Raw genomic sequence first — 72,089 nt, forward strand, 5'->3', positions numbered from 1 at the left:
ATAAGATGGTGGTTGGAAAAAAAAAAAAAAAGATGGTGGTTGAAAGTGCCTATGAAGTCATCAAGCTAAAAGGATATACCAAATGGGTTATTGGATTAAGTGTGGCTGATCTCATTGAATCCATGTTGAAAAATCTCTCCAGGATTCATCCAGTGTCAACAATGCTGAAGGGCATGTATGGTATTGAGAACGAAGTCTTCCTGAGTCTTCCATGTATCCTGAACACTTGGGGCTTAACCAGTGTGATCAACCAGAAGCTGAAGGATGATGAGGTTGCCCAGCTCAAGAAAAGTGCAGACACCTTGTGGGACATCCAGAAAGACCTAAAAGATCTGTGACTTTTGGCTTCTAGGCTGGAGAAATTTAAAACCATGATGTGATTAACTGTGAGCCTTTAGTTTTTCATCCATATACATGGATTTCAGTTTGCTCTTATCTTCCTAAATATGTGAATCTAGGCTCACAGAATCAAGACCCATGCTTGGTTTAATGCTTGCAATATGAGCCTTGAACAAATAAAATTAACTATTGTAGTGTGAAAAAAAAATATGAAGAAAGTTGGTGGCTCAGTGTGTTGAGTGTCCAACTCTTGATTTCGGCTTATGTCATGCATGATCTTTGGGTCCTGGGATAAAGCCCCCTATTGTGCTCAGCACTCAGTGGGAAGTCTATTTGAGATTCTCCTTCTCCCTTCTCTTTGCCCCTCCCCCTACTCTCTCTCTCTTTCTTTCTCTCTCTCTGTCAGGTAAATAATAAATCTTTAAAAAATACATATAAAGAAGGCTTAAAGATATAACATGTTTCTGCATAGAAAACTCGTTTCTCCAAATGGCTCCAAATTGTAATTTTAAAAGAAAAAGGGATCCGTGGGTGGCTCAGCAGTTTAGGGCCTGCCTTCGGCCCAGGGTGTGATCCTAGAGTCCTGGGATCCAGTCCCACATCCGGCTCCCTGCGTGGAGCCTGCTTCTCCCTCTGCCTGTGTCTCTGCCTCTCTCTCTGTATGTGTCTCATGAATAAATAAATAAAATCTTTTTTAAAAAAATAAAAAATAAATAAATAAAAGCAAAATATTCACCCATTTTAAGTGTACAATTCAATAATTTTTAGTGAATTTACAGAGCTTGTTCACCATAAACCATGTTCATTCTTAGGCTTAATACAATTAAATGTATTCCAACTTCCAACAGGAATTTTGATGGGGGTAGAGAAATAGGATAGAAGCTTGACAAAATGATTCTAAGTCTCATTTGAGAGATTGATGCATAAAAGTGGACAAAAATGTTTTGAAAAAGAAGTGTACCTTAAAAAGAATATCCTAAGAAGAGTATCATAAAAAATTAATAAGTACACTATACAGGTGTGGTAATCAAGGTAATTTAGTACGGGCCTAAGGTTGATCAATATAGTCATGAAATTAATCATAAGAGAGGCACCTGGGTGGCTCAGTTGGTTAAGTGTTTGTCTTTAGCTCAGGTCAGGATCCCAGGGTCCTGGGATCAAGCCCAGAATCGGGGTCCCTGCTCAGTGGGGTGCCTGCTTCTCTCTTTCTCTCTCAAATAAATAAGTAAAATCTTTAAAAAGTAATCACAAGATATATAATAATTTTTAAGTAATAAATGTAACTTTAAAAATGTAACTAAAAATTGTACGAGTAAAGGAAATTTTATTTAATAAAATAGTGCTTCTATATTTGATTAATTGGGGCACAATTTTTTTCCATTCTCAACTTACACCTTTGGCCCACATGTATTCCCAATGATTTAAAGAGTTAAAAATGAAACCACATACGGAGTTTTTAAAGCCTGAAAGCAATAAAAGTGATAGACTTCATAATTTGAGCTTTAAAAATTTCTATATGTCAAAAAAGCTCATTGAAACAAAACCAAATAACAAAAAGTAGCAGGAAAAGTCTTTGTAAATGGGACATATATTTATATGGAGGAAACTATAACACATCAACAGAAAAAATACAAATCCCAAGAGAAGAATGGGTGTCAGTGGCTGGATTCTCCAGAAAGCAACATGGAGACAAAACATGGTGTTTAAGTTGCTTCACTGGAAGTGTCCTTGGAATTAATATCCATGAGGGTTATGGAGCAGGATGAGGCAGGAAGAGAAATGGAGCTTTGATAGAAGCCTGATAGCTAACTTCATACTGGGGGAGTGGTGGGTGGGGAGGAGAAGATTGGACTCTACAGCTAGAATGGTCATTCAGAATTATCCCAAGTGGGGCCAAAATGTCCATTCCTTTATAACTCCGCATCCATCGTTCACTGAATGTGGGCCACCCTAGGAAGGGGCATGACCTCTGGGTCGGCAGACTCTGCAGCTAAAGTAATCTCTAAGGAGGCTGACTGCTGAGGGGGCGCACTGACAGGACTCTCAGCTCCCGGAGCAACACATTTTTGTTTGACATGGCTCCTTGGGAAGCTCATCTCCATGGCTACCATGGTGAGTAAATGATGTGACCAGACAGTTAATCATACAAAAAAACAAAGAATAAGAAATATGGGAAACATTGTTCAAATTCACTAACGATAAACCAATGCCAATCAAAATCATGGTGATATATACTTTGCCTAGCAAATGATCATTTGCAATATTAATAATAGTGAGCACTCTGCTTATTCTGTGCCAGGGCTATATTAAGAGCTTTAAATCTGTTTTCTCTCTTAATTCTTACAACACTCTGGAATTTGTTATTATTTTAATCCCAATTTTACAGATGAGGAAAATGATGCACAAAAAGGTTAATAGCTTGCTAAAGATTGTGTTATTGAGGCAGAACCGAGCTCTATGCTCTTAACCAATATCCTAATCGCCTCCTTAAAGTAATCCCTCGTAACCATCACAGGGGTAGGAAGACCGACTCTGTCTAAAGCTTGCAAAAGTGCACACAGATGCAAACTTCCTGAACATGCTGGTGACATTGCCTCGAAAAGGTTCCTAACCAAACATTTATGGCAACATTATTTATAAGGTTGGAGACAGTGTAGGCCATCTAAAAATAAATAAAATATGGTTTATCCACATGATGACAGCATTAAAAAATAACACAGACATTAAAAATAATGTCCTAAAGAATATTTGAGACTGGGGAAATGCTTCACACATAATGGTAATGTTGTTTTGTTTTGTTTTTTAAAAAAGTCAGAAGATAAGCCACTCCATGCAGTCTGGTCCTAAGAGTGTACACTGTGTACGCACACACACATACACACACAGAGGCACACATAAGAAAATACACTAAAAGTTTGTGGACATGTCTCACCAGGAAGACTACAAGTCATTTTTGCTTGTTTTTCTACTTTTTCAGTTTTCTGTAATAAACATAGATTGCCTTCAGAATAACAAAAAAAAATCTTATGTTTTAGGTCATAACTCAATCTTGTGTTAAAGTATTGGGAATACTCACAGAAAAATATTCAGAATTTTCCTTGATAGTCTGACGAGAGACTTCAGCTAAAGTTAACTAGATGAAAACCCAAGTCTTGACATAGAGCCATACTAATAAGTAGACATTTTAACCCTGTCATTTGGAATGGCAAGAAATGTAAGCATCCTTTTGGTGAATCTTATCCAACAAGTCATCTCAAGGTGTCTCTTTGCTTTGACCACCTGCTTGGTGATAGACATCATGGGACTAAAGGCTGGCTTATGGATATTACTTTAATGAGGTACCTCAAAAATCTGAGAACCGCTGCTTCTCAACTACACAGAGTACTGGGTTTCCTGGGTAGAAATGACTCTAATTAGAGATAATTAGAACAAAACTGAGATTTTTTTTTTTTTTTACTGACAGATTTGAGGTAAACTTAGAAACATGAGCCACACTCTCAACCACTCTTATGCAGTGTTTGACAAGTTTAAAATGATAAATCAATTTCAGATCTTCAGTGATAATTACATTCAGAAATGTTAGATCAGCAGAATTTCTGAAATACTGGCTGTGGCAACGACATCTAGTATCTCTTGGCAACACATGTCCTGCTCCATGCTGGACATGACATCTTCCATGTGCAAACAGCCTACCAGATACATGTCCATGGCACTGTGTTTCATGAAGGGTCCATCCTGCTTTTCTTCATGTATCTTCTAGAACAAAAGGAATGTTTCAAGCTTTCAAAGGAACTGGCACAGTAGCTGTAGCAGACACCATGAGCTGCCTCCTCCGTTCCTTCAGAAGCCTACAGGCCACCCTGACTGTGTGGAGAGCCAGGCCATGGAGTCTGGATAGTGGCCCATTGCGCTGACTTCTCAATGTTCCACAGCAAGAGCACAGTCCTCTCATGATTACCAGGGACAGCTAGTGTACTAGTCATAGGGACCTTGAAAACTATTCAGAGTCCCAGCAACTGTTTCAATAAAGTTGTAAGGATATGTCATGGCAGATGCATTTATTGCATTTATCATATTTATCCAGAAACAACTTCTACTTTTAAGCTATTTTTTTTCCAGCATGAACTACTACTACATTTTCCCAAGGCCAAGCATCAAAATTACCCTCTTGTCAACCATAAAAGCCATCTGGGTCTCATCCCTGATTTTCATGCTGATGGATTTGGAATATCACCTTATCTCAGGCAGCACTTTTCTTTGGCAGGATCTCTATTTTGCATTCTTTAAACTAAAAACCAGTGACGGGTATCACTGCTCATAAACTAAACTGATTGTCAAATGGTATAGAACCCTTGACTGGGCTCAATGGCAGGATCCAAGGGAGCCTCTCTTCTCAGGTATTTCTGAGACACCCTGTGAATGCCATGCCCCAAAGAGAATCTCTACTGAATTTGTTAAAAATGTTGATCTGGATTAATCCAAGAGGTGCCATTGAAAGATTTCATAGTAAATTTTATATAGAATGAAATCCTACAACATGCTCAGAAAAAAATAATTTCAACCCAGTTGTTCTGCAACATAAAGCAACAAAAAAAAAAAAAAAAAAAAAAAAAAAAAAAAAAAAAAAAAAAAACCATGCCTTGGTTTGCACCTATATGCCCAGAAGAGGCCTCATCGTTCCTTCCTAGTAGAGCTACTCTTTAAAAAGGATGAAGAGTCTCTCATTGCCAATAAATAGCTCTAGGGAAGCTCTAATTCCAGGAACTACATTAGAGTCCCCAAGAGGGGAAAATCAACTGATTAAGGAGAGAATCTTAAAAATGCCCCACACACCCTGAGGATCAACTCATGGGTCCAGGATATTTGAAAATGAGGTCAGGAGGAAGTCCTTAGGAAGAACTGCCCACCATTGAGACCAGAAGACATAGAAGAGCAACTCAGCAGCACATTTGGATTTTAAGAGCTTTTAATTGCGAAATTCTGTTTCTTCCATGGTGAGAGAGGGAGGAAAAGAAGTAGGAGCAAGGAAAAGGGGAGTAGGTAAAAGGGGAGAAAAGGAAAATCCAAAGGGAGAGCACTCATTATTTTCAGGCACCCTGTGAAGTGCTTCGCAGTGTTGCTTCATTTATTCCTTACAATTAGTGTGATCTCCCTGTTATACATGAGGAAATTGAGAGTCAAAGAGAGAAAAAAAAATTTGTCATGTGTCAAAAGGCTCATTAAAGTCAATATCAGGGCTGCATATTTTTTACCATACTGTCCTGCCTCCCACTGGCCCTACTTGTTCTACTGAAAGTTTGGCTTATATGACAAGGATTTGTTTCCTTTTTGCCTCCACTAATTTTACTGCTTTGAGTAGAACACTAATTATCTTCCTGGAGTTCTACCTGGTGAGATGAGTGTTCTAGAGAACCTCAGTTGTCGGCGAAGGAGTTTCTGAAGCGCAGTACCCGTTGGAGTGGCTGTGGTCTGGGTGGTTCTAAATAGCTAAACATGATTTTTTTTTTTAAGTTTTTACTTATTTATTTTTGAGAGACACAGAAAGAGAGAGAGAGGCAGAGACACAGGCAGAGGGAGAAGCAGGCTCCATGCAGGGAGCCCGACGTGGGACTCGATCCTGGGTCTCCAGGATCACGCCCTGGGCCGAAGGCAGATGCTCAACCCCTGAGCCACCCAGGCGTCCTCCTAAACATGATTTTCAATCCTCAGAGCTCACCAAGGCTTCTCTGACACTCTACATCCACAACCTGCTGCTCAGAGTTCCCTGTCTTATTCTTGTCGGTACTACAGTGACTCTACCAAGAACACTATTTTTTAATCCAAGGTATTTATCACTTATTTGAATTGTGTCTTTCCTATTTCCAATCTCCTCTTTTAAGCTGCTGGTATAACTTCCTCATGCTCTTCGGCAATATAATTTATTCATTTTTTGTTAAAGTCAGGATTCATAAGCTAAACAATGAAAACAAGAAAGAAAGGGAGGAAGGAAAGGAGAAAGAAAAGAGAAAAGAAGGAAGAAAAGAAGTAAGAAAAAAAGGAAAGAGATGGGGGAAGGAGAGAGGAGGAGGGAGAATGGAGAACAGCAGAAAATAAATTAGGGAAAATGGGGGTGGAGGGAGTAGAGGGGCTGAGTTGTATTAGATTGCTTTCTCTAATATGGATCTGATCACTTTTTAATCATAGAACTTTTAGATTTTAAATTTCAAAGATCTAGTCCAATTCTCTACTGCATATGTAGAAACTTCAATAAAGTCATTTAAGGGCTTTGGATTAATGGCAGATTTAAGACCACTCTTTATTATTATACCACAGCGTCTTCTCCCTACTTGGGCTATAGTCTCAGAAACAGATCACCTGGATTATCTATATCCAAGATTTGTGATACAAATGTTTTGCTTCACTATTTAAGCATTATAAAATACTTTACTTAATAAGGTTACATAAAAAAAAAACATTATTGTTTTGGGGCACCTGAGTGTCTCAGTAGGTTAAGTGTGGGACTCTTCATCTCAGCTCAAGTCTTGATCACAGGGTCGTGAGTTAAAGCCCTACATTGGACTCCACACCCAGCTTTAAAAGAAAGAAACTTTTTTTTTATTGTTTTATTCAGTGATATCAGCTGAACTTCTGAAGATAATAATCCCCCCAAAATAAATAAATAAAATCTTTAAGCTCAATCAGCAAGAGTATCTTTTCTGTGGAAGCACAGCATTTGTCCCCAGAATTCTGAATGAGCTTACAGACACAGAAAGTCAGTCTCTCAAGAAACAGTTTATTATTTAAAAAGATAACTGTAGTGACCTTCAGGATTCCCTTCACTGTCCTGAATTCCAAAATGCAATCAAAAATAAGAAATACATAATTTCTCTATTGAAGGCAAGCAAAATAACTTAGCGTAACATTTTAAACATTTATTTTATACTTTTTAGAAGTAGTTTTTATAAAAACTATAAAAACTATTCCTAGAACTAAAATGAAGAAAAAAATCAGATTTTTGCAAGATGCCTGACCTTAAAATGAAAAGTGCAGGGTAGTTGTAAAGGGTGTTCCCCTACTTCATGCTTACTTTATAATTAAGTAACGTGAACCTCAAACAGAAGCTTTAGAACAACACGCACACACACATACACACACACACACACCTGACATAAACTACTGCATTCCATTGTCATCAAAAATGCAAAGCTTAGCTGTCCTGAGGGCAAGTAGAATGAGCTTTAGCTACTCATCGGGGCTTCGGGATGGCATCTTGACAAGTGGATAATCTTTAGTACACAAAACAGCTCCACAAGTAAAAACCAGTTCAAAGACGCCCTTCACAGAAAGTCAGTTCACTATTTTGACACAAGCATTATTTAAGCACTGGATTAGAGTCTAAATTTGTGAAAAACGTTACAGTGAAATGTTCCTGCTCTCCTTTTCTGGATTTTTTTTCTTTAGGCACCCTCATTAAATTAATTCCGTTTAAGAATGAGTTGCCATGATTTCGAAGTAATACTGCTTGGCCTGCTTGTGCTGGTAAACAGTGTTACCATTTTTTGAAGGGTTTATAAAGATATTCCACACACCTAAAGGTAATAAGGGACATGTGAATAGTGCTTGAGCCAAAAAAGATTAGGAATATGTTGCTATTGTGCCCATGCATAGCTATTTTTGGTAAGAGATTTGAGTAGCTCCAACTGAAGTCATAGAAACCTATCGAAGGTTGTATGTATGCTTCATGGTTCTGGCTTGTGGAAGCAGTAGGCTGTCTTTCATCACACTGATTTCTTTTTTGTTGTTCAATTTGCTTCTTGGTCAGTATGAGATTTTTACATTGTTTGAAATCTGAATCTATTTTATCACTTCTCAACCATTTTCTGACTTCCTGAATTTATCTTAAAAAGTACTTCAAAATCGAGATGCTCAAATCATTCAAGATAACTGACTTATATATATTTATAAATTTCATATATTTATATATGGATAGTTTTTGGATTTTCCAATATGTCAATTTGATACATAATAAAGAGATTAATGTTTACTCCAGGCACTCATTTTTTGGTTTCATGCATTTTTGTATTATTTGTTCATATAGCAGCCATGCCTCTATTTTGAGTTCCTTGTAACTTATCCGCCATCTTCTCCATCACAGAAGGACTAACAGGTGGTTTTTCCTAAGAAAGCATTATATTTTGGGGAGAGTGGTAACCCTGTGATGTGTTGTCCTTGATTGTCTACCAAGTAATTTTGCATGAGACCAAAACTAATTGATATTTCATATACTCAAGTCGGTTGATATGATTTAACATTTCTTGATATTGAAATTTTATTTTAAAGTGCCATTTCCATTTTAGGTTATATATTCAATTTAAAATTGATCGAAGTAAAAAAGATCCTGAAAATATAAACAGAGAGTAGAAAAGTGGTCACCAGGAACTGGAGGGTGGGAGAAATAGGGAGAAGTTGGTTAAGGGTACAAATATTCTGTTATAAGATGGAAAAGTTCTGAGGACCCAATGCATAACATGATGACTATAGTTGACACCATTGTCTGGGAACTTAGAAATGTAACTTTTCAGGACCTACCTCCAACCTAAGGAATCAGAAACTCTGGGGTTAGATCCTTCCAATCTATGTTTTACAAGCCTTCCAGATTATTCTGATGGCTGTTAAAGTTTTAGCAAAATTGCTTTAAGTAGAAATGTGTATTTTGGTCCCCAAAAAAGAATTGTTTTATAAAAATAAATCAGTGTGAAAATGAGAATCTGTGTTCTAAAAGAATTATGAGTGCCCTCATTTTGTCTGCTTTTTTTCAAGCAGAAAAGAAAAAATGGGTATTATTTAACTTTTACTGTACTTTGCTTTAGTTGAAGTACACTAGTTCAAGTTTTTAGGAAAAAGAAATTGGAACATCCTTATATAATAAAAACATCTTTTGAGTGTTTCTAAAATCCATTCCAATTTTATTGTCCACATATGTGGACAAATGGTGCACAAATGGTGACATGATACAATTACATACTAGGTATAGTATATGAACTCTAAACTTACTAGCATTGTCTAAGAGCAATGAAATAACTCCTACTTCAACCCAGAAGTGGCATTGTAGAGCATAAGACTTGAATTTTAGCACCAGTTTCCTATCTTCCCTAATATTGATTGCAAGCCTGCATGGTTTCCTTTTCCTTCCAACAGTATGAAAAGCTTTAGGAGACCAAATTGCTAACTTTATATCGTTTATGATGAATACATTTCTTTGAAAGAAAATTACATATGAAGAATTATGAATTGCTATAAAACACACTGCCCAAAACTTTTTGGGTTAAAACAAAAACAAGCATTTATTTTGCTCACAAATGAGCAATGTGAGCAGTATTCAGGAAGGATGACTTATCCATGTCTCATGTAGTGACAGCTGTGATGGCTGGACAGAGCTGAAGAGTACGTTTCCAAGGTGGCTCACTCACATGGTTGGCATGCTGGTGTTGGCTGTCAATCTGTTCAGCCAGGGGCCTCAAACCCTTGTCACATAGGACCCTCCACAGGGCTACTTAGGCTTCCACACAGCATGGCAGCTGGAGTTCAAGGGCAAGCAGAAATTACCAGTATCCTAAAATCTTGATCAGAAAACCAATACCACTTCACTTCCACTAAATACAACTGGTCAAAGTAGTATACAGAGTTTACCTAGATTCAAGTGGAAGGAACATAAGAACCTCACTTCTTGATAAGAGGAATCTCAAAGAATTTGTGACCCTCTTGAATGTGTCACAAATGGTCTATGCACTTACATGAAGTATAGATTTTTGAGCTGATATTTTAAGCCATCTTTGGGTATATATGTTTCTTTTGGGCTCTTTATGAAAGTGTTTCTAATTTGGAAATTAACTCAGGAAAAAAAAAGAAAAACTAAATATACTTAAGGATAAAATTTTTTTTTTAAAAAGTACAGTGAGGAAATTGGATGCCAACATCATCCTACTAAAACTAGGTCTGTAACTGAGCAAACAGCAACAAATTTTCAGTGGTCATCTGGTAAGCCTGTTCCTATAAGGCCTAAATAAATACAATAAATCATGAGGCAAGATGACCAAATTCTTAGCATTCTGTTGTCATGGTGGAAGCATGTCAATGTATACATGTAAGTTCAGTTAATACAGCTGGTGTAAACTTAATAAAGCAAATGTGTACAATTAACACAAAAATACTTAAATGCCGTTGTTTACTCAATAATAGGTGCTTATTTTGTTTTTGTTTTTGTTTCTCTTATTCAATTATTCATAGAATTTTCCCAACTAACCTTTAGAGTACTAAGTCAGGAAAACATTTTAGATTAATTTTAACCATTATCAAATATATCAAATACATTACAAGATATAAAGCAAGAACAGGACAGTAAAAATGACAATTGAAAGGAGTGATTCCTTCCTAACTGAGAAGAGGTAAAAGTTTATATTAATATAAGCAATATTTGAGGTAAAAATCAGAAGACATAAAAACATATTAATATAGACAATATTTGAGGTAACAAAATATGCTGTGTTGCCATGGGTTTGCATTGAACCGTGTAGAGCAACTAAGAAATAACAATCTTATATCACAGGGTGAAGTTTACACCCTAAAGAATAAGAAGAGTGTTCTTGTTGTGTTGTCACTCATTTTCAAATCCATTGGTAACAGTTTGACCTACAGCAGAGCTTGACCAGAGCTGGCAAACATATTAATTTTCACAAACACAGAGTCTAAGACAAACCAATTACCTCAAGGAGTAAGTTAATGAAAAGAGAAAATACATTACTGATACACCTATACTTTTACAAAGTGGCATTTAAAAGGTATACATTATTTTAACTATTACACTGTGGAAGAGTATACATTATTTTAACAATAATATTGTTGAATGGTAATTAATTGGAAGTTAAAAAGTTGGTCAAAATCATTGCATGCATGTTTCAGATGCAGTCAGCTACTTCCCTCTTCTGGCCAAAGGTGGAGGAAGGTTTAATTTTTACTGTTCAAAGTAAGATTGTCTTTATAATCAGCTCTAAAATTAGATCTCACACAAGGAAAATTTACTATCCTGTCTATTAGCAAGATAAAATGCGTTTAATTCAGAAATCATAGGTTAAAATATCTAGGAATTATTTTATAGAAGAGTCCATCGAGCTTTTCATTTGTAAGAATTCTTGTGGCAGATAAGTGATTTAAGTGTGTTTGCCAAACAGCCTTTAGAATAAGAAACGATGGGTTTCGGTGCTTTGAGGTCACTTGGGGTTAATATATTTTGATTGTCAACTAAAATTATTCATAGATAGTGGAATGAGCATTGGTGGTTCTTACAGGGAAGAATGAGAAATTATAAAGATAAACTCCAGAGATTTCTACCACAGTTTCTAGAATGAAATGCAATTTCTCTTCATGATCTTGCTAAGCCTTGCAAGCGTTATGAAGGGCAACTACAAGATTAAATTGTCAGATTTATGAATTCAAAAATATTTCCCTTAATTGGGATAATTTAAATAATTTAAATTTCCCTGTAGGTCCTTTGATTTTGAACCAAAAAAAAATGTATTACTGAAAATTTTAAGAGAAAATAAACAGTCACAATAGGGCTTTGACTAATTTAAATAATTATAAATCTGTGTGCATAATAGCCAAATTTATAGAAAAATATCACTCCATATTTCATTCAAAGAAATAAAGCCTAGAATAATAAATTATATTAAAATGAAGATTTGTGAACATACGTGTTTTGAAATATTGATGAGAAATGTAAAGCAAGAAACTGAACTTACCAATTTGAAAATATATGAATGCAGACAATAACTGAAATTCAAATCCTTCTGTCTCATATTTACTTTCTAAAAATTAAATTTAAAAACTCCCAGAATGAAAAAAAAAAAACTCCCAGAATGAGCAAATGAATTATTAAAAACCAACAAAGATGAACTTGCATTGATATTCAAAGGGATAATAATAAGGAATTAAATCTATCCAAGTTACCTTCATTACATTTTGTAAATTTAAACACTGAAGTTTTAAAACAAGATATTTCTCAGTTTCTCTGAAGACCTAAGACAAAATAAATTACCAACTGGATCAAAAGAGGATTTTATGTGACTAAAAAATAGAAGAATTTTCTTTTCCTTAACTGTACAGTGTACAATTAAAAGAAGTCATCAGGACAAAATCATCATCACTGTGTTAATCCATGGTGACTAGGAGGTGAATGGTGCTCCTGGAGCTTTGCAAGGCACAGCCTAGTCTGCCTGACTATATGCAGAAGCCCTGTGCCAACCATTTCCACATTCCAAGATGCACTAGTAGGTCCTCTCTGCAGAACTTGCCAAGTGGAAGCGAGAAAGCTAGACATAAAAGTCTAAAACATTCACTTCAAGAAGCTGGGTTAAATTTCAACTGAGATAATGGTTCTAGAGAAAACTGTGCTGTGTCTTTGCCCAAAGGGAAGAGATTAAGTGCGGTATGCTTCATCCCCAGCCAGAAAAGAGGCCCATCCATGAATGGGACCATCTGAAGATTAGGGGGCACAGAGGGCTGGTGTCTGTTGTAAACTCAAGATAGCTAAAGAGTGAGACTCAATGACTGGTTATCTACCTAGATGGTGAACAAAGGAACTATTGTTCCACTGGGGATGGCCTGGCCTCCCAGAATGCATCTGGACAAAGAATGCATGAAGTTTTTCCCATGTATCAGATGAGGTCCCCTCAAGAAACAGGATAGGCATGTCTAATATTTCCCTAAGTAAATCTTCCTGGAGGGTAGAGGCCATAGTGACAAGGACCTGGAGGCTGAGACTCCTAGTAAAATGATGACTTAGCAGGTTCCCCCAAAACACCCATAAAAAAGGTGGCCAAACTTAGTGGTCACTAGATTAGGAGGTGACTTTGTGCAGAAATGGGACTTTCTGGGGAAAAATTGGTGTTCAAAGAAATTGCCAATAAGAATTTTCTAGTGATGCAGGGGATGAAGGAGGGTGTCTCACAAAAAAGAAAAGGTCCATAAGAAAGAGGCAGTCAACTTATATTTCAGACCCCCAAGGACACTAAAGAAACAAGGGGAAGAGCTTTAACTTTGAACAAACTAGGACATCCAGATTTCACCACTGAACATAATAAAAATTGAAGACTTTTTTAAAAATCTAGAATTGTGTTATATTAAAGGAACACAGCTTGATTTTTTTTTCTCCAGTGATTTAACAAAAACAGCAAAAAAAAGATTTACTTTAAGGAACTGGCTAAAACACTGATTGAAGCTTGCAAGTTCAAAAGCTGCAGGACAGAAAAAGAAACAACTTTAAAGTGTCCTTATTAGACCCAAAATATGGGTCATAGACCAGTAACACTAGGGATGTATTAGAAATGCAGGGAAAACTGCACAGCGACATGCAAAAAAATGAAACTGGATTATTTTCTTATACCATACACAAAAATAAATTCAAAATGGATTAAAGACCTAAATGTAAGACAGGAAGCCATAAAAATCCTAAAGGAGAACACAGGCAGTAACCTCTGACATTGGCCATAGCAACTTCTTTATAGATTCGTCTCCTGAGGCAAGGGAAACAAAAGCAAAAATAAACTATTAGGATTTAATCAAAATAAAAAGGAAACAAACAACACAACTAAAAGGCAGCCTACAGAATGGGAGAAGATATTTGCAAATGACATACTTGTAAAAGACTATTGTCCAAAATATATAAGTATAAGCAACATATAAAACTCAACATCCAGAAAATGAATAACCCAATTAAAAAATGGGCAGATGACATGAACATCTTTCCAAAGATAACATATAGATGACCAGAAGACATATGAGAAGATGCTCAACATCACTGATCATTAGGTAAATACAAATCAAAACTATAATGAGATATGACCTCACACCTGTCAGAATGGATAAAACCAACAACACAAGAAATAGGTGTTGGCGAGGATGCAGAGAAAGGGGTTAACCCTCTTGCATTGCTGGTGGGAATGCAAAATTGTGTAGCCACTCTGGAAAACAGTATGGAGATTCCCCAAAAAGCTGCAAAAAGAAGACCCTATGGTCCAGCAATTGTACTACTAGATATTTACCCAAAGAGTGCAAAAATACTAATATGGGTGTACATGCAACCCAGTGTTTATAGCAGCATTATCTACAGTCGCCAAACTATGGAAACAGCCCAACAGATAAAGAAAAAATGATATATGTATATGATGGAATATTAATCAGCCATAAAAAGAATGAAATATTACTACAAATACCATATGATTTCCAAATACTATATGACAAATACCATGTGATTTCACTCTTATGTGGAATTTAAGAAACAAAACAAATGAGCATAGAGGAAAAGAGAGAGAGAGAGAAAGAGAGAAGCAAACCAAGAAATAGACCCTTAACTACAAAGAACAAACTGATGGTTACCAGAGGGGAGGTGGGTGGGTTAAATAGATGGAGGGGATTAAGGGTGCACTTGTAATGAGCACCAGTTATTGGAGCCAGTATGGAAGTGTTGAAACACTATATTGTATCACCTGAAACTGATATTATATTGTATACTACCTAACTGGAATTTAAGTAAATACTTAAAAAAAAAAAGAAATGCAAACTAGTCTAGACCTACTACATCCCAATCTTCACTTTAACAAAATCCCCCAAGTAATCTATGTGCATACTGAAGTTTAAAAATGCCACCACTCACATCAACTTTCAAATGTCTATTGGCTACCCACCACCTTAGAACTTCAATGACCTCACAACTTCTATTTTTCCCATCTTGTTGGCTTCTCTTCATTCTCTTTCCTTCCTTCTTCCTCTTTTCTTATTTCCTCCAGAAATAAATAAATCTTACTCCTCAAGACTTGGCAAACAGCACATGTTCAAGAGGTTGCTCACCATTTACTGTCAATGCTTCTCAAGATATTTGCCCAAAAAAAAAAAAACCTATCTTGATTTATCTATACATCAAATTAGTAAATTTCATATGCCCATTAGGTATCCGATTATATATTCCATTATATATCCCACTATTTACACATAGAAGGAAAGCATTGCACACGCAATAATTGCAATACACAAAGATGTCTGTTGGGGAGGAGAGTCCCTGGTAGGTGATATTTAAATAATAAACTTCTCTGAGGGTATGTATAAATATGTCATATAAATAAGGATATAAATATATCATACGTGTATTTTTTTATTTGATTATGAACTCTTTCAAGCTGAAAGTATTTGAATGTATCCTCTTAAGCAGATAAATACTGCCTATGCCTTACTAATCAGGAAGGGATCCATGAGAAGAAGTTGGATATGAAGGTCCCACAGAATTCCTAGGGTTTCTCAGAGGTAATTAGTTACCAGGCAATTCTTAATGTGCTCACTAAACTCTTTTATTAGCTTTCCTTTTCCCCACTTCACTGTCCCTCATTCATCACCTTGCTCCCTCAGGTCACTGAACCGGTCACTAGCTGGCCTTTGCCCACCCCTCTGTGTTTATCACCTGTCGGTCTTCTGTTCTCCTCACATATCTCCAGAACTGCTGGTCTCCCACAGGCTTTCTCAAATGGGAAGAGCATAGAGGAAAAGAGAGAGAGAGAGAAAGAGAGAAGCAAACCAAGAAAGAGACCCTTAACTATAAAGAGCAAACTGATGGTTACCAGAGGGGAGGTGCCTTCCTACCTCAGGGTATACTTCCCTCTGTCTACACTCCTCTTACCCACACTGCATCTTGCAGGCTTCTTCTTATTCTTCAAAACTCAGTTTAAATACACCCTTCCTAAAGGCCATGTCCAAATTGGTAATTCCAATCGTATATCTTGTAAGTTTTTTTTTTTCATAGCATTCTATCGTACTTCAGAACTGTATACTTATTTACTTGTTTAAGTCTCTCTCTCTGTCTCTTTCTCTCCCCACTCACTCCCTCTCCCCACTCACTGTAAATGGTATTAAAGCAAAGTCTAGATCTTCTTCTAACCAATGAACATTCAATGAATATTCAATATTAAAGCAAAGTCTGTATCTTCTTCTAACCAATGAATATTCAGTCTTCCTGACAAAGACTGATGATCAAGAAGTTAATGCTTAAATAAATGCTAAAAAAATAATTTGGATGCATGACAGTTCCCTTTCCTATGTCCCCAATCTGTGATTTAAAATATAATAAATCAAGAAAATAAAACATGACCATGTATTCTTTTAAATAACAAATCCTCCATCAGTGACAAACTTACCTTGATGTTAGCAGAGCTTTAATTTTGAAGTTCCTTGCTTGAAAAGGTCCCTTCCAAGTCCCCAATAGGGACCTAAAATTTTTATATTCATGATTTTGTGTTCTTTTTCATCAAGAAGTATCTCCAATTTTTATATTTGGGGGACTTTTTTAGAGAGGTGGGGGGAGGGGTAGAGGAAGAGAGAGGATTTTAAGAAGGCTGTATGCCCAGCATGGAGCCTGACTTGGGGCTCAATCTCACAACCCTGAGATTATAACCAGAACCAAAATCAAGGGTCAGACACTTTACAGGCTGAGCCACCCAGGCGCTCCAATTTGTATAGTTGTTAAGCTCCACAAGATCTAGATTTAACCCTGGCCTTAATGTATAAAGCAACAACTGATTAAATCATTGAACAAAACCTTATTAGAAAACAAGAGACCACCTCGGTGGCTCAGTGTTGAGCATCTGCCTTCGGCTCTGGCCCTGATCCCAGAATCCTAGGATTGAGACCCAAATCGGGCTCCCGGCATGGAGCCTGCTTCTCCCTCTGTCTTTATCTCTGCCTCTCTCTCTGTGTTTCTCCTGAATAAATAAATAAAATCTTTAAAAACAATAAAAAAGAAAACAAGAAAACAATAGACCAAATTAATTTTAAAAATAAGCAAAGACACAGGTAAATAACATCACTAATAACCATAAACTCCTTTTCTCTAGGCTTCTTCGTGAGGAAAAATAAATAAATAAACGTTCACTCTTTTAAAACATTCTGTTATTTGCAGTTATTTGCTTAACTGAGAAATAAAGGATGGGTTCTAAAACACTGGATGCAAGAACTCAAACAGTAGGTTTTCCCTGGATTAAATGAGAGCAGCGTTAGTGTAGGTTTTGAAGTAAATTGGAAGCGTACATAACTTTTTCTAGAAGTTTACCTGTGGAGTGGAAGAGAGGGAAGCAGTAGGCATGAGATTGAGGGAGGCTTTCTCTGAAGATGGAGCAGACCTGAGAACCAAAATATCCTAAAAGAGCCAGTGAAGAAAGAACAAGAAATGGGACAAATCTAGGGAAGTGCCTAAAGAAGTGAGGCAAGTTAAATGGAGTAGTGGTGGTGATATTAGCCTAGGCAGGGAAATTTAAAACAAAAAAATTAAAAGCTCCCCTTTTCCACTGGGAAAAAGAGTAGCTGGAAATAACAGGTGGGGATGTAATTAAGATTGTAGTTACAGTGGCAGAAATTTGAAGAAATGGAGGTGTTCCATTTTCTCACTGAAGGAAAAGGCAAACTTGGCTTCTGGGAATCAGAGGAGGAAGGTGGCAAAATGGAAAACCGGAGAAAAAAAAAAGAATGCTTCAGATAGTTACTCTTCAGATGGGAAGTGAGTAGTAGGGAGAGGAGCTGCACAGACAGTGGACTCCATTGATGAGCAAATCTATGGGTATTGTCAGAGAATGGGATCCACATATTTGAGTTGTGAAGATAAAAGAGTAACTGCAATGAGAAATCAATATACAATTTCACAATGGACACCGAGCTAACTTGGGGGGCTGTCTAACCATGGAGGACTGGAGAAGACCATAAGAGCCATGCCATTTGTGAGCGAGGAGAGCCACCCATGAGGCAGAGTCATGGAGGACAGGCTGGGGTCAAAGGAATGTCTTTTCTTCAGTAACCACAAAAATCAATTTCTATCACAAGGTAAGTCATTTGCCATATTTAGGTTTCTCTACGCATTTCTTTTCTATTTCATGTGTCTGTCTATCCCCGCACAATCTTGTTGTTTAAATCATTAAAAGCCTAATATGTTAAATTTCTAGTAAGACGATGATTGCCTTAGAAACTATTCTTATCATAATTACTTTTGATATTCTTGTTTGTTTGTTCTTCCTGTGGCTTTAAAAATAATATTGCCAAGTTTTGAAAAAAATCTCATTAAAATGTCATTAAGATATAGGCTATTTAGAGGCTAATTTGGAAAAAAAAAGTATTATCTTTACAATGCTAGGTCTTTCCTATGAGCAGCATGGGTTATTCCCACGTCTTTTAAATCCTTTACTGAAGTTTAAAATGTTTCCCATACAGGTTCTACATAAATTTGGTAGGTTAACACCTAGTTTATATTTGGCATTGAATTTAGATTTTTTATCATGTTTTCAAACTCATGATTTCTAATTAGTTAATGATTGTATATTTCTGCATAACAAATATACTGTATTGGTTTAATAGCCTATAGAAATTTTCAGATGGCAACACATATCATTGTTATATGATAATTTTGTTTTCTTCCTTTGGCTAATCATATTAATTTCTTTTTAAGATAAAAGATTATTTGTGAACATTAGCATCATTTTCTTGTTCCTGACTGTAACAGAAATGCCACTAACTATAAAGTGGCTATTGGGACATACTTATACAATATTAAGGAAGAATCCTAATAATTTATTAGGAGTTTTGTAAACAAATAGTTTTTCAAATTTTTCCTGTTGATGGGATGAATTATACAAACAGATTGTCAAATATTTTACCACTCTTGATTTCTAGGAAAAAAAAACCTTAATGGTAACATGTTATTGATAACTGTACATACTAAAATGTATTTATGGATATTTTTTCTAGCATTTTTATCTCTATGCCCAACTAAGTTTGGCCTATATTTTTTTTCCTTGGAGCAATTTTTGTCATTTTTGGTAACAAAATATTTTGCCATCGTTGTAACACAAATAGAGATGTTTCCTTTTTTTTTTTTTTTTTTTTATCCTTTGGAACATTTTAAAAACTAATGGATACAATGGGTCCTCAAAGAAGTGAAAAACATATTGCTTGTGCAATCACCCTGGCTTGGTGTCCTTTTTAATGTAATTGTTTAAATTTTTAAAAAAATCTTATTAATCATTCAAAAGTTTCCTCATTTTTGAATCAAGAAATATATGTATATATAATCAAGAAATATATATATAATCATCTCATTTATAAAAATATTGTACTAGTACACATTAAAACTTTTACACCTCTCCATGAGAGATACAGCCAGTTACCTACCCACGATCCATGGCTTCCTCTCCTTCACTGTATTTTGTTAAGCACAGCATTGTACTCAACTAAAAATGCTTAATCTCCCTGTCTCCTTTGCAATTAGGATTAGCCATGCAATGCATTTCTGGTCAGTGAAAAGTCAATGGGGAGTGCTGTCTTTTCAAATCAAAAAATACAACCCCCTAAAGATAAAGCTTTGAACTTTCTTCCTGTCTGGACTACAGATGCAATGCCTGGAGGTGTACCACAAATCTTGTGACCACAAGGCTGATAGCCACAGAGAAAGAACAGCAAAATAAGAAGTTATAAGAAGTCCCGGTGCTTTTTTTTTTCCTTTCAGATTTATTAAGACATAATTGACATACAGCACTGGACATGTTTAAGGTATACAGCACAACCACTTTATTTACAGCAAAACAATTATCACTATAAGTTTGGTTAACATCTATGATCTCATATAAATAGAAAAGAGAAAAAGAAAGAGAAAAAGTATTTTTTTCCTTGAGATGAGAATTTTTAGGATCTCCCTGCTTAGTAAGCTTTAATAGGCCACACAACAGTGCTAACTATAGTCATCATGTTGTACATTACGTCCCCAGTGCTTATTTATCTTACAACTGGAAGTTTGTACCTTTTGATCGCCTTCACCCGATAACCCCAACCCCCCACCTCCTTCCTCTAGTAAGCACAAACAGGATCTTTTGTGTGCGTGTAGGAGATCAGACAATATTTGTCTTTCTCTGGCAACTTAGTGCACTTCAAAAGATGCCCTCAAGATCCATCCCTGTTCTCACAAATGGCAGGATTCACCTATTTTTTATGGCTAAATAATATTCCAGTGTGTGGGGCAGGGTAGGTAGCATAAATATATATACCGTAAAGTCCTAGTGCTATAAGTAGTACTGAGCTGCCATTCCAGCTCTAGACTTCTTACTTCTAGAGTTCTTCTTACATGAGGAAAACAGAATTCTTATTTATTTAAGCCACTATAGAAGACATGATTATTTGCATCAAATACAGTTCTTAATGATGCACTCCATCTGCAGCTTAGAACTGGCTTTTTCAAGTATATACGCTATGCCACATATTGCTGTCAGCATTTTACATGTTTGTCATGTAAAATCTCCATAACTGTCCTATGAAGTAAGTGTGACTATCATCCTAATTTTATGTTAGAAGGAATAGAGATAGCTAACAGCTCACAGCAATAAGATTTAAATGCAGGAAATGGGGGCTTCAAATCCCAAACTCAACAATTCTGTATATAAAGCCAACCGCGCATGAGGGGGGCACTTGACAGGATGAGCACTGGGTGTTATTCTGTATGTTGGCAAATTGAACACCAATAAAAAATAAGTTTATTATTAAAAAAATAAATAAATAAATAAAATAAAGCCATCCACGCAGTATCTGGTCCAAAATAAGTGTTCAATAAGTGGATGAAGTTGCTGACATTATCTTTGGCAACCACGTTATTATTAGATCTACAATAACAGAAATTTGAGTCCTCTGGCCTTCCTATCAGTCTTGCTAGAGACTATCTATCAATTGGCCGTTTAAGGAAAATAGCAGTTGGAATATTTTTTATCAATTAAATCCTTTTTCTATTTTGTAATTCATTAATTTTTGCCTTCACATTTTTAAATTACTGCTATTCCCTTTAATTTTTTGCATTTTTACATGATTTCAAATTGGTTTACTCAATGATTTTAAATATATTTTATAATAAAGCTGGTAAGGGCAATATATTTCCTCCCTAAGTATGGTGTGGATGTCAGTATTGATATACTTAATTCTCATTTTTTCCTTTTTGACTTAACACATAATTAGGAGAAATAAAGTAAAGCTGATTTCTCATTGATCAAGTTATAGCTTTTGATGGAATTAAATCAGTTACTAATTTTCATTTTAACTTGATTATGATAAAATGTTTATTCCTTGGGGAATTTATTTATTAAGTTGCTTCTTTGTGGCCTCATCGATTATCAATTTTTAAGGATGTCCAAATGACACAGAAAAAGATCTATATCTTTTTGTAGATTTCAAAGTTCCATATGCATCTATTAACCTTATCAATAATATTCCCTTGATCTTCTATGTATTTATTTGATCACATAGTGCGGGAAAATTGTCAAAATCTCTGACTAACATGTTTCCATCATCTCTTCCTTGTATTTTAATTGCTTTATTTTGTATATTTTGAGAACAGATTATTCAGCACATAAATATTGATGTTATATTTATCATCATTGTGAATTGTGTGCTTTTGCAATATAAAGGGGTTCTTTTTATTCCATGTAATTATTTTGGCCTTTGTCTGATTTTAATGTTCCTGAGCCCTGATTTCTTTTCTTTTCTTTTCTTTTTTTTTTTTTTTTTTTGGTTTCTTTTCATTTGCTTGATTCAACTTTAGTCTTTGTGTTTTTTATGCATTCACTTTTGTTCTCATAAATATTATACTTAGCCTTACTTTTGTCTTCTTGTTCTCTGTTTTCTGTTTTTATGTATCTTTTGTTACTTATTTGCTGTTTTGTTTTCCACACAGACAGCACTTGTCTGCTTTTTGTCTATTTCTTTTGAAAGATTTTTTTTTTATTTTTAACTCTGCGGTTATCCTCAGAATTTTTCAAAATTATGTTCATGTAATTGTAAGAGTGACAAGTGATACAGAAATCTATTTAAGCCTTCGTATTTGGAAAATCTCCCCTCCACCTATTTCAGTCTTTATAAGTATTATCTCGGATTTTAAGTCCAGGGTTTCATTACATTACAGGCATACCTCAGAGATATTGTGAATTTGGTTCTGGACCATTGCAATAAAGTGAGTATCTCAATAAAGCAAGTCGACTGAACTTTCTGGTTTCCCAGTGCATATAAAAGTTATATTTACATGATATTGTAATCTATTGAATGTGCAAATGGCATTGTCAAAAAAAAAAGTACATATCTTATTTTAAAAATAATTTATTGCTAAAAATTGCAGGCCATCATCTGAGCTTTCTGGAAGCCATAATTCCCAATCAACATAATAGATATAACAATAGTGTAAATATTTGAAATGTTGCGAGAATTACCAAAATGTGACACAGGAACATGAAGTGAGCAGATGCTGTTGGAAAAATGGTGCCGATAGAACGGTTGTCACAAACTTTTAATTTGTTTTAAAAAAGAAAACAGTATCTGCAAAGTAAAATTAAGCGAAGCACAACAAAATGAGGTATGCCTGTCTTATTTTTGGTGTTTTCATCTATCTTTCAAGAGTAAGTTTTTACAAAATCTTACACTAATTTACATTTTTTAAAAAATCTTACACTATCTTAAATTGCTCCAAGTTACACTACTGTGTTTTCATCTCATGGTCACTGCACTGATTAATTTTCATCAACTGCACTTGGCAAGAATACACCATCAAAGTAAGAAATTACCTTGATATTTGGAGGCACAGGGGTGGCTTGGTAGGTTGGGCATCTGAGTCTTGATTATAGCTCAAGTCACAATCTCAGAGTTGTGAAATGAAGCCACACAGAGCTCCATGCTCAGTGGGAAGTCTACCCGGGATTCTCTCTCCCTCTGCCCCTCCCCAACATATGCACTCTCACTTTCTCGCTCTAAAATAAATAAATCTTTTAAAAATTTTTTTTAAATTACTTTGACATTTGAAATATGGATGGACAGTTATGCCTCAACATTTGGCAAATCTTATTCTAACTTTTTATACCATACAAGAGAAATTTGAGTTAGGTTGGTCTGAGCTGATTGTCTTAGAATATTCACTTTTTATTAAGATATAATTAACATATCACAGAATTCACCATTTAAAGTGTACAATTCAGTTGTCTTTAGTGTACTCCCGAGGTTGCGCAACCATCACCACTATCTAATCCCAAAAGCTTTTCATCACCCCAAAAATAAACTCTGTACCCATTAGGAATCCCTCCCTCCTTCCCCCTTTTCTTCATCCTCTGGAAATCATAATATATCTTCTGTCTCTATGAATTTGTTTTTCCAAACATTTCATATAAATAAAATCATACTAGGTGGTCCTTGGGCCTGGCTTCTTTCACAAAGCATAACGTTTATAAGGTTTATCTGTGCTGTAGACATATCACTGCTTCATTTCTTTTTATGGCTAAATGATCCATCATATGGTGTTAATACATTTTGTTTATCCATTCATCAGGTGATGAATATTTGGGTGGTTTCTACTTGTAAGTGATGCTGCTATGAATATTCAGGTATAAGTTTTGTGTAATTATATGCTTTCAAATCTCTTGGTTATATACATAGGAGTAGAGTTTCTGAGTCATATGGTAACTCTGGTAACTCTTGTTTAAGTTAAGAAACAACCAGACTGTTTTCCAAAGTGGCTGTGCCACTTTACACTGTAAGCAGCAATGTATGAATCCCTTTCACTTTCTTCAAAACTTGTCAATTTCTGTTTGTTTATTTGTTTGTTCTTATTGCCGTTGTAGTGCGTGTAGAGTGATACCTCGTTGTGTTCTTGATTTGCCTTCCCCAAATGAAATTAAGCATCTTTTCATGTATCTAATGAGCATCTGTACATCTTTAGGGAAATGTCTTTTCAAAACTTTTGTCCATTATTTAATTGCATTATTTGTCTTTTTATTGTTGTTCTAATCTTTGTATATTTCCATACTAAATCCTTATCAGGTATATGATTTGCAAATATTTTCTCTCATTCTGCAAGTTGTCTTTGCATTTTCTTGGTAGTGTCCTTCAATGTGCAAGTTTTTAATGATGTGCAAGTTTTTAGTTTTGATGAGGTTTGGTTGACTTACTTTTTCTTTGACCGTGCTTTTGATATCATATCTAAGAAACTGTTGCCAGTTTAAGATCAAGAAGATATATGTGTACGTTTTCTTCCAAGAATATTGTAGAATTGGTTCTTAGATTCTTATGGAAAATTTGAGTTGTATTGTAGTATCAAATAAACTAGATGGAAATGGATAGTAGTTCATAGAGTAGACCTACAGCTTAGAAAATAGATATTTGGGGATGCCTGGGTGGCTCAGTGGTTGAGTGTCTGCCTTGGGCTCAGGGCGTGATCCCGGGGCCCTGTGATCAAGTCTTGCATCGGGCTCCCTACATGGAGCCTGCTTCTCCCTCTGCCTATATCTCTGCCTCTCTGTGTCTCTCATGAATAAATAAATAAAATATTTTTTTAAAAAGGAAGCATACTTAACATCTTTACTTTTGGGAGTATAAATAACACATATAAGCTCAATAACGAATGGACTAGAATACACATGAACAAATATTAATTCATTTTCTACATGCTTTAACATATCCCTAATGTGGTTTAGATTTTATTTTTAATTTAGCTTTTAAAATGCTAACATGCTTTCACTGTCAACCTGCTAATGTCAGTATCTAGGTATATGCACCTAAATTCTGTGTTCATCCATCAATATAGTCAATTTTTTACATTTGTCTTTTTTGGTTTTGATGATAGATTTATAATTACAGATTAAGTTAAAGCTAAAAAGTCAGCATCTTTAATGTAACATTCTTTTTTTTTTCCTTTTTGATTTTGTAGTATACAGAAAAATAATATGGCAACAAAATTTTCCCAACATTTTTACACCTATGAAAAATTTTTGCTTTTTCACATCAGAGTCCTCATCAATCATCCATTTGGTTATTCATTCCAGCCCCTTTGCTAGGCACAAGTCAGCATCTTCAATTTGAGGATATAATGGAAAGAACGTTGTGTCAACTCTGCTTTGGGGGTTGAGAAGACACTATCGAATACTATTATTATTACCTAATAATAGAGGGAGGGTAGAAGTTTGATAGGTATAGAAGGATAGATGTAAGCTTTTCAGCTATCTTATTTTATTTTTGAAAATGAAAAAATCTCCAAAATTGCTCAGACTAGCAACACTATGTTTATTATTTTGAGCAATATTAGAGCCCCCAACACACAGTATAGCCTGAACCTTAGCCAGAAAATGCAGAGGTAAATAGTAATTATCTGGATGTTTTTCTTCCTTCACTATCCTTCACCCCACAAAGATGATAGATGATGATAGATTAGATAGATACATTAAAAATAAACCTACTAGTAATTGAAAGGTAACTGGAAAAAAAGAAATTAATTAAAGAACATTAAAACTAGAAAGGAAGAAGTGATGGTTATAAGGAGCAAGGAAGGACTTCCATTTCCAACCAGAATTGATAAAGAGGAAAAGGACTCACCTTCTTTAAAAACTTAGAAAACCTGGGCAGCCTGGGTGGCTCAGCAGTTTAGTGTCACCTTTGGCCAGGGCATGACCCTGGAGACCTGGGATCAAGTCCCACGTCAGGCTCCCTGCATGGAGCCTGCTTCTCCCTCTGCCTGTGTCTCTGCCTTTCTCTCTGTTTCTCATGAATAAATAAATAAAATCGTTTTTAAAAAATTAGAAAACCGGACAAAATGTGTGACACTGTTTTTAAACATTGGATGATAGGGAAACATAGGAAGTGAATCTAACAATTTTCCCAGCCAACTTCCTGGAGAGAATTTCTATGCCACAATGTAGGGGACAGAAACCCAAACAGAATCCCATGACTTAGCCGAGTTAGGGAGACAGGATGCAGAGTTTAGGGAGACGGAGGGCTAGGATTTGGGGCCAAATACCAAAGAAAGAACTAGACACAGAAACAATTCCTTCTAGAGGTCTGAAAAAGGATTCTCTAAAGATTTTGCTAAGAACTGACCTGTAGATAAGTATAAGGATGTTATGCAAGATCAGAAAAAGTCCCCCCTGTAAGAAGTAGGAAAAACAAACTCTTTAGCCTCAAAGAAGGCTTGGAATAGTTCATTTTTTTTCAGGAACCAATGTGCAAATACATCTCAATACACAGGGAATTCAGTAGAGTCCTAAAGAACATACATATTGCATTAGGAGTGAGATCAAACTAGCCCTAAAGCAAAGACATCTCAGGACCAACCCCAGCAAAGCTTAAAAGTAAACAAAGAAATTATAAAACTCTTTCAAATCACTTAGTATTATCCTAAAGCAAATCCCAGTAACATTTAATGGAAGATTTTAAAAATTAACATCAAAAAACAAAATTCATTTTATCCAATATCTAATCAACAGTTATTGGGCATGCTTTCTGGTTCTGGGATAAGATGGAATAGAAATTTCTCCCTATTCCTCCAATTGGGTATAGCTAAAAAAAAAAAAATACAGAACAAAACAAAAAACCCTGAACATTATATATAAAGCAAGCATAAGACAATTTTGAAATATATAGAGAAGAAGGCAGGCCAGCTTGGTGTCCAAAGAACACCACCAATGAGTTCCCTAGGTCTTCCTTTGGCTTAACATGTCCACACTGGGTGCTAAACAATCCAGGAAACCAGAAATGCCAATGGATACAAACAATAAACAAAAAATCTTCAAGAATATTCTGCTCTTTTATTCTAGCCAAAGGACAAGGAAGACTACTTTTAAACAACCACCACTTTATTTCAGCTAAACACTATGGAGAAAAACCTCAGCTCCATACTTTCCCTCAGCAAATGCTGCATGGGAAGTCTAGTCTTCCATCTTCACTGGACTGTAATGAGGCCAAGTTGATGTTGGATTTTCTGATTGGGGACCTAAAATTTCATCACTGTCCTGCAGTAATGAGCCCTAATTTCCTTATGGTATCAAAGGAGACCATATAAAGAATGGAATTATTTAGGTAAAATCATTTATATTCATTTCCTTGTTTAAAATTATATGAGTAGAAAGTATGAGAGAAAAATACAAACAAATGACACATTTCAATACAAATCTAATATTTTAATATCAATTTTGGTCTAGGTCAATGATTCCTACCTCCACAGAGTTAGAACATTTTTCATCCTTTTTGAGTTTCATGTTGTTTTTAAAATTAAATTCCATTAAAATCAATTCATTTTAATTTTTTAGATTATGCATGTAAAGAAGTAGGAAAATGACACAGAACAAAATAAATAACGACACAGTAATAACACAGATGATAGAAGAGCATGAAATGAGACTATGTGCTCAGTGTGTGCAAGAAGATATAGGTATCCACAACGTGATGAAGAGAGAAATGAAGGATACAAAAAAAGACCCAAGAGGAATCTCTAGAGATACAATATGTCAAATGGAAAATATAATGGATGGGATAGATTATCCCAGCAGATCATACACTGGAGAAGGAAACATCATTGAACATTACTGAAATTATATAAAGGGAAACATCAAGAAAAAAGTATTAAAATTAACACAATGTCAATGAACCATGGAACAGATCTAGCAGTACTATGTATGTAAAAATGGGATCCCAGAAAAGAAAGCAGATAATATTTTTGTAGAAATAGCGAATGAAAAATTTCCAAATAATGATTAAAACTAAAAACTAACATGTCCCAGAAGTTCATGAAACTCAAGCAAAAGAAATGTGATAAAGAGTACATCAAAGTGCATCATAGTCAAATTTCTAAAAACTGCTAATAAAGAAAAACATTTTTAAAGCAGTTAGAGAAAAAGGATGCATTACATACAGAGGAACTATTGAAAACTATGAAAATAGACTTCTTGTCAGAAATTATGTAAGTCAAAGGACAATGGAGAGATATCTTTAAAGTTTTAAGAGAAAAACTATCAGTTCAAAAATCTATGCACATCAAATATAATTTTTAAAAATAAAGATGAAAGGAGAAATTTTTCATACTAACAGCAGCTGGGTGAAATCATCACCGCAGTACTGCACTATAAGAAATGTTAAAGAAATTACTTCAGGCAAAACTAAAATAAAACTGTACAGAAATTTGGATCTATACAAAGGAATAAAAGTGGAAATGATAAATATGTGGTAAATATGAAAGGCATTTCCTTTCTTTTTAAATCTTCTTAAAAGATAATCAGTGGTTTAATGGAAAAATAAAAATGAATTGTGAGATTTATACTATGTAGAACTACGAACATTGTGTGAACTGCCAGACACTGATGTCAGGAGCGTAACAGAACCTGAGGGCAATAGAAACTTCATTTTTGGAATCCTCCCAGATTTTGCCCCATGCATCTCTTCCCTTGGCTTATTTAATGTACCCTTTCCCACAACCACAACTATGAATGCCATAGCTTTAAGTGAGTTATATGAGTTCTAGTGATTATCAAACCTGAAGTTGATTTTGGGAACCCCCTTGAACTTGCAGTTGGTGTTGAAAACTTTGAGAAGACTTGGAAGCATAAAGGATTATACCCTCAAACGTTGCATCCCGGCAACTCCAGGTAACAACACAGAAGAAAAGTACAGACCAATGTTCTTGTTAAATATTTAGGCAAAAATCTTTAACATAATTTCAACCAACAGTCTTAAACGTCTATGGTGAATTGATTTTCAGTAAAGGCACCAAGGCAAGTCAATGGAAAGAGAAAAGTTTTTTTCAACATAAGGTGCTAGAATGATGAAAATCCACATGCATAAATAAATATCCATCATTACCTCTCAGAAATGAGCTCATATAATCTAATATGACAGTTAAAACTACAGGAAGCCCAGAAATAATATGGGGAGAAGTCTTTGCAGACTTAGGTTAAGCAAAGTTTTCATAGAATAAAAGACAGAAAAAGCATAAACCTGTAAAACTGATATATTGAACTCAACAAAGTTAAACTTATCTGCTCTTCTAAAGACAACAAAAGGCAAGCCGCACTCCAAGGGAAAATACATACAAGGCATTACATACAGAAGGTTAATACACAGAATATTTTTTAAAGAATTATAATTCAATAATAAAAAAATGAACATCCCACTTTCAAATTGGAGCAAGAAAATTTTGAGGCAAACAAATATATATGGAAGGTAAATAAACATGTAAAATGCTATTAATCATTAGAGAATTGCAAATAAAGGTAATTTAACACCACTACACACATTAGAATGGATAAAATTTTAACTTTGACAAGTCCAAGCATTGGTGAGAACACTGATACCATCTGGAACTCTCATTCATATCATTATGGGAATGAAAAATGATACAAATATTTTGGAAAATAGTCTAACACTTTTTATAAATTTAAACATTACTTACCATACATGCTAATTATCAATGTGCTGTGTTAGGTTCAAATTCATCATCATTCAGTAGAAGGCACAAAAGAGACATTGCAGGAACTAGGGGTTTCTCTTCTCTGTTCTGGTCTGCTGTGTTTTGTGGGGTTTTTTTTTCCTTGTTCTTGCCGCACAACCCATCAGCAGCAACTATATGGGGTTATCCAGTGCTGTATGCTCCAGGTGCATGCCCAGAACTTTCCACCCTTTGCAACAACTTGAACCAAACTACTGCCTTGTTATGGTCTTCCTGATGTGGACACAATATTCTGACAACCTCATGCTCACAATAGCAATGCTACTGCCTCTCTGTACCTGCTCCCCATCTTCAGCTCACCTATAACCCCAGAACATTATCTCTTAATTGCCTGGCAACTATGGACCAGCTTTGACCATAGCAACCTGGTGAACCTCTTCACCATCCAGTAGGCCACAATAATACCTTGTCCAGTTAAGTTTAACTCCCACTAGAGGAAGGCTCCCCCTCTCAACTTTATCATTCTGTGGGTATTCACCCTCATTCCTGTAATACCCTTTAGAGTTCCCTTTATATTTGTATAGTGACTTTCCTATTATAACTTAATAATTCCTTATACTCGCACAACTTAAATTACTATGTAGTTTCTTCTCCTGATTGAACCCTGGCTGATAGACCATATGATTGGTTCATCTGCTCCTAGGAATTTGCTCTAAAAAAGACACATGTAATTTTTATTTAGCAACTTTCAAGATTTTCTTTGCTTTAGATTTTCAGTGGCTTGATTGGAAGTGGTCATCTTTGTGATTATCCTGCTGGAGTTTGTCAGTTTCTTGAACCTGTATATTCAAATCCTTCAGCAAATCTGGACTTTTTGAGCTGTGATATCTTCCAATATTTTTTTCTGCCACATTGTCTTTCTCTTCTACTTCCTGAACACTAATCATATATATTTTAAACATTTTGGACCTTGTCTCTGTAACAAGTGTCTGGGTTCATTTTTTATATTTAAGTACTGACAGCTTTTAAACCAAGCCCTTCTCCTTTCCCTTTCTATCCTACATATGGAGAAGCTGATAAGAAAGCCTCTTTAGATACCAGCAGGAGACTCAAATCACTACTCTGTTGCTCTTTCCAAATCAGCTTGAAAGGACTGCCCAGCTCTCCCAAATGGCCTTGCTGTATAAATAATAAACTTTTCATACCTCTTAGTGTATGTGTGTGGGGTGGGGTAGGTATCATCAGTCCTTAAACAGATTTTGGGTTGTGGATCCATCTACTGTTTTAAGATGGATGGCCACAGTAGTCTTACAAGGACTTCTATTTTTTTTTTTTCTGAGTTACAGATTAAATAATTTATATTAATTGTTAATCAGTTTTCAAATAAACTGACTCATGTTCTAAACCATATATGTTGTTAAGACCCTAAAAGATTATTTTTGGAATATTGCATTTTCCTGTTCTACATTTTCTGTTCAGTCCTTTTTTATAGTCTGTATTCCTATCCCGAAGTTTACTACATTTTCATTTATTGTGAACATATTACCTTTTATTGTCAACATACAATTCTATACACAGTTATCTTTCAAAATGAAGGAAAAATAAAAAGCTTATCAGTATATAAATATCATTGTGTTGTCATTGTGTTGTACCCTGAAATGAACATAATGTTATGTGTCAATTATACCTCAATTTTAAAAATAAAAAAAAACTCAGAAACATCTGGAAAAAAATTATCAAATAAAATGGTAGAGAAGCTATCACCAGAAGACTTCCAATAAAGGAAAATTTCATGAATTTATGAACAGGAGGGAAATAATCCAAGAGGAAAAAATCTACTCTGCAAGAATTATTGATAAGCTAAATATATTAGAAAATATGTAAGAAAAATATTTGAAAAATTGATTAAATGAAGAAATAAAAGTAACTTATAATTTAGCTAGAACTAAAATACCTGTCAACAATTGGATGTAATTTCACGGGGCTGATCAAAACTAATGTATTCTAAGATGCTCCTATGATTCAAGTGTAGGGAATACTCTTGGGCTTTGTAAATATCTTTGTAATTATCTTAGGCTTTGTTAAAAATACATATTGAATAGTTAGATTATGGATTAAAAAATAAACATAGAATTTCCAAACAGGTTTAAGAGGGAAAAATGAATAAAATGAATAAAAATAGACAAAAGAAAGTAATAATCAAAAAGAAGGCAAGGAAGTGGAGCTACAACAATAGAAATGGGGAGATATCATGGAAAGCAAACAATGATATAGCCCAATCCAAATAAATAGTACAATAAATGTAAATGGACTACACCCTGCAGATCAAAGACAAAGATGGCCAAACAAGATTAAAATTCAAAATATTATACGTTGCTTTAAGAAGACACATCCAGGCCCGTCCTCGCGGACCGCTCCCAGACACCATGCCACAAGGAGAGTGACCTCTTCCTTTGTTTTCACAATGGAAGACTCGGGAAAGACTTTCAGTTCTGAGGAGGAAGAAGTGAACTACTGGAAAGATCTGGCTATGACCTACAAGCAGAGGGCAGAGAACACGCAGGAGGAACTCCGAGAAGTCCAGGAGGGAAGCCGCGAATATGAAGCTGAACAGGAGACACAGCTGCAACAGATTGAAACCAGGAACAGGGACCTCCTGTCAGAGAATAACCGCCTTCGTATGGAGCTGGAAACCATCAAGGAGAAGTTTGAAACTCAGCACTCCGAAGGCTACCGGCAGATTTCAGCCTTGGAGGATGACCTTGCCCAGACCAAAGCAATTAAGGAACAACTTCAGAAATACATCAGAGAGCTGGAGCAAGCAAATGACGACTTGGAAAGAGCAAAACGGGCCACAAACATGTCTCTGGAAGACTTTGAGCAGTGTTTGAATCAAGCCATTGAAAGAAATGCCTTCCTGGAGAGTGAGCTTGATGAGAAAGAGAATCTCCTAGAATCTGTTCAGTGACTGAAGGACGAAGCCAGAGATTTGCGGCAGGAGTTGGCTGTGCAGCAGAAGCAGGAGAAGCCCCGGACCCCCATGCCTACCTCGGTGGAAGCCGAAAGGACAGACACAGCTGTGCAGGCCACTGGCTCTGTACCATCCACTCCCATAGCTCATCGGGGACCCAGCACTAGCTGGGTCAAGATGTTGCTTTAGGAAATCCACGGAAGCTGAAGCCCCGGTGTCCCTGTGCGGGAATCGTACCTTTCTTCCCCTCTTTAAACTAGGTTTTTGTGTTTTGAAGCTAGTTTGAGAAATAGGAGCAAACAGTCACATTAGCCAATGAGGCCATTGCCCGTGGCCCCAAGAAATGTTGTATCCTAATCCCCATCCTCCTTGCTGGTGTGTTGCAAATGGGACAGGGACAAACCGGAGCCTGTGGAAAGGGTGCTAAGGTGTGGATGCTGAGGCTACCCGATCATTGTGAGCTGACCAGACCCCCGAATGGTTTTGAGATGCGTTTTTAATATCTGGAGATGCCGTAAAAGTGGGATGTGAGCCTATCTCAGACTCAGGCTATCTTCTAGAACAAAACTTTGCTCTGTGGCACAGGAAGGGTCTGTGTGATGAAATCATGTCTAGGAGAGCAGAGTAGAATAGACACATGCCTTTTAAAAAAGAAACTAGGGTGTAGTGTGCCTCTGGGACATCTTAATCTGCCTCTTACTGAGGCATTTGGAGGTGTGCTTGTTTCAGAGGGGATCTTGTGTAGACCAAGTCAGTTGGAAAATTCGCATCCTCTTTAGATTGATCCTGATCGTTAGTTTTCCTGGAACTTCTGCCCTGGCCTGAGGTTGACTTTTGCTTCAGGACCCTGACAGTCTTTGGGGTGGCATGGCCTTATGAATTCAGCCCTTAAGAGCAGGACTTCATTCAAAGCCTTGATAAAATCATCAGGGTGACCTCCAAATAAGATTAAACCACAGGATTGTTGTTGGAAGCTTCCTTGTCAAAGAAGAAACAAACATGGGATTTCCACTCGGATGTTGTATGTACCCAACCCTGCTTGTTGTGAACTGTGTCTCGCGCTTTTGGAGGCAAGTAAAAAAGAACACATGAATTCAGGAGCATGCATGCAGCTTAATGACCTTTTTTACTAAGTTATTTTTCCAAAAGAATAGCAAAAATATCCTTGAGTTAAAAATAGAACTTCACAAGTGCTACTGAAATTCAACAGAGAATTGATCTCTGGTGCCTGGTTCCTTACCCTGGGAACATTCTAACCTGTATCAGTAAAAAACATACTTTTATTTTTTTAAAAGAACAATAAAATCAAGAGAAACTAATTTTCAAAAAAAAAAAAAAAGAAGACGCATCCAAAACATAAGGACATAAAAACATGAAAGTGTTTGGAAAATGGAAAAAAGATATACCAAGCAAATACTAGTTAAAAGAAGACTGACAAAAAAAAAAAAAAAAAAGAAGAAGAAGAAGAAGAAGACTGACATAACTATATTAGCATTAAGTAAGATACAGTCAAATGCATTACCAGAGATAAAAAGGTGTTAAACATCAGTAAGTGATTCACTTCACCAGGAATATATAGCAAGAATAAACCTACATGAACCATAATAATATAGACTCCAAATATATAAAGTTAAAATTGTCAACTCCACAGTCATGGTGAGAGATTTTAAGGGAGTTGTCTATAAAATGTCAATAAAGCTATAGAAGATATGACTACAAATTAATAACTTAAAGCTAATATTTAAATGGAACTGTACTCCAGATATGGAGAAGATACATTCTGTATAGGTCATACATGAAATTATTGATGGTATGGAAACACTGTGAACCATGTGTTAAGCCACAAAGCTAGCTTCCAATAATTTTAAAGAATTTGTATCATACATCACAAATTCCCGATGACAATGAAATTATCTTAATATTTGGTACAAAAAAGGTAACTAAGGAAATAACACATGTTTGGAACTTAAAAATGCTCTTTTAAATACCTTATTTCAAAGGAAAATTCATAGTGAAATTGGGAAATACTTAATATTCAATAGCAAACTCATGATAAAAGGTAGATATGCCTTCAGAAATTGCATTGATTGAACAGAAAATAAAATTGTAAACAATTTTATGTTAGTAAATGTAAAAATGAGAGGAAATAAAACTAGATGAAATGGATAGATTCCTTAAAAATGTGGCTTACCAAAACAAACACAAGAAGAAAAATATAGTAATAGTCCTCTTATCATTAGAGAAATTAATTCATAACTAAAACATTTCCCACAAATAAAATACCAGTCCCAGATAGCTTTCCATAGGTCTCCACCAAACAGTAAAGGAAAGGGCAAATCTAAGATTCCTCTTTCAGAAAACAAAAAAGAGGGAATTGCCCCCAATTTATTTGATGAGACTACCATAACCTTGATAACCATTAAAACAAACAGTAAAAAAATAGGAATGTATTCAGCAATCTCATTTATGCATATTGATGCTGAAATTGTAGAGTAAGTATTATTATTTCAAACTTAGCAGGAAAACCTAACTATATCCGTTTTTAGGGCTGCTATATCAAAGTACCAAACATGGGCAGTTTAAAATAACAGAGGGGAGCTTGAGTGGCTCAGTCAGTTAAGCAACTGACTTGGCTCTAGTCATGACCTCAGAGTCCTGGAATCCAGCCCCAAGTGGGGCTCTGTGCTCAGAGAGACTTCTGCTTGTCTTCCTCTCTCCCTGCCCCTCCCCTTGCTCGTGCTCTCTCTCTTTCTTTCTTTATCTCTCTCTCTCTCAAAGAAATAAATTAAAATCTTTAAAATAAAATAAAGTAAAATAAATAAAATAAAACCACAGAAACGTACTCTCTCATGGTGCTGAAGGCCAGTGTAAGCAGGGCCATGCTTCCTGCCATGTCATTAAAGGATACTTCCTTGCCTCTTCTAGTTCTGGTGGTACCAGGCACTCCTTGACATGTGGGAGCATAAGCCCAATTTCTGCCTCCATTTTCATATGGCTGTCTTCTCATCGTGTCCCTGTGTCTTCATATGATCCTCTGCTCTCTTGTAACAAAAACAGTCAGACTGCATTAGGGCTCACTGTAATGACTTGACCTTAACCTGATCGTAGCTACAAAGACCTTATTTCCAAATAAGGTCTCATTTATTGGTACCAGGGATTAGGATCTCAACGTCTTTTGAGGGGACACAATTTAATCCAGAGCAGTGACCAAGTTGTGTTTAGCCCAGGAATATAAGACAAGTTCCATATCAAAAAACTGATTATTACAATTCATTATACTAATGGATTAAAGGAGCTAAACCTTATAAATTTTCTAAGCATATGCAGAAAAAGTGATAAAATTCAATATGTCTGTGACTACTAAAATAGGAAAAAAGGAGAAAACTCTTAGTCAACTGAGGAATCAGAAGGAACTTCCTAAACTTGTTAGATGAATATTACAAATATATAGAAAACAAATCTCATATATAATTACTGCCATGGAAAAAACAATCTACAGATACCTGTTATTCCTATTCATTTTTAATATTTAATGGCTGTCCTAGCTAGTGTAGTACGATGGGATGAAAATAATAAGAAAACAAAAGAACTGGTAAAAACAAAATCAAAACTTATCATGAGTTAGTGATTACTGCTTTTTTTCTTAAAGAAAATTCAGAAGCATCTCTAGGTAATTTTTTCTATCAATGGTAGTATAAGTAATTTTAGTGGATAAAACATCAATACAAAAAAGTTCAATTGAAAATATTTAACACTAGCAACAATCAAAAACAGTAATTTTAAGAACCTACACAATAGAAGCAAAAGCTGTATGGTGTAACGTTATAAGGTGATAGATGGTGGTGAACATTGAGTAATGTATAGAATTGTCAAATCAAAATGTTGGACAACTAAAACTAACATTATATGTTAATCACTTCAATTAAAAATTAAAATTAAACTGTACTTGGAAATAAAGTCAACTAAATGCAAGGATGTGCTTTAGGAATAAAATTATATAGTTTTTTTTAAGATATTTAAGACTTTTAAGTTGATAGATATTCCATATTCTTGAAGAGACTCAATATCATGAAAGTTAATATTCTCCCACAAATAATTTATAGAGAATTCAATCCAAATCCTAACCATATTTGTTACCACTGAAGTTGCAAGTTTATTTTACAATTTATGTGAAAGAGCAAAAACCCCTGAATAGCCACCAACTTGGGGAGGACTCTTAAGCTAATGGATTTGAAGACTTATCATAAAGCTATGTAATTAAGATCCTGTAGTATAACTAGATAAATAGATTCCTGGAACAGAACAGAAAGTCTAGACACAAATCCATGCAAAATGGACTGTAATGATTTAATAAATCTAGAGCTTCATATCAGAGGGGAAAGGGCTATTTGAAAAAGTTCTGGGCATTTTAATTATTCTTATTGAAAACTGTTATTAGATTTCCTACATCATATCATATACACACACACACATGAAAAAATTAGCTACTAATTGATTGAAAATCAATGCGAAAGACAAAAGCATAAAACTTTTAAAAGATAACATAAGGGGCGCCTGGGTGGCTCAGTCAGTTAAGCATCTTACCTTGGGCTCAGGTTATGATCTCATGATCAAGCCCTGAGCTAGGCTCCATGCTCAGCGAGGAGTTTGCTTCTCTTTCTCCCTCTGCAGCTCCCCCTGCTTCTGTTCTGTCAAATAAACAAATAAAACTCTAAAAAAAAAGATAAAATAAGAAAATATCTTTTATGACTTACAGAACTATTATGCAAGACACAAAAACGTACAATCTACAAAGAAAAAGATTGATAAACTTGAACTCCATTAAAATTGAAGATGTCTGATAATTAAAAGTTACCATAGAGTGAAAACATAAGTGCCAAGGGTGGAGAATATATTTGTAACACACATAACTGTAAAGAACTTATGTTAAGAATATTTCAAAAACTTCTATGAAATCAAGGAGAAAAAGCTAAATAACCTAAGTTAAAAAAGATTTGGATAGACTGTATAGAAGGGGAAAAAATAACAATACATGGTAGATGGATAATAGGTAGGTAGATAGATAGGCAGATAGGTTGATAGGTGGGTGGATGAGTGGATGGATGGATGGATGGATGGATGGATAGATAAATAGATGATAGATGATGATAGATGATAGATAGATAGATAGATAGATAGATAGATAGATAGATAGATAGACCAAAAACAGTGTTCCTTAGTAATCAGAGAAATAAAACTTAGCCATAATGCTATATTGCTTTACACCTATGGATAAAAAAACAATTTTTAAGTTCACGCAACACAGTGTTGGCAAAATGTGGAGCTACAAAATCTCCCACATACTGTCGACAGGCACACAAAGATAATCACTTTGGAAAACAGTTTGATACTTCCTAGTAAATTTGAACATAATTTTTCCAGCCTAGGATTCAACAACTCCACTAGTTAGTACATATTGAGAGAAATTCTTGCACATATATGAAGAATATGTATACAAACATGGTCATAGAAGCATTGCCTGTAATTGTAAAACCTGAAAGGGTGTAATATCAATCAACAGAATGGAAAATAATTTGTTATATACATATAATTGGGTATTAGATAGCAATAAAATAAAATATCTGTTACTTACATTAACAGATAAATCTCAAAACATAACACTGAACAAAAATAAGCAAGTTAGAGAAAATTATATCCAGTTTTTTTATTATATAAATGTCAAACAAGTAAATCAAAATAATAGATTATTCACATAGATAGGAAAACTATAAAGAAAGGCAGAGAAAAGATGAATACAAACACCTTGATCCTGTTACCATTGAGAGGAAAGGAGAGGGCACGATAGAAAGAAATCAAGGAGGATCATAACAAAAAGAATATCAAGGCAATATTTTATTTCTTGAACTGGGTAATAGATTCATGATGGCTCTCATTATTATTCTTTACATTGGACATAAATTTTTATGTATTCTTTTGTATGTATAATAAATTTAACAATAAAAAACTTTAACAAAAAAGTAAAGACCCACGAACAGAAAACACATTTTGAATAAGAAAAAGGAGACACTCACCCAATCAGACATTAAAACTTTCTAAAGTTACCAGTTTTAGGACTAGGATAAGAACAGACAAATAAACCAAAAATCAATACAAATTACCTAGGAACAAAATAGAGGCTAGAAACGTGTATGTGGGAATTCGTTACATGATAGAGAAGTATGGAAAATCTCTGGGAAAGAATTCATTCATCAAAGGTGGGACAATAAATACACAAAAATTATATTTCTTTTTTTTGGAATAAATTATGCAGAGCAGGATGAGTGAGTGGTTAAGTGTCCCATCACTGGAGTCAGGTGGCCCCATTCTGATCCCCTCTCAGGTACAATAGAATCCAGGGCCGGGGTGGGTCACCTCGCCCCTCTCTAACTCAACCTCATGCATCAGTAAAACAGGGATGATACAATCATAGTAACAGACTCATAGCCTTGTTAAGATTAAGGAAAATAATCCATTTTAAGTGCCCTGTTTGGACGAAAGCTACATAAATGGCCAGCTTCCACAATTTAACGTGATGGGGAGAGGGAGACGGTTTTTAGAATCATTATTTGTTACTTTTCTGTCTCAATCAACAGACTTTGAGTTCGAGCAGCTTGAAAGTAGCAATTATGCCTATTCAACATCATATATTCAGTGCCCAACACAGAACTTGCCATGTGATCGATGCTTAATAAATATGCATCATGTTGCTCTGATGTGAATTAAGAAGGGAAGGGAATGTAGTGCTGCTATAAAAAGGAAAGAGTCAATGTGGGTGCCAGAAAATGCCACAGCTTTTCACTACTGTGTGGAGAAAAACAAAGCAGTGTTTTAAAGGCCAAATTTAATGGATTCCCAAGGTTATGCTACTGTGAAATTATACTACTGTGAAACAGGAATTAGAATCAGTCAATCCAAAATGTAAAATACCATGGAAGATAAGGTAATAAAACATAGTATACTTTAAATGAATAGTCCAATTAGCCAAACACCAGGGAGAACTTAAATCAGAATGTAACTTTATATGAGCAGAACAAGGAGCAACTATTAATACCGACAAGTAAAAAGGACCAAACAAAACAAAACAAAACAAAACAAAAGGAGGGGAGAAGTACAGCAATTATGTGATAATATGCCATCTCATAGGATATCTAACCACCAAAGACATAGCGTAATGCATCCACATAACTCCTTTGTAAGATACTTAACATGCATAATCCATGACTAAAATAAATCAGCAGAAATGAAACCTGATGAAAAACTGTATGCCTACTTTCAAAGAATAGTATCTGTGTTAAATCAGCAAGTGTTATAGCAGGACAAAGTTCACAGCTGCTTAATTTTATAATATGTTGATAGTCACTGATTTAATGTTTCAAAATAAAACAGGCAAAAAAATAAAATAGGCATACGAGAAATATATTATTTAATTGGCATCATTATAAAAAACACTAAAGAAAATATTTTATTTTGAAATCTACATCAGAAACACTGTTTCAGGTGACATTAAAAAGTTTCACAATATTTTGCCTAAAAAAGTGTGATATAAATATACTATCTATAAAAATTTATAGCGAAATCTTCAAAATACTTTGCCTTCCTTTAGAAATATATAGCCAAGAGGTTTACATGTCAGGAGAATTATGATGAGATACTTCTTTTGCCTCCAAAAAAGGATATTTTCAATTTCATGACCAAGAAGAGAATCTAAAAAGCTCTGTTTCTTCTTGCTTTTTCATTATCATTCCAGAAATGATTGACCATATATCAAAACTGGATCTTCCAAGCTATTACGTTTCACCATCTGGTTAACCTTATCAGTAAAGCACTAGAAAACAAACCTCACACATTAGAATTTCATCCACTCTGCGGAGTTATCCTGATCATAAAGAGTTGCCCAAAACTGAGATAAATTATTATGGAGACCAGAAATGGGTTACATTAACTATACATGATTGAATTCAACTAGAAGAATGGCACCTATAACAAACCCTAAGGTATAATGCTGCTGGTGGTGGTGTGCATGTGCAGAACAGAAATGCTGGTCGTTCACTTCATGTTTACCCGATGCAGCATGAGTACATTTACTATATATTCAGATACAAGGACATTTAGAGTTTTTGAGTCATTAGCAATAATTATGCTTGATCCATAAGGGCATCTCAACATTCTGTAACACCCACCATGCACTTCTCCAATGTTTCCGGACCAAATCAGATTTGATACAAAAATTGTCAGGATCCTAAAGTTATGTCGAAACTAATGCCCCAAAAGTAACAGGAACAACTCATGAAAACTGTAGAACTGAGTTTACATTTAGGATGAGAGCCCAATGCGCTATCCAAACTGTAGTCCTAGGAAATATACATTTCAGCCTAAAAATTAATAAAATGGTCCCAGAAGATTTTAATGGAATTAAATGGAAGATAGCACCCAACATTCCTGTATCCTTTTCATCTTTGCCTGTATTAAATGCAGGAAAGAAATGGCTTTACAAGTGAAAGAAATTATTTGTGATCTAAAATATTCTGGGGATAATACACAAAGAAAGTAAGGTGCAAATGTGATAATAAATGCTCATATTGCTTACTTTGGGGAATGTAATTATCGTGGCTGTGGTTATGATTTTTGGTAGTTCAAAAGCTACCTTATCATTTTGCTACACACAGTATGAAATTAAGTTTGGTGTTTTGCCCACAAGAGTACTCCATGTCACTCCTAACACAGTTTCTCCTTTCATTCTCACAGAATGCCAAGAACTTCCAAAATGCATTACCATGCAAATGTCTCGGGTGACTTTACTACACATTTATATTGCAAGGTAATCAATAAATTATTATTTCAATATTTATTGGAATCTCAGAATAAGAAAGAAGACAGATTACACAAATTCATCTTCTGTGATTAATGGATGTTCTAGCAAAAGGCATACCCTGATGGAGTAGGTCAGTATGCAGACTATATTACTGAATATTTCAACCCGGGTTGTAAATATAGTATCTGTTTCTCTTAGGGACTGTCACACTGAGTGCAGTATAAAAGGCAATAAATTTCAACAGATTAATTAACTCTTTGGTTACTGGGGCTGTGTGTCACCTATCCTGGCACCTAATAAAAATTCCTTTAATGCCAAGACATAAAGAAGGGCCTCTTTGGAAATGAGTTATTAACAGCATTTCGTGAATAGATGGAGAAATTGTAACTGAGCCATTTAAGTGTCATAAAGTGCAGCAAAGGCTGCTGGAGGCCTCTGAGGGACGCCGAGCAATACCATAACAATCAAATCTGAGATGGAAGAGGGATTGAGCTGTCCACTCAGAATTTTTATATTGTCAAAGAGCAGCGAGGAAATAATGTGATCAAGAAGTGAATTAACCTTGTGTGTGAAAGAAAGGGGATGATCTGATGGAAAAGGCAGTAAAGTAAAAATCACTCCATAATGCCTGCATTGCAGGCGAGCCATGAGGGGCTCCTAATGTCTGCAGGCTGTCAGAGAACAGATTCAGACCTCTAAGTACTATAAACCCATTACCTGCATTAGCCTGTAATTGGAATACATTTATTCATGCTTTTTTAGTTCTTCGGGGTCTATGTCTTGTATACCCACAGAGCATTAATTCCTATAAATGTTCTATCTTTGCAGACTCCTGCAAACAAGGAGATGGTCTTGGGTGAGAATTAACATTCAGTGAAGCAAAAGAAGAAGAAAAGTGCTCTGCACGGAGCAGGAGGTTTGTATATGCACCTTCCATTTCGTACTACACTGTTTAATTCGGCACCTTGACTGCCTCCCCCAAAGATTCTCTGGATGCTTTCTGATAATGTCCAGTTGCCACGTTCTTCAAATTGTTATATTTCACGGGGAGGGTTCCCCACAAGCAGAAAAGAATATCAAATACTAACCAGCTGTTTCTTACTAACGCTTGCATAACTATCTTGCAAAATGTAAATTTTTCACTTTCTCACTTGAGATTGAATCTTAATATATGACACTTATAAAGTTCTACAGAAAAGGCATGTAGTAAAAAAAAAAAAAAGGAAAACCCATGTGGAAATAATAATATAATTTAAATCAATATTTTTTTTTTCCTAAAGACCACCTTTATCCTAGGTCACTTAGCAGAACCAAGTAGGTGTCTGGCACATAGAGCCTCTACCATGTACCAGGCACCACTCTAAATGCTTTAAATATATTAACTCAGGTCACCTTGAAGACTGCCTTGTGAAGTAGGTACTTTTACTACTATCTTCATCTTATAAATTAGAGAACTGAAGCACAGAGAAGGTATGCAAATTCTTGAAGGTCACACAGCTGCCTTGAACACCAGCAATTTTTCTAGGAGTCTGGATTCTTAGCCATTTTGCAAAATTGGCTCACCAAAAAATAGTTAATAGATCCCGCATACTACTTAAATTACTCTCCCCAAGCAGTGAATATTCTATTTGTGCTATAATAGTTAAACTTAAAATTAAATATGAGTGTCTGTGTATGTGTATATGTGTGTGTGTGTGTTGTTCTTGGGGACTTGACACCTTCAGCTGTCCTTTTCTTCTATCTCATCAAACATTCTCTTTTTCTGTCAGGGAAAGTTGTGCCCTAGTCTTCTGACTTTATGACTCCATCTCCTTGATCCTACAGCCCCTTAGTGCTTTCTTCAACCCTTCACAGCAGAGCTTCTCTGAGGAGTTGTATTTGCATGCTGTTTCTACTTGCTCCTGTCCTATGCATTTTCCAATCTCTTCCAATCTGCCTCCTTCCCCACCACTCCACAGAAACTGCAATGTTAAATTTTAAGGTTGCTTTTGAGTCTTGTTTTTCTTTGACCTTTTGACAAATAGGACACAATTACCCACTCTCTCCTCCTGCCTTTGTGGCTTCTAGGCTACCACTCTCTGCCTTCCCTCCTACCTCCCACCTACCTGAGTTTTTCTTCACTGGCTCCTCTCATACCCAGCTCTGAGATGTGGAGGTTCATCACATTCTCTCAGACCACCAACAAATAAATAAAGAAAAAAAAAGGAACTACTTTTCATTCAGTTGCTTAAGCCAGAAATCTAGGTGTCTTCCAAAGCCTCTTCATTCTCCATCTCGTTTGCCAGATATTGGCTTCAGGGCAATATTTTATCCAGTTCCAGCCACCAAGTATGAAGGAAAGATTTTCCTGATCTGTACAAAGACACATAAGAAGTGCTTCTCTCATCCAGGTGATGGCTCACACCACAGCTACAGGTCTGTGGCTCTTTGAGAAGACATCACTGACACGGCAAGAAAGGCAGAGCAGAAAGTGGTGAACACCTGGGTACTTGATTGTGCTCCAGGATTGGCCAGCCCTACAGCTGTCTTACCTCTAGACATACTATGTCTTCATACTATGTAGTGTATATTATGTACTACAACAAACTCCTCATGGTTTAAGATGCTTTTTAGTTAGATCTTATACTATTTGAAATCAAATGAAATTTGACACATTCCTCCTCCATCAATTATCTGCATAGTAAATCACCTCCAAATTTAGTGGTTCAAAACGATAATAAATGTGTATGTCTCACCGTTACCTTAGGCCATGAATTCAGAAGTGGCTTAGCTGGTAGTCCTGGCTTGAGATTACCCATGAGGTTGGAGATGTGATGTTGACTAGGGCTGCAGTCAACTAAAGGCTTGTGGGGGGGTGAGGGGGAGCAGGGACATCTAATTCCAAAATGGTTCATCTGAACACATCATACCCATTCACAACTTTGTGCTTGCCATTGGTGGGGACCTCAGATCCTTCCCGTAGTGGATTCTCCATAGGTTGCTGAGACACAACATGGGATTTTTTTGGTCACTGATTTAATTTCTTTGCTGGTTGTTGATCTGTTCAAGTTTTCTATCTTTTCCTCTTCCAGTTTTGCTAGCTTATATGTTTCTAAGAACTCATTCAGTTCTTGCAGGTTTCCAATTAGTTGGTATATAGTTTTTCATAATATTCTCCTATAATTGTTTATATTTCTGTAGTGTTGGTTAGTATTTCTCCTCTCTTGTTGGTGATTTTATTTATTTGGTCCTTTGTCTTTTCTTTTTCATAAGTATGGCTAGAAGTTTACCAATTTTATTAATTTTTTTTAGAGAACAAGCTCATGGTTTCATTGATCTGTTCTATTTTTTCTAGTTTCTATCTCATTTATTTCTGCTCTAAATTTTTTAGGAATTTATTTATTTATTTATTTATTTATTTATTTATTTATTTATTTATGAGAGAGATACTGCAAGCTAGGGGAAGAGCAAAGGGAGAGGGATAAGCAGACTCTGAACTGAGCACAGAGCCCCATGTGGGGCTCGATCCCAAGACCCTGAGATGACCTGAATTGAAATCAAGAGCTTAACTGACTGAGCCAGCTAGGTGCCCCTATTTCTGCTCTAAACTTTTTTATTTCCTTCCTTCTGCTGGCAAGATACAGAATCAATGTACGGAAATCTGTTGCATTTCCATACACCAATAATGAAGCAACACCAAGAGAAATCAGAGAATCCATCCCATTTACAATTGCATCAAAAACCGTAAAGCTAGGAATAAACCCACCCAAAGGGGTGAAAGACCTGTACTCTGAAAACCAGAAAACACTAATGAAAGAAATTGAAAGGCATTCCATGCTCATGGATTGGAAGAACAAATATTAAAATGTCTATATTACCTAAAGTGTTCTACACATTTAATACAATTTCTATCAAAATGCATGTTTATTTTTAAAATCTAAATATTATCATATTTTGATAAAATATAGATATTGATCTCAGAGCCAAAGAGATTTTAATTAAGTGGTTCACTCTGAGGCATATTTTCTAATGTCTTTTGTTTATGTAAGTAATAAATACATAACTTATGGATTTTCCTCCTGTATTTAATTAATCATTTAAATATTGCACAAAAGAAAAATATATATATTCTTTAATTTAGAAAATAACAGAAATGGCTTTCAATGGGTGAATGGATAAACAAAATGTGGTAGATTCATATACTAGAATATTATCAGTAGTAAAAAGAAATGAGCTATCAAACTACGAAAATACATGGAGGAACTTTAAATTAAGCATGTTAATAAGTGAAAGAAGCCAATCCAAACAGGCCACATACTAGGTAAATCTAACTATATGGCATTCTGGAAAAAGCCAGAGGTTCATGAGAGAGGAAGGAGGGATGAATAGGTGGAGCATAGGGATTTTTAGGTCAGTAAAACTATTCTGTATGATACTGTAATGGTGGATACATGACGTGTCATTACACATTTGTCCCAGTCCATCGACATCAAGAGTGAACCGTACTGCAAGCTATGGATGTTACTTAACGATAATGTATCAATGTTGGCTTATCAATTGTAATAAATATATCAATCTAAAACAAAATGTTAATAATAGGAGAAACTGGGGGAAGGTACATGAGAACTCTTTGTAGGTATGCAAAAATACAAAGTGTGTGTGTATATATGCATATATACTTTATATAATGTACACATATCGCATATTCTATATATGCATATAGAGAGTACACATTATATATAATGAATAAGAGGGATTGTAATAATTTAGTGTTAACTATGTGGTATTAAGTATTAAGGTAGCTGAAGACAGAGAAAGGGGAACAGAAAGAGATAATGAGGTATAAAAACGAAGTCCCCAAATGTGAGGGATTGTAGACGTGGATGAAAAGAACATAGTGCAGGCTGCTGAAGCAGAATGGATGAAAGCTCAGAAGGAGAAACACTATTAGGGGTACATTTCTACTAATAATGAACATTATAATATTAGTATAGGACAGTGAAGAAATTGGCCTTGACTGGGCTTGTGATTTATTGATGTATTCAACAAATATTTATTTGAGCAACACCGTGATAGGATGCTACAGAACTTTCAGATGTATTAGATGTCAACTCTGCTCTCAAGAAGTTAGCTGGAAATTGAGAATTATAGGATTTTATAATCTAGGAATAGATCAAGAAACTGATCAGCCCTGTTTTACTACTCACTGTATACACACAAAGACCGACATAGACAACCAAGTGCTCTTAACAGGGGAAATTATGTCCATGTGGACTGTTTCCCTCAGCACAGAAATGGTGTTATTTAGGTCTGAAATGTTTCTTATATTTTTATATTATTTTTAACACAAAAGAAAACCTTTTATTTCTATTACATTTATCTGTCGGTGTGTAAGAGATCTGTAACCACTGACTCTTCCTACAATCATGAGCTGCTGTTGGCATGGAGGATCTGTGGGTATTGCTCCTTCTATAGGGAACTGCATGTCTGAGCAGGAGTAGTCTTGGCCACTGAGCAGCCTCAAGGCTTGGCTTTGTCAGGAGCACTGCTCTGGAAGACAGCACGTCAGGATTGGGAACCCTAAGGGATTATCTAGTCACGTCTACAGTTCAGGGATCCCTTGTCTAAAAACCTCCCAGACAAAAAGGCCATTCCAGTCTCTGCTGTGCATTGCATGAGACAGCTGATTTCATTTTGGAAAGCAACTGTTCTTCAAGTCAAGGGAATGAGAAATGATGTATTGTACATCTCAGTTTAGTTCCAGGACTGCCTTCCAGAGCCACGTAAGTCTAATTCCTTTTTTTGTAACAAACTCTTAATATTTGAGGACAATAATTGAGGACCCATTTATTTCAATGATTCTGCTTTATGTCACAGTTTCCACACCTGACCACACCACAGTCCCTCTCTTCTGCATAAAAATTTTTGTTTAGGGCACTTTTTGTGGCTCAGTTGGTTAACTGGTTAACAATCAATATACCTTTGGCCTGGGTCATGATCCTAAGGTCCTGTGTAGGCTCCCTGCTCAGGGGAAGTCTTCTCCCTCTCCCTCTCCCCCTTCCCACTGCTTGCGCTCTATCTCAGTCTCTCTCTCGCTGTCTCTAATATAAATAAATAAAAATCTTTTTTGAAAAAATTTTTTGTTGGAAACCCAACATTTAAACTTATATCATGCACTCACACACTTGTTCTTTCCTTCCTTCTGTCACAATCAGTTTGAAAGGAACAGTTAGTTGGACCTACCAAACATGTCAGGATTAATTGCATGATGAATGAATAGCAAATTATACACAATATGAACACACATGAAAATATATAAATGTAAAAACAAGAGATATAAAAAAATAAATAGCTCTTTTACCATGTGAGGATACTACAAGAAGTTTGGGACCTCAAAAGGACCCTTACCCCACCTTGCTGGCACCCTGATCCTGGGCTTCCAAGCTGTGAAAAACAAATTTCCATTGTTTATAAGTGAAAAAATAATAAAAATAAGCAAATATACATGAAAAGACCAAAAAATAAGTTCTATGTTTTATATAGACTGAGCCCCTGTTTTGGCTGAGCCTAATTTTTCAATTAGGAATCTGTAAGATACCATTAGATGAAAAAAAGCCAGGTGCAGAAAATTATGTATGGTATGTGTGTGTAAACCTCTTATGCATAATATTGCTAGAAACGTATTAAGATACTGGTAATATTGGTTGCCTTCTTAGGGGAGGGAACTAAGTGAATGAGACCCATGGTGTGTGATCAACTTTTCATTATATATACTCTTGCAACTTTTGAATTTTTAACCATGTGGGTATATTATATAGTCATAAGTAGCATCAAAATTTTAAGAAGAAAATAGAAATTAAAAATATTTAAATAAGGAACCGCATACTATCAGAATGAAACATGTCTGGGGTATTTTCTCTGACAAGTAGTCTGAAACCTAGCCTAGTAATTAAGCACAAGAAAAAAACAAAATAATCCCAGAGTCGAGTTCAATCCCCAAATTGCTGACTCTTTTCCAAGATTCCCAACATATACATGAAAAGGTAGGAGTAAAGTAATCCACTTGTTTGACTCTTAAAATCACATTTGTATATTAACCATTACCTTTAAATTTTCATGCCCTTACAAATTTCAACCATCCAGAATTACATTGTGCATGTATGTCCTGATTGAAGGTTTCAAGAAAATTTAAAACTATGGCATTGCTGCCCATTTCAGCAATGTCAGTAGCTAATATGTTCACTAATCTAATGAGATTAAAAATCAGACATATATTTTTAAAGGTAAGGCAAAATAATCTTCAGATTGTACTATTTCATAAACAGTGGTAAAAAATATTTTTGTCTATCATTGAGGTTTAGAATGTGAGTGAATGACTATAAAATATTCCAATTACTCTTAATAAGCCACAAACCAATAAATAATGCATTTCAGATGTCCAAGACAAACCCAGTCAATCCAGGAATTTGTAATGTGAAATAAGTCAATGTTAGATTTGGGAATCATTCACTCAACTACATGTACTATAGGCCAGTTATATAAAGAAATGTATGTGCCAACTACATATCAAGTTATAAACAGAAGAATTAAGAGCCATTAAAGAAATTTTATTCTAACTTCCTTATATATAAATCTGTGCATTTCACACATATTCATTGAACACCACTGTATTAGGCAGAGAGGATAAATACATAATATGGTTACTGTCTTCTAAGAGCTCCCAGCTAAGTAAGGAACAGAGAGAGAGAACAAAAACTGCAAAACACTGTGATTTCTACTCTAATAGAAACCAACAGATGCGATTCATAAGAATTGCAGTGGCCCAAAACAGGGAATCAATTGTTCATCTATTTGGCAAAGAGGGGAATGATGAGGGATCTTTGAGAGGATGCTACTTCTCACAGGGTAGACAATATGCAATGGCACAACCTTCATTTAAATTCAAATCTCTGGATTTCTAATAATATTCATTTTGCTACACTGTTCCTAACAACTTGATCAGAGATCATCAATACTTCTAACTATAGCACACACACACACAGGAGTGACATTTAATTTAAGCAATATTTTGAAGCTGTGTCATGCATACATGACATGACATACCTTAAAATAAGTAAACAATTACCTATTTTACAAAAGAAAAAAATTTAAATAAATCAAACCTTGTACTGAAAGCATTTAATACTTATACACATGCACTGTATGATACACATATGTGTGCGTATGTAGTTTCACATAGAAGTTAACAGAGATGCATAGCTAATGATAAGAATTATTTCAAAACCACAAGTCCAATTCAGCTTATTTATAATGACTTTGGTGCTGAAAGCTTATTAACTAACCAGCTGTCAGACTGTGTTGCTACAAAACTCTTATCCCAGCAGGATACTTAGATGAGAAGCAAGGATGAATCTTTTCATTATTGCTGTCTCACTTATTTAACCGAATGTGTTTCCGAGGGATTATCTGGTTTAATGCAGTTGATTCGATATAAAACTGAATTGGCTACTTGGAATGTCCAAATATCCTATCCTCTTTAAATGTGTGCAAGAAATGAAAACCTCTGATGTTATGTTTGATAAGAAGTGAAGTATCAGAGCATGCCACATGTCAATTCCCAACAGGTAGCAAAAGACCAAGTATGGCAATGTAATAGATAATGTTTACACTTTCAGGAAACTGACAATAAGGTAGCAATGCCCTGGCTTAGTTAACAATACAGTGGCAATGCCCTGGCTTTGAAGAAATACTGATGCTGTACTAATGTGTCAAAGCCAATAATAATAATTATGAGTAAGGATCAGTGGATATTGCCACCTATTTTAATGAGAATACAACTGGTATTTTCAAAGCTCCTATCAAGAATGGCCTTTAATACGAGACAAGGATGCCACTTAAAACAAAAGAAAACAAGATAGGGCATCTGTGTGGCTCAGTCAGTTAAGCATATGCCTTCAGCTCAGGTCATGATCCTTTGAGGTCCTTGGATCTAGCCTTACATCAGGCTCTCTGCTCAGCGGGGCGTCTGCTTCTCCCTCTCCCTCTGCTCCTCCCAAGATTAGCTTGCTCTCTCTCTCTCTCTCTTACTTTATCTCTCAAATAAATAAATTAAATTAAATTAAAAACCCAGTGGCCTTTAAGAACATTTAAGTATTGTCTGTTAAAGTGATTGAGCATGACATCTTCCCAGAATCAGATTTCTCTTCATAGAGGTTATAGTCAGCAACATGCCCTTGAAAATAGAGTTTGTGTGTAACGTTTGAGTGCATCCTGGTGCCATTCTCCAGTCCCTCAACTTTTTATGCTGTCACACATGCAAGAGAAACTTCTCTGCTTATCTCATTAGCCTGTTTTTATTCCATTACCTTTAGGAAACTTAAGACAATACTTGAGGGAATGAAAGTAAGAAAGAACACACTGTCTTCAACAACACAGCATGCTAAAATTAAATAAATCAAAACGCTAGAATTTTTCTCCAAGTTATATTGGTTCTCAGCCTTTTTTCATGGTGAATCCAACTGGCTGTTTTTATAAAAAACCATCTTAGTAGATTTCTCTTTCCCTATTGGCTCTATTGCAGATAATGCTAAATGTCTAAGTGAATGAAAGCTAGCTGTTTTCTTTCTAAAAGAATTTATATTGCTAAGACCTAAATCACATTACAATAATCATACATGGCGTAAGCAGGAAAACAGAAATATATACATAGAAATATACATGAAATAAAAATTTATTTCGTGAAAAATTATTACAATGAAATAAAACTAAAGGCAGCAGAATCATGGTCACATATTATTTGGTTGTGATGAAAATTGATTAAAAGAACTTCAGAAGGAGGGGAGGGGAGTTGCTAAAAGGGTTATTAAGAAAAGAGACTTCAGACTTCAAATAGTTGCTCTAAATTCAATAGTCATGTTAGCAATTTATGGGCTTGATTATACCTTCAAAATGAACAATAACCCAGTAACAACTCCCATAGAAGGATACTAAATTTTTATGATATGGAGTAATCAGATTGGCAACCATACGTATAATAGACTTGATTCAAAGGAGAAACAATTCATGATAACAAATTTCTTATAAAAAAAAAGACAAACTCTCATTTTTAAGACTAATTCAAGTAACTGAGAAAAGCCATTGTCACATTGAACCTCATTGTGGTATTTCACTCTCTGTCTGTATGAGGATAACAAGAATGCATATGAATATCTTAAGCAGATACCTATGGAAAAATGCATCATGATGCTCTCAGTACAATAAAGGAAAATAATGGGTCTTCAGTCATTATTAACACAAATGACATTTTAAAAAGGGAGCTAGGGGATCCCTGGGTGGCTCAGGGACTTAGCACCTGCCTTCCACCCAGGGCGTGATCCTGGAGTACTGGGATCGAGTCCCGCATCAGGCTCCCTGCATGGAGCCTGCTTTTCCTTCTCTCTCTGCCTGTGTCTCTGCCCCTCTCTCTCTCTGTGTCTCTCATGAATAAATAAATAAAAATAAATAAAAAATAAAATAAGGGAGCTCGGGATCCCTGGGTGGCGCAGCGGTTTAGCGCCTGCCTTTGGCCCAGGGCGCGATCCTGGAGACCCGGGATCGAATCCCACGTCGGGCTCCCGGTGCATGGAGCCTGCTTCTCCCTCTGCCTATGTCTCTGCCTCTCTCTCTCTCTGTGACTATCATAAAAAAATAAAATAAAATTCCACTTTATTTAAAAAAAAAAAAAATAAGGGAGCTAACATTTTTCTAGGCTTTTAAATTTATCATTGATTATAAAATTTTATTTTAAGGGCTTTAGCTTTTAAGTAGAAAGAATTATTTCTTTAAACTTTATATACAATACCTTAACAAATTAAAGAAAATAGCCATGTTCCATACTCTCCAGACTTCATTTAATTGTATCTATTTAACTATAAAAACATCTAAAGAAAAATAAATTAAAAATAAATAAATAATAAAAATAAAACATCTAAAGTACAGAGAAAATAAAAGTAAGCAAAAACATATCTTTGTTATATATGTTATAAACTGAAATAGTATAGAATACAGTAAAGTTCTCCCTACTTCTTGGATTCTTTGTTTCTTTGAAAACCAAAAATACAATGTACTTAGAAAGCAGTTTTATGTCAATTATATATGGGTATTATTTTAATATATTAAAATATTAAATATACCTTTATATTGTACTATTAGTTTCTTGGCAGACCTTCAGAATGCATTTTGCATGCTGATTTGAGATTTGTTTTTACCTACTTTCTATTATTAAATATAAGAAACATTGCCTGTAACCACAATTACAATTAGCCAAATTTTAGTATGACTTTCACAAATCAGGCTAGTATAATAGAATCTTTCAACTTATTTATTACAGAAGTTAGTTTAAAAAATCTAAAATAAATCATAATAGATTTTATAGATAAATCAAAGCTTTGATACTAACTATAAACTTTTATTCAATTGTATCAATGAATCAAAACTTACCATTTCCATAAGGCATCTTGGGAAAAATTAGCTGATAAAGATTTCCTTTGAATAGTTCTCTGAAATAGATAGAAGACTGATTTGTCCAGCACTAAGTTTTGCTAGGTAACAATTGTTTTATTCTAAAAATGCAAAGTACCCTTTTAATCTCTGCTGAAATATTGTCTCCTAAAACACCAGTGCAGGAGACCCTGGACTTGTACAGTGTGGTGCCCTGGCTCAAGGCATATTCAAAATTCAAAGTTCTTTATGAAGAGCATTTCTGCTGAATCCATTTGAAAACAGAAAGTAATAATAGCTTTTAGCTTAACTTGTTTTAAAATAACCTACTTCCAGCTATTGGATGGTCAAAATCTGTGCCCAGAAAATACAGAAGCAATAAGAGCAAAACTCCACAAGGATAATGTTTGCCTTTGGTGTGTGAAATTACAAATAAGATACTTCATTTGTAACTAATTCACTCCAATAAGATTTCCATGTTGTTCCTATATCCCTTCTCAGCCAGACCCCCAGGATGATCCTCTTTTCTCTCTCCTTCCTCCATGAAACATTGATCTGTGCTCCTGGATTTTCTATAGTACTTTAACTCCATCTCCCTTCAAGTGTACTACCAGAATTAATTAAAATGCTCTGAAACTGCTCTAATACGGTAGCCAATACTCCTGTGCTACCTGAAATGTGGCTAAACCTGCACTGAAATATGCTGGAAGTGTGAAATTCACACTGGATTTTCAATATTTTATGTAAAATAATAATAATAAAATATATTATTAATAACTTTCATATTATTAAAAAGAAAAAAAGGAAGGGGAAAGAACTGAAGAAGGAAAGAGAAAGAAAAAGAAGAAAGAGAAAGAAAGAAAGAGAGAGAGAGAGAGAGAAAGAAAGAAAGAAAGAAAGAAAGAAAAAGAAAGAAAGAAAGAAAGAAAGAAAGAAAGAAAGAAAGAGAGGAAGAAAGAAAGGAGGAAGGAAGGGAGGAAAGGAAACAAGAGGGTTAAAAAGTAAAGCAAAACCCAGCCCAAGATGGAGTCACTTATGCTAAGCCAAGTACCAAACTGGAGTTTAATACCTAACCTAATGGCAGTTTCAACCACACACCCCCGCCCCACCCAAGAAATGTAGTCTTAACTGGTCAATCAGGAATTTTCTGGTCAGCCCCAGTGAAGTATGGGCCTCCTCTATCAAGTGAAAATGAAGTAGTCCACCTAATAATACCCCATTTCTTCCCTTAAGGAATGTATCCTTGTCTGAAGAGATCCTTTCTTTCCTTTTGCTAATAATTTTCTTGCCCCATTTTCTTCCTATAAAAACCTTTCATTTGGGACACCCGGGTGGCTCAGTAGTTGAGCATCTGCCTTTGGCTCAGGTCATGATCCCCAGGTCCTGAGATTGAGTCCCACATCGTGCTTCCCGCAGGGAGCCTGCTTCTCCCACTACCCATGTCTCTGCCTCTCTCTGTGTGTCTCTCATAAATAAGTAAGTAGGTAAGTAAGTAAGTAAATAAATAAATAAATAAATAAACAAACAAATCTATCTTAAAAAAAAGAAAACTTTCATTGTATACAGCTCCCTTCTTGCTGCTAGATGAGATGCTGCCTAATGCATGAATGGCTTAATAAAGCCAAGTAGATCTTCAAATATACTAAGTTGAATTTTTGTTCTTTAACGATATTGATCACTTGTTGAAATGATACTCTTTCATCTATATTGGATTAAATGAAACCACTTTTTCCACTTTACCTTTTTAAAGTAACTAGCAGGAAATTTAAAATTGCATATGTAGTGTATATTATGTACTGCTCTAAGAAGTAAAAGGAACCAGATGGTAAAAAAAAAAAAAAAAAAAAAAAACTCCATAGAAAGCATTTTAGGAATAATCTTGTAAGACAATTACTTATTACAAAAGTAATTTATCAAATAACTTATTACAAAAATTACTCATCACAAAAAAAAATAATTGTCCCAAAAGGGATTCTCCAACTAGGTGCTAAACAAGTCAAATAAGTACATCTTTCTCATTACATATGTGAATTCTTCGCTTAGACTTTTGTGTCACACAAATTATTAATGCTGAGAAAGAAGGGAAGTGGGTGCTAGTATCCTCCCTCATATCATTGACGCCTATCACACTATAATTAGTTGTGTAAGTATCTCTACCCCAAGACTGTGAACTTTGTGAGGGCAAGAATCTGTGTCTGTCTTACTCAGAGATATGTCCACAACACCCAGCAGAGTGTCTAATTAATAAATGCCCAATTAGTATTTACTAAATGAATGTGCAATAAAAGTTAACTAGTTTTTCTGTTCAGTGGCCCTGGAGCCACACATTTACGAATCAACTTCCTAACTTGAAAATACTATCCAATTATTCTTTACAGCAGAGATAGAAAGGAAGTGATCAATAATAATAATATGTAAACGATGATGTGGAGTACACAGTTAGCTAGATAAGAGCAAGGAACTTTGACTTTGATGGTGAAAAAGACAGAAATTGCCAGTTACCTGTGCAGCGCAACCAGGAAAAACCCCAGGGGAGCTTGCAAGTGCTCTTCCCTATAACCACTGCCCTAAAGTAAACCATAGCTTCAATATAATTTATTTACACTGTGGTTTTGACCAACCCTTACCCCCTCCTTGCAGGGAATGTCTGCCATGGTCATTCCCAGAAGGACCATATAGGGCCAAAATCTCCCCATCCCAATCTGTACAAAGAGTCACTTTGATGGTTAGACGCAACCTCAGTTGGGGATCATCCTGTGCTTGGACCTATAACCCCTATGCTGGTGCCACCTCTGGGCCTGCCCACTCCCTAACCTGGAGTGTACTTTCTCTCTGACCACTATTAAATGCATGCTTGCTTGCTTGCTTGCTTAAGAGTTTGGCTCTGAATTCTTTCTTGGCCAAACTCAAGAAGAGAGGTGGGGGAACAGGACTCCCCACTAGCTAGAAGGTAATATTAATAAAAATAATAAGGGCATCTATGGGGCTGAGTGGGCTAAGCCTCTGGGACTCTTGGTTTTGGCTCAGGTCATGGTCTTGGGTTCTAAGATACCACTTGGCACTGGGCTTGGAACCTGCTTAAGACTTTCTCTCTCTTGGGATCCCTGGGTGGCGCGGCGGTTTGGCGCCTGCCTTTGGCCCAGGGCGCGATCCTGGAGACCCGGGATCGAATCCCACATCGGGCTTCCGGTGCATGGAGCCTGCTTCTCCCTCTGCCTGTGTCTCTGCCTCTCTCTCCTTCTCTCTCTGTGACTATCATAAATAAATAAACATTAAAAAAAAAAAAAGACTTTCTCTCTCTCCTTATCCTTCTGTCCCTCCTCCCCTCTAAAAATAAAAAGAATAATAATAGCTAACATTTACTGAGACCTTAGCAGATGATACCCATTGTGCTAACCATTTAACACATTTAACCCTTTCACTTAGTATTATAACTAACCAAATTAAGTACTGTTATCATCCCCACTTTACACATTAGAAGACCAGAACTTAGAAGATTTAAGTCATTTACCCAAGGACACCCAACAAGCAAGTACCAGTGCAAGGATATAAATGTAGTCTGACTCTAGAACTTAGACTTAACACTACACAAGATGATTTTCTGGGACATTCAAGAACCTAAGAAGCATAAAGAATGCCTCCCAAAATTGTCCTGGGAGATAAAATGCAGGAACATTTATATATACGTGCTCTTCCTCCACCGGGTGATGGTTGCCCAGAGATATTAACTTCTCCAAACATTTTTTTTAAGAGTGTGTCAGCAGTTGAGCATCTGCCTTTGGCTCAGGGCATCATCCCAGAGTCCTGGGATTGAATCTCAAATTGGGCTTCCTGCATGGAGCCTGCTTCTCCCTCTGCCTGTGTCTCTGCCTCTGTGTGTGTGTGTGTGTGTGTGTGTGTGATGAATAAATTAAAAAAAATCTTTTTAAACAGTAAGAGTCTATTTATTTAAGAGAGAGAGAACATGAGAGGGGGGGAGAGTCAGAAGGAGAAGCAGACTCCCCACTGAGTGGATAGCCTGATGCAGAGCTCAGTCCCAGGACCCCAGGATCATGACCTGAGCCAAAGCAGACACTTCACCAACTGAGCCACTCAGGCTCCCAATTCTCCAAACCTTTTAAGGGACAGTTTTGTGTGGGCGTGGGCATGTGTGTGTGTGTGTGTGTGTGTGTGTGTGTGTGCACAGGTGCATGCATGCGTATACAGAAAGTTTAATTCCCAAGAGTTAGCAGAATCTGCTAGAGAGCCTACTATTGCAACACTGCTGAAGCTGTAGTTGATTACCATCTTCTTCTTTTCCCAACATCCATCCTAGATTCATTTCACCCTTGGCCAGTGCCACAGCTGATTGCTTGCTTACTGGGGTGACAGACATTTGAGCCCTTGGTTGCTTTGCCCTTATAAGGCCATTGTTACTGCCTACCTTCAGCAATTTTACTGCCCATGGAAACACCAAGAGACACCCCTTGTGAATCCTCTAGCTTTGTAGACAAAGATCCTCCTTGCTCCCACTAAATACATTAGCGTTCATAATGAACAAGTCCCAATAAGAATCCAGGCCTCTTCTCTACCTGCTTGCCCACTAGTATGAGGTACCCATATAATCAAGCTGTAGTCATAACTCCAGTTTCAGTGGCTCCTATTATGGTCCCTGGTTCCTCCATGCAATCAGAATCTCTAATTATTAGAGGAACGGGAAGCACAACCTCTCCAGTTAACTCACTAAGAGGCATTGGAGAAAGGCCAATATTATTTCCACTTCTTGGTTCCCAGTCTCATATATTCTAGCTATGTAGGGCACAAGATCATATCTATCAGCTAGTGGTTTTAGGCACATCCTGTACGGTGGCCTTCTAACTCTATCAGGGTATTGTTTCTAAGAAGAAGATTTGATGTTCATTAGACCATAGCAATGTCCTATTAGGCCAACTGCTTCCAGGAGAGGTGACACACAGTAGGACCAGTAGAACCCATGATCATGTAGCCAATTGTGACACCTCCTTTATCATAAAGTAGATCCCTTAGTCAGAGACAGTATATCAGAAAATCAGGTATTTTGTAAATCCACCAGATTGTGGTACTGGCAGGTGTACTGTGAATAGGACAAATTCATAACAAGGGAGTTATCAATCCCATAAGGTCAAATCTCTCCTCTCTCTAGGAAACACAGGCTCTTACGTAATCAACCAAGTAGCTGGTTGCTCTCCTTTCAGGATTTACCATCAATCTTTGCTGCTGACAGGCTGGACATTTCAAGAGTTATACCAGCTTTAGTAAGCAGGAGCTTTAGCTGCAGGGCCAGGCATGCACCCCCTCTTTGACATCATGGCTTGTTATGCCTACAAGCATATCAGGCAAGCACTGAATTAGCTTGAGAACAAAAGCTAACTAGCCCATGTTGGACAAGTCATCCTGGCCATTTGCTTACTGAGTGCCTCCTCTGTAATAAAGATTCTATACGAGGCAGACAAATAGGACACAAAGATTCATGAATTTTGTGCACACACCCTTAGATCTAGTCACAGGCCTCTTCTATAGCTCCTTGTCTCCAATCTATCAATCTTCTACCTTTTTACCCCTGAACAGAAGTAGACAAGAATCAGGAGGGAAGAGGCCAATTCTCCCTCCATACTAGGTGGACAATCAAGTGCTCACAGCTCTGTCCAATGGGGGTATTTCACCCAAATTTCTTCTTAGGGCTGTAATAGAGCAGTAACGCATTTTCAACTCACACCAAGCTATTCAGCCAACCAATCCTTGATAAAGATCTGCATTGGGCAGCCCATGTGGCTCAGCGGTTTAGTGCTGCCTTTGTCCCAGGGTGTGATCCTGGAGACCCAGGATCGAGTCCCACATTGGGCTCCCTGCATGGAGCCTGCTTCTACCTCTGCCTGTGTCTCTGCCTCTCTCTCTCTCTCTCTCTCTCTCTCTCTCTCTTGTGTGTGTGTGTGTCATAATAAATAAATGAAATCTTAAAGAAAAAAAGATCTGCATTGTTGGTGGTGTTGCTGTTGTTGTCATTTTCATTAATTCATCTTGGGAAGTCTGTCCTGAGGCCACAGGTGTGAGCTGAGGGAGATGTACTGGTGCAACAGAGGTAGAGGATATCTAACTTACTTTGCTTGGCTACTCAGGCCTGATCTTTAGCATACCATTTTCCTCTCAGGTAGATTGCTGCTTTAACCTGTCCAACCTTACTTATGACTCAGTGGATCTGAATTTGGTCACAGCTAGGTCATGGTGGGCATCAGCCCCTTCACAGCCACTTCATGTCCCATGATTACAGTCTGTGAGGCCCCAGGAACATCACAGGAGCATGTCCAAATCAAGAAGTCATCTGCTACAGAAGGCAAGCTCTGCCCTGCCACCTAACATTGTTCCCTATAATAGGTGCCTCCAGCCCCATTGAATCTACCGGGTCATGAATCTCAAGTGGAAGAACTGCTGATACTCCATCCAGTACAGCTTGGATCTGCTACAGAGCAGATCTGGGCCACACTCAGAGCTGAAAGTGTTTCGAGTCACTTCGTGAATAGATTGGAACAGTATTCCTAAATGTGGTTTATATGACCTCCAAAATCAAGGGGCCCTCAAATGCTGCCTCTCTCTCTCTCTCTCTTCAATAAGGACTGCAAAGTGCAATAGATTTTCTTTCACTTGAAAGGATGTAGCCAATGCTTCTGTGTCTCTCCTGCCTTTCCTTCAGCAAATCTCTGATTTGAGCCATAGCTCTGATGAACATTTTTGTGGGAACTCAGAACTACTTTGTACTTGCAGTATTTCAACTCAAGCAGACACTGTATCTCTGCCTCCTGCCCCAGGGTCTCCTTGATACTACAGGTGTCTTTTAGACGGTGCTCATGTATGTTCTGAAAGCTGGAGGGATAGGAACTGTGGGTAAATGATCCAAACTCCAGTCCTGCAGGCTTTCCAGAGCAACAACCGCTATATGAATCCTGGCATTGCCTTTGCTCATTCTCCGTCCTCCTCTCCTTGTTTACCTTCTACTTCCTGGGATGACTCTCCAAATTACCTGCACACAAGTTCTTGTCTCAAGGTCTTACGTCAGGTGAAACCAAATTAGGAGAGGATGCCACCGACTCATAAATCATTAGATGCTTCTAAATTAGGCATATTCTGAATCCTTCTAGGTTTTATCTCCCCCTCTGTGGCACTCTTCCTAGAATATCTTCTTAAGATATCCAGCACTTGCCTTCTGTTCTCTTGGTCCAATGAGCAGGATGTCAATGATATAGAGGACTTCATGACAATCAAGGTTCTAGCAGGATTCAATGTTGACAGAGAGGAGAAAAGTTATCCTAGCCCTAGAGAAAGAAAGTGAAGGTGTACTGAAGTCATTAGCACAAGGGAATGAAGGGCTTTTGTTCCACTTTATGGATGGGACATTTGCTAGCTTGATAATCATTTGACAAGTATGAGAGGCTGTTTTATCTATTTTAACAAAAATAGGACATCTGGCACAATAGCACGTGCTATTGGAGCTACCACATGGTTAAGTTTACAAAATCTACCAAAATTCAGCATGATACTCCTGATTTTTTTCCAAAGACCAGAAAGATGAGTTAAATGAGTTATGATGGAGGTCATCATCTGTACATTCCTTAAGTGTTAGCTGGGGCAATCTCTGCAATTCCTCTTGGGTACAATAAACTTCTGATTTGTTATTCTAGTCCTGCGAGGTGAGATGATTTCAGGCCCTTTCACTTGGCCCTCCTTAGCACAAGAGCTCTTAATGACAGTGTCAGAGAGGAATCTATCAGTTGTTAAGCACGTCAGTGCTCCCCAATTACACTTGGGGGAGTCCATAGACACATTGGACACATGATGACACAGATTTTGGTGTCAGTTTTCGTCCCTGTGTAATTCACTTTCCACACTGTGCTCCTCCCTGGGCAAATGGCATTCGGTCCCTTTGGGGAATGTATTTAGAGCATGTATTGTAGATAATATGTAGTGGCGTTACAGGGTTCTTCCTCAAGGTACCTGGCTTTCCCCTTAGTTGATGGGTCTGAGTGTGAGGTTACTTGTATTAAGGCAGTTAATGTCTGCCTTTTGCTCACTACTTCTTCTGTCTTCTTCTGTTTGTTCTTATGGCTATTCAAGGCAAATAATCCACTTGGGATACACATCTGCCTCACTATTAGGAAAACATTTAAAAAAAAAAAGAAAACACTTTGTGAGCTTGTAAGCCAAGGCAACCTGGTTTCCACCTTGGCTTTCTACTAGTTTTAGTAATTACATCTGCCTTGCTTACCTAAATGCTGCCACAGGGCTTCTGCTCTTCTGGAATCCTATTACCTCTGTCTTACCCACTATTTATTAGGGATCCTAGTTCCATGGAAGCATCTCCTATTTCAGCCTTGGCTTACAGAGGAAATCAAGTTTCTCAAAGATACCAGTGGCCTTCTCACCAGTATTCTTCATTGTTTTATGGAAGGCAGTGCCCACCCAGCCCTCCCAGGAAAAATGGTCAAGTATTGGATTCTTCGTTCTCACATAATAAATTCATTCCAAAAATACCCATCTCCCTGATTCTTTCCTTGATATTCTGTCAAGGTCATTTTACCAACCCTACTTCATTTACTATGGGCTATCATTGCACCTAAGTTTCAACAAACCATCTCAGGAGGGCATTGGAACTGCCTCTAAGTGACCTAATCTGACTATTACATTGAATCATGGAGATTGCCCCTATGTTATTGAATCCTCTGTGATCTAGCCTGATATCTTGTCCCCTTCCCCCTACCCCCAGTCCAATACCTCCTGGATTTTAGCATGTGTCCTCCTAGTCACTGCCATTTCTTATCAGTTAGATCTAGTGATTCCTTGGGTGACACAATTATTTCCTTCCAGAGAAGGGACTGCACTTCTCTACTCAAGCTGTACTAAGAGCTCACCCTAATTTTTAGTCTGGAGGCAATGAAGGGAGGTTGGAGCAGATCTTGAAGACAAGCATGATCGTGTTAGGCACCTGTCTCTGATGAGGTCTTTTCATTGTCTTCAGGTGGGAGTGGTTCTTTTTCCCTGCACAAAGGGGAGGGGGGGTTTTCTACCTGCCCAAAGGGCTCAAGGGAATTTCGAGGTGGAAGGCTCCTGAGATCACCCACACAATTTTCCCCTTCTTAGGTTCTTCTCTTCCCCTATCAAGGCCCTGAATCTAGCATTAGAGATCTGCCGAGGATGCAGATTCAGTTACCAATCAACTCAGCCATCTCTATAACTAACTCTTGAACAGGAGTTGTAGCACTCTGTCCTGTGGATGCAAACAATGAGGATCTCTTTAGATGCTGATATGAAGGTTTCCTATCTCTCCTGGTGAGCCCTGAGTTGATAGATGGATGTCCATGAAAGTCAAAATAATAGAAAAAAGAAAAAAAAAAGAAAAGAAAAGCCAGCAAATTCTGCTGTATTTCTAAGTGCCCTTGTCTCTTCCCATTCAAGTGTTACAGCTACCATGCTCTAGTATTTCATTGTTCATCTTCCATCATGCACAGGTAAAAGAAGCCTTAGTGATTGTGATTCCCCAGTGCACCAGGAGATATTCCTGTTGCTATCTGACTAGTGAGTGACCTGGACACCTGAGGGGCTGCATTTGATGCTTTCTTCCTACACCAATGTTCTTAGGTTGGTTTCCCTCAAGAGCATAACCAAAAACAGGTACTTGTGGACAGGTCATTTGAAAGGTGATCCTATTGAGAAGCAGTGAGAGAATGAAGAGAAAGGTATACCGCAACAGCTGAAGTTGCTGAGCAGACAATTCAATTTCCCCAGGACCTCTTGAGAAGCACCCAGAATGGCCCTACTGAACTGCCTTGCTAAAAGTAGAGGCAGAAGGCTTTATCCATCGGATACTGTCATCCGTTGGTTGAAGGCTGGCCCTGGAGTGTTAACTCACCAACACTTCAAAGGTGTGCAAGGTGTGAGTGAAGAGGGCTACTGTTGCCATCAGAGTCCACAAAGTCAGAGGCTCCTCAGGGTAGAAAGCATAGAATGGAAGAGAAAGGAAGCTGTCAGGGAAGAGGGACAACTTTGCATGAAACTCCCTACAACCAAGTCCAAAAACAGAGGCAATGCTCAGGATATGAGTCAGGACACCATAGGCTTTTGATGCAATAGGACTACGAATTTCTTAGGAGTTGATAATCAGTTCATAGCTGCACATCTTTAGTTACCCACAACTGCCATCACTAGGGTCTCACAGTGATATAATGGAGTCAGTATCTATTAAACATCTACTCTATAATAAGTACTACTCAGATACCTATCATTTACCTCACATTTGACATGTAAAAATATTGCACTTATTGTACTACTTTGCTAGAGTTGTCATAACAAAATACCACAGACTGGTGCCTTAAGCCACAGATATTTATTTCCTCATGGTTCTGGAGGCTAGAAGTCTAAGATCAAGATATTGGTTGGATTGGTATCTTCTGAGGCCCCTCTTCCTAGCTGTCTTCACATGGCCTTCCTCCTATAAATACGTTTGTCTTCAAATTCTCTTTTTTTCTTTCTTCTCTTTTTTATTTTTTTTGACAACTTCTGCATATCACCTTTTCTCCTCCTTTTTTCTTTCTGTTAAATGATTGCTATTCTTTCTTTGAGTGTATTTAAGGGATTCCCTACAGAGACAGCCAGGTACATGATATACAAACCCCAGCTCGTCCTGGAAAAAAAAAGTTCTGAGACCGCCAGCCACTTCCCAATTCCCAATCCCCCTATCTTTTTTTTTTTTTTTTTTTTTTTTGAGAATGCCCATCAGCTCGGATTAGGGCCCGCCCTTATCGCCTCATTCTACCTTAGTTACCTCTTGAAAGATCGTGTCTCCAAGTACAATCATACCTTAAGATATTAGCTGCTAAGATGTAAACATATGAATTTGGGGGGAAAACACAATTTAGCCTATAATATTGATCTTTACACTAAAAAATATTTTTAATATTAGATTAAAGTACTGCTTATTTGAATTAATATAAAAATTACTCTGAATTCCTAAAGTTTTTTTCCCATGTACAGTTTTTTTTAAAGTTTTATTATTTTATTTATTTTTCAGGCACATGATATATCTTTATGACTGTAACTTCATGCTTTATTTAAACATTACATTCTATGTTATTTCCAGTATTTTCTTTCTCAGAGTCTAAAACAAATTCCAGCTATTCTCTTAGTGTATTTTCCAATCAGTCTGGAATTGGTGTTAGCTGATAGAAACAATCTAGGAAGGATGGGATTTGCTAGTAAAGAGGGATATGATAAGTAGCCCTCAGTGAGGCAAGGCTGAATTTTCACAGATCAGCTATTACCAGTTTTCCTGTTTTAGTTTTGCTTTTGGAGCTCAGCATATTAGCATTACTGTAGCTCTGATTACTGCCTCATCTAATGTCTCTATTCATTTTGATTAACTCTACTTCAACTGCCCTTCCTTCCCCCCTTTTCCTCTATTCCAAAACCCAATGGAATCCTTATAATCTAGGTTCTGCTTTTTAGAGGAAGCTTTCATAAGCCATGCCAGCCAATATTTCACTTGTTCTGGCTTCCTGTACTATTGTCCTAACACTCATTTTCCATTTCATCTTATTTATTTACCAAATATTTACTGAGTGCAGACTGAATACCAAGATGTACCAAGTTCTAAATGATGGCACCACACCTCTGAATGAGACAAAAGTCTCTGTCTTCATAAAACAAACGTTCAAATAGGGCAAAATAGGTGGGGGAGGCACAAGCAACAAATATATGGGAATCAATCATAACTGTTATGAAGACAAGAAATGCAGAGTGAGGACAGTGTCTTAGTGCTTCTAGATAGGGTAGTCAGGAAAAGAACTGTCTGACCAGGTTCCATTTGAGCAGAGACCTGGAGAAAGTGAAGAAGCACCTCCTGTGCATATCTGAGAGAGTAGTGCTCCACACAGAGGGAACGGTAAGTCCAGAGCACTGGTGCTTGGTGTTCTTGGAGAGGGTAGATGGATTCTGAAGAGAGGCTGTAGAAAGCTGTAGAGAGCTTGATCTTCAGATCAAGATCTTTCTTCTTCTTCTTTCTAAGATCAAGATCTGAGAAACCATGGTAAGGGTTTTGAACTTTAATCTGAGTAAAACAATAAGCCATTGAAGAGTTCTGAGCAGAGGAATGGTAAATTCTGTCACAAGTTCTAAAAGGATCATTCTGGATAAATAAATAAATAAATAAATAAATAAATAAATAAATAATAAAAGGATCATTCTGTCTGCTGAATGGAAATTGGAATTAGAAAGATCACAGGGAAATGGAAAGACCTATCAGAAGGCCACCATAATTGTCCAGGCATGAGTAGAGTGTATCTTATCACATCTCTTGTACAGTAAGTTGTTTTATACTGACATTTATTTACCTTCTCTTGTGTATCCATAACTCCTCGAGGGCAGGGAGCCCATACTTATAATTTATGGATTATGTGTATGACTCATGAATAAACCCATTTAATAAGTGCTCAATAAATGTTACCTGAATGCTTTTAAATCCACATTAATTAGGTAACACTATGGCATCATTAAAGGCTTTGTCACTTACTGTTTCTTTAAGGAAATTAAAATTCTCTAAGTCTTAATTTCAACATGTATAAAAACGCTGATAACACTGACCTTGTACGAGGTTGGTAAGGATTTAAAAAAAAAAAAAAAAAAAAAAAACTCCAGCCAAACTCACCACTTACGGTAGGCATTAGAGGCTACTCTTTCATATAAACCCTCACACCCGATGCAAAATACAAGTGCTGCCCTTTCTGTATAATGCTTGTGAAATTTTAAAAGCTGCACATAACTGCCTGGATTCTAGCATACACATTGATCCAGTTCGTCCCCTTCTGGGTATCCAAACCACATACTCAAAAAATAGTCTGGCTTCCTTACAGTAAATCTGGGCCTTCCGTGTCATTTTATTTTACCTAAAAATATCTCTTATCCCATCTAGGTGTTTATGTCATTGCATCTCAGTGCAGACCTAGCCCTCTACGCAGGATGCGTGTTTAGGTGTGACGATTGGTAGAGCTACGGGGTTTACATTCCAGGCAGTAAGAGGCACCGTCGAAACAATGCCAGCAACCTTCGTGCCACGTGGCAAGGTGAGGTTGCTGTAGCTACGGGGTGAATTGTAACGTCAGAAGCAACCCAGGTGCGCCCACCTGGACACCTTCAGCAGAAAGCAGGTGCAAGTCAGGCAAGCGCATCAAAACCAAGACAGGTAAGGGTGACTACGTCCGTCTCGTTTGGATCAAGAAGAACAGGGAAGAGGGAACTCCGGGGTTTCTAAATCCAGGTTCAACATTCTCCACTAGGCTTCTTTCCCAAATTTCAAATTTCAAATTTCCGCGCAGGGCTCGCGGTCTCTGGCACGGCGGTCTACGGGGGGGCGAGGCACGGGCAGCGCCAGCCGCAGCAACCCGGGAGGCTGCAGAGGCTCCCAGGCCCGCAACAGGCGAGCGCCGATCGTTGGATGAGAACGCTCGACCGGATCGGCGCTCCCCGCTCCCGAGCGCGGAAGGCGGCCCTCGCGCCGCCAGGCCCAGCACGCTCCCGCCGCCTTTCGGAGAGCACAGAGCATGCGCGAGAGCTGACCGCGCCCCGCCCCCTCCCCCCCCCGAGGGCCCAGGCCGCCCAGGGGGCGGGGCGGCGCAACCGCGCACGCGCGCGGAGACACGTAGGCGGAAGTGGCGCGCGGGCGCCGGCGATGCGAGCCCCCTGCGAGGAGGCGGCGACCGCGGTGGGAAGCGCAGGAGTAGGCGGAGAGGAGAAGAAGGAGGTGATGGCGACGGACCTGGGAGGGGGAGACGCTCCGTCGGGCTGGCGCCCCTCGGGCTGCGGTCACCGTTTCGGGTGACGTGCCGGCCCTGGAGTGGACGTGTCCCCCCTGCCCTCCGGCCCTTCGCCGCGTGTGGGACCCGACCCCCCGCCCCTCCTCCCAGAGAATCTTGGCACCGTTTATCTTCATCTCCCAGGAGCGTGCGGGGTCGGGATGGAGAGCGCGGCGACTGCCTTCGTTACAGAGCGGAAACCCGCGGGCTCGGCTCTGGGGAGCAGTCCCGGCGCCTCCCCGCCCTCTCCCCACCCTGCGGCTGGCTGGCACTGCCCCAGGGCCCTGTCTGTGGGCTCAGCCCTCCGGGACGGCCTTGTAGGCTCATCGCCAGGGGCCTGCGGAGAACCGTCCGTGGCCTGGGCTCCCCAGACTGCATCTGGGAGCTACTTCCGGGTTCTGTGCTAGCTGGGGGGACTTGGGGTCATCTGCTGGCCGCGTGATTTGTAGCGCAAGGTGCTCGTTCTTGCAAGGTGCTCGTTCTTGCAAGGTGCTCGTTCCTGCCAGGTGCTGGTTCTTGCAAGGTGCTCGTTCCTGCCAGGTGCTGGTTCTTGCAAGGTGCTTGTTCTTGCCAGGTTCTGGTTCTTGCAAGCTGCTGGTTCTTGCAAGGTGCTGGTTCTTGCCAGGTGCTGGTTCTTGCCAGGTTCTCGTTCTTGCAAGGTGCTCGTTCCTGCCAGGTGCTGGTTCTTGCAAGGTGCTGGTTCTTGCCAGGTGCTGGTTCTTGCCAGGTGCTCGTTCTTGCAAGGTGCTCGTTCTTGCCAGGTTCTGGTTCTTGCAAGGTGCTCATTCTTGCCAGGTACTGGTTCTTGCCAGGTGCTGGTTCTTGCCAGTTGCTCGTTCTTGCCAGGTGCTGGTTCTTGCAAGGTGCTGGTTCTTGCAAGGCGCTGGTTCTTGCCAGGTGCCTGTTCTTGCAAGGTGCGCGTTCTTGCCAGGTGCTGGTTCTTGCCATGTGCTCGTTCTTGCCAGCTGCTCGTTCTTGGCAGGTGCTCGTTCTTGCCAGGTGCTGGTTCTTGCCATGTGCTCGTTGTTGCCAGGTGCTCGTTCTTGCAAGGTGCTCGTTCTTGCAAGGTGCTCGTTCTTGTAAAGTGCTCGTTCTTGCCAGGTTATTATGTTTATCGCCTAAACTTCCCCTAGACGTCATGGGGATCCTCCAGTTTCTGCAGCTTAAAAATTTCTCACCCCCCCCCCCACCACCACCACCTTATTTTTCTTTTAAAGAAACACTGAAAGAAGGTGGAATGCTTGCTTTGCTTTGCTAACGGAGGGTTTTGGTTTTTGGTTTTGTTTTTTTTTAGCGTTGGTTGGGTATCTGCATTTCTTCTGTGGTAGGATCTCAGAAGTTGAGAATCGGTTTTTGGATTCATGCTTTTCTGAGTGGATTGGGATAGTTCGGGACTTCGAAGAGAGAGTTAGGGCAGCATCTGAAAACAATTTAGACAAAGTGTTATTTGTACTTAATCTCTTAATATTATATCAAATCCTAAATTTAGATTTATCCCTTGGGAAAAAAAAATAGACCGTCAAAAATTAGCTCCCTGTTTCTTGAACCTTGTGTAATGAAGTGTGTACAAAGAAATGAGACCGAAATCTTGTTTTCCGTTGTTTTATACTCATAACCCCCATAGGTCACAGTGAATATTTAGAGTCCACTTCATATATAGTGTGGCAAGATCATTTGTGACCTTGAGTGTGACAAAATTACAGAATCAAATCTGTTCGGGTCATTTGCACTATAATGACAAAACTGCCTCATATGCTACCCTTTCCTAGTGGGAGACTCTTCTAAAGGTTGGAAAAACCTAGATTAAGAAATCAACTGAAATGATTTTTGACTTAAGTAGGTCATTTTAAATCAGTGTTATCACCAGTTATTTGACTTCTAAATATCAGTATGTGCTAGAAATCCTGCCTTTTAATTCCGTTTTAGCAGTTATTTGGTACCACCAAGTAGTGTTAAGTCTCTGTCTTTTCTTTAGGAAGAGACCTCAGGCAGTGATTCACACCTGTGGGTTTTTTGTTCTGAGTTTCAAGGGTTACTGTGAGCTTCTAAAGCAAAGCAAAATATTGATCCTTTGATTTGATTTGATTTTTCCTGTAACAAAAGGACACTGGCCTAGTTTCTTTAGATGTTGATTAGTAACCGTCATTAATGTCTGAAATGGAAGGCATATGGCAAACATTTAGGATCCCAGTTACTGGGTATCAGAGTTTACAGTATCTTCCTTCATCAGTCACATGATCTGACCAGTGATGTTCTCATTAATAAAAGTGCATCCTAAATGCACGGCCTTGCAGGGCAGATTATCTGGTGCTGGTACATCAAGTAAGCAAAGGAAATGAATTTATTTCCATGTTCATTTCAGATGCTTTGTGGGAAATTTCAGTGGCGATGTCAATATTTTGGCACAGATGTCCAAGAAGTGACAGTGCTGGAGGGATTTAACTCTACATGTCCGGCACAGAACTGCGGCTCCTAAGATTGCCAATAGGTGTGTTAAAAGCAGCAAATGGTCGGCAAGGAGCAGGATCCTGTTGATTAAAACGGTGCTTACTAAAGTGCAATAGAGTCCTTCGTTTCCTATTTCACTATGTGCAGAAACAGTGAAAATGATTTGGTCTCTTCCCTGAAAGATTTCATAAGCTTGTGAGAGAAGCAGACCTAAAAACAAAAAGTTACGCCGTTATGACCTAGGTTTTTGTAAAATATCTGTAAAGTGCTAGGAGAGTCCTGAGAATCAACCAGCTTATAATGTATAGGACTTTAATCAGAAGTGCAGCATACTGAGCATTCATGTTGAGCAGCGTGAAAGGGTTCAGAAAGGGAAGAAGAGATTAAACAGGCTAATCTAGTAATCTACACAAGAGAAAACAGCTACTAATGGTAGGGTCAGAAACAGATTCTCGGTGTAGTTATGGATGTAGAGTCATCAGGAACCTTGGCAAAACATAGAATGTGGAGAAAAGGAAAGGATCTAATAAAATGCCAGTAAATGAGATTGGGAATATAGGAAGAGCAGGTTTGTTTGGAGGGGAACATAATGAGTTCACTTATGGACACTTAAAATGAGGTTTCAGTGAAAATCATGAGTAGAATGCTTTTGAAGAAGCCTTTGGAAATAGAGGTCTGGATCCCAGAAGAGAAGTCTGGGTTGGAAATCCAGATTAATATTTCTAGCTGCACATCAAAAGGGTGATGAATCCGTGTCAGCAGACCATATCACACTAGCAAGTTCTAAAAGTTAAAGGACAGCCAACATTTGTAGTCTGTCTTACTGTATGCCAGGCACTTTTACATTTATTTCATGAAGTCCTAACAAAAATTCTATGCTAGGCACTTTTTTTTACCCCCCTTTCAAAGATGTACAGCCTAATGTTCAAAAAGGTTAAGTAATTTGCCCAAGACTTTTCAGCTAATCAGTAGCAAAGCTGGGTTTTGAAGTCAGATTTGTCAAAATCTAAAGCATAGGGACAGCGCCATTCTGTACAGCTTTCTGATAACAATAGCTGTAATTTTATTGAGTCATTACAGTATGCCAGCCGTTTTGCTAAGTTAAAAACACCTCAGCAGAAGGTGATTAGGGGAGAAATTTTGGAAACAATAAAAACAGGAAAGAAGTCTTCTATTCTCTCCGCATAAACATATAATCATTATTTGTACATTCCCAACCTCTGTTTTCTATACGATATTTAGCATTGCTCATGAAGTTTGCCAACACCAGAGTACCTTTGAAAAATTGTATTCAGGTAGACAGCAAGTGATTGCAAGGTGGGGTGTTGAGGGCATCCAGGGCAAGGGCCAGTTTATTTGGCTCATCTGAGTATTTCGGTGCAGAGTATGCTAGATATCAAGGATGCAGAGACAAGTAAGATTTGAGTCTTGCCTTTCCAGTTTTCTTCTCTCCCAACTGTGGGGATTAAGGAGAGTATGACAAAAGAAGGAAAGCTAAAGTTTATTTCAAATCCTGACCTAGAGACCTAGAGAAAGAAGACATTAAGGCTGAAAGAACATCATGAACATAAGGCAAGGGTGTTTAAAAGTCCATGGTGTATTTCGGGAATGCGATAGTAGTTCATTGTGGGCAGTTCAGGGCTTGATTGAAAGAGGTAGAGGGTGGAGAAGCTTACCTGGGGCCAGATTTATTTGAATAGTACTCTATAGCCATGCCTGCACACATGGAAAGTAGTTACTTGGGTTTTTGTTTCTTCTACATTCAAGATCATTTAAAGCATGATCTATAAAGAAAGTCAGATCTCAGTCTGCAAGATGACTTAAAAAGTCTTAACTCAGAGATGACTGATTGAAGCAGTGTGGGAAGGAAGAACGATATATAAAGAAGAAGAAACAGGTAAAGGAATAGAAATACAGTAAAACTTTTTATAATTATGCTTTTTTTCTATTTAGAAATTTGGCAGGTGCTCTGTAAAAAAAAAGAAAAAAAGAAAAGAAAAGTTCTTTGATGCCTGAGTATTGTTAGTTACGAGTTGCAGTCCGAACCTTGGTCCGAATTTAAATTACTGAAGATGGCCTCCTTAATCTCTGTAACCAGCAAAGGAGAAGTGATCATGAAGAAGTGACTAATTCTTGCCATTTTAAGCCCTCATGACAGTTTCTTTTAAAAAGATTTCCAAATCTGTCTAAAATATCCTTATCTATCCTCTTTCCTCAACTACTATAAATTTTAGTTCCCATTGGGATTGTAACAAACAGCCTTTTCTAGGAAGATAATTTTTTCATCATAACTTTCTTCTTTAATTGTCGTAATTTTTCACTCTCTCCTCAACTTTTACATGGAACTCATTCTTCGGTTTATATAAATCCGAAGAGAAACTGACAATCATATACGGAGCCCTCGTGATTTTTTTTCACAGTCTTAACAGAAAATGTTTTCCAACTTTTTCTAATCCCAGAGGCTTCTCTATTTCTTTTTAATAAAACAGCTATATAGAGGTATAATTTTATACAAAAAAAACTGTACATGTATAACATACACAAATTTAATGAGTCTGGACATATACATGCACCTGTGATACCATCACCATAATGATCAAAGTAATGCACATTTGTCACCTCCAGAACCTTCCATATTTCCCCATTTGTGTGTGTGTGTGTGTTTGTGTTTAAGAATGTTTACCATGGTACCTACCTCTTAACAAATTTTTAAGTGCACACCACTGTGTTAACTGTGGGCACTATGTCATAGCAGGTCTCTGGAATTTACTCATCTTGTTTAACTGTAATTGGATATTCATTGAACAACTCCCCAAAGACTTTTTAAATTAAAATGAGGGCAGCCTGGGTGGCTCAGCGGTTTAGCACCGCCTTCAGCCCAGGGTG

The 72,089-nt window shown here is 37.2% G+C and overlaps 1 protein-coding gene, 1 long non-coding RNA gene and 2 pseudogenes across 8 annotated transcripts in view; all 4 read left to right on the forward strand.

Annotated features, from left to right (window-relative positions):
- LOC144306503 (L-lactate dehydrogenase B chain-like) overlaps positions 1-338 on the forward strand; it is a 1,028-nt pseudogene extending 690 nt beyond the window's left edge.
- Positions 339-5,894: 5,556 nt separating this feature from the next.
- On the forward strand, positions 5,895-42,364 carry LOC144306343 (uncharacterized). The gene is made up of 3 exons (XR_013373414.1): positions 5,895-6,163; positions 41,382-41,454; positions 42,277-42,364. It is a non-coding gene; the product is annotated as an uncharacterized LOC144306343 (long non-coding RNA).
- LOC144306833 (nuclear distribution protein nudE homolog 1 pseudogene) lies at positions 32,029-32,760 on the forward strand (annotated as a pseudogene).
- A 23,628-nt stretch (positions 42,365-65,992) lies between the features above and the next one.
- Positions 65,993-72,089, forward strand: part of SLC35B3 (solute carrier family 35 member B3) — a 25,975-nt gene continuing 19,878 nt past the window's right edge. The window contains exons 1-3 of one of the 7 annotated variants that reach the window (XM_077886316.1): positions 66,570-66,703; positions 69,118-69,243; positions 70,971-71,100. Coding sequence is in view for 2 of the 7 variants with exons in the window: in XM_077886313.1 (XP_077742439.1) it covers positions 66,632-66,703 (72 nt within the window). In the remaining 5 variants the exon portion in view is untranslated. Of the gene's footprint in view, positions 66,146-66,568; positions 66,704-69,117; positions 69,244-69,277; positions 69,299-70,970; positions 71,101-72,089 lie in introns of those variants that run through there. The other 6 variants (XM_077886318.1, XM_077886315.1, XM_077886317.1 and 3 more) reach the window with 6 other exon arrangements.

Source organism: Canis aureus, chromosome 37 (genome assembly GCF_053574225.1).
Source record: "Canis aureus isolate CA01 chromosome 37, VMU_Caureus_v.1.0, whole genome shotgun sequence".
NCBI classification, from domain to species: Eukaryota; Metazoa; Chordata; class Mammalia; order Carnivora; family Canidae; genus Canis; species Canis aureus.